This window comes from Corylus avellana, chromosome ca2 (genome assembly GCF_901000735.1).
Source record: "Corylus avellana chromosome ca2, CavTom2PMs-1.0".
Taxonomy (NCBI): domain Eukaryota; kingdom Viridiplantae; phylum Streptophyta; class Magnoliopsida; order Fagales; family Betulaceae; genus Corylus; species Corylus avellana.
Genome location: NC_081542.1, coordinates 16,131,018 through 16,192,918, shown reverse-complemented (window position 1 = coordinate 16,192,918; position 61,901 = coordinate 16,131,018). Strand labels below are relative to the sequence as shown.

The 61,901-nt window shown below is 35.1% G+C and overlaps 5 protein-coding genes and 1 non-coding gene across 6 annotated transcripts; 5 read left to right on the top strand and 1 right to left on the bottom strand.

The window, feature by feature from the left end:
- Positions 1–3,384: 3,384 nt before the first annotated feature.
- LOC132170770 (vacuolar protein sorting-associated protein 51 homolog) lies at positions 3,385–11,873 on the top strand. Its single transcript, XM_059581871.1, has 20 exons — positions 3,385–3,785; positions 4,000–4,139; positions 4,235–4,289; positions 4,410–4,517; positions 5,201–5,299; positions 5,439–5,516; positions 6,168–6,245; positions 6,521–6,667; positions 6,992–7,092; positions 7,224–7,291; positions 7,978–8,051; positions 8,175–8,241; positions 8,604–8,719; positions 9,358–9,624; positions 9,743–9,859; positions 10,345–10,416; positions 10,510–10,560; positions 10,785–11,012; positions 11,092–11,268; positions 11,408–11,873. The coding sequence occupies exons 1-20, from the start codon at positions 3,600–3,602 to the stop codon at positions 11,522–11,524; spliced, it is 2,346 nt and encodes a 781-aa protein (XP_059437854.1). The 5' UTR covers positions 3,385–3,599; the 3' UTR covers positions 11,525–11,873.
- Positions 11,874–13,346: 1,473 nt separating this feature from the next.
- Positions 13,347–13,418, top strand: TRNAH-GUG (transfer RNA histidin (anticodon GUG)). Its single transcript has one exon. It is a non-coding gene; the product is annotated as a tRNA-His (tRNA).
- Positions 13,419–13,578: 160 nt separating this feature from the next.
- LOC132170884 (DNA replication licensing factor MCM7) lies at positions 13,579–20,802 on the top strand. The gene is made up of 15 exons (XM_059582026.1): positions 13,579–13,739; positions 13,811–13,878; positions 14,189–14,248; positions 14,378–14,601; positions 15,116–15,293; positions 15,574–15,696; positions 15,850–15,939; positions 16,360–16,502; positions 16,831–17,008; positions 17,295–17,486; positions 17,779–17,951; positions 18,119–18,322; positions 19,573–19,738; positions 20,143–20,364; positions 20,447–20,802. Exons 1-15 carry the CDS (start codon positions 13,700–13,702, stop codon positions 20,549–20,551), a joined length of 2,166 nt encoding a protein of 721 aa, XP_059438009.1. The 5' UTR covers positions 13,579–13,699; the 3' UTR covers positions 20,552–20,802.
- Positions 20,803–22,776: 1,974 nt separating this feature from the next.
- Positions 22,777–40,785, top strand: LOC132168855 (uncharacterized). Its single transcript, XM_059579919.1, has 26 exons — positions 22,777–22,862; positions 23,038–23,108; positions 26,653–27,016; positions 28,195–28,352; positions 30,388–30,627; positions 31,075–31,184; positions 31,289–31,366; positions 31,449–31,555; positions 31,785–31,879; positions 31,966–32,096; positions 32,892–32,995; positions 33,085–33,162; positions 33,369–33,447; positions 33,619–33,787; positions 34,587–34,657; positions 35,368–35,448; positions 35,541–35,611; positions 36,051–36,147; positions 36,257–36,316; positions 36,643–36,697; positions 36,789–37,189; positions 37,261–38,105; positions 38,187–39,168; positions 39,263–39,832; positions 39,969–40,027; positions 40,394–40,785. The coding sequence occupies exons 3-26, from the start codon at positions 26,667–26,669 to the stop codon at positions 40,581–40,583; spliced, it is 5,181 nt and encodes a 1,726-aa protein (XP_059435902.1). The 5' UTR covers positions 22,777–22,862; positions 23,038–23,108; positions 26,653–26,666; the 3' UTR covers positions 40,584–40,785.
- A 1,149-nt stretch (positions 40,786–41,934) lies between these two features.
- Positions 41,935–43,961, top strand: LOC132171118 (ribosomal RNA small subunit methyltransferase). Its single transcript, XM_059582347.1, has 2 exons — positions 41,935–42,369; positions 42,940–43,961. Exons 1-2 carry the CDS (start codon positions 42,052–42,054, stop codon positions 43,681–43,683), a joined length of 1,062 nt encoding a protein of 353 aa, XP_059438330.1. The 5' UTR covers positions 41,935–42,051; the 3' UTR covers positions 43,684–43,961.
- Positions 43,962–47,555: 3,594 nt separating this feature from the next.
- Positions 47,556–53,422, bottom strand: LOC132169157 (histidine kinase CKI1). The gene is made up of 8 exons (XM_059580237.1): positions 53,348–53,422; positions 53,010–53,258; positions 52,231–52,932; positions 50,853–51,228; positions 50,130–50,692; positions 48,901–49,904; positions 48,021–48,288; positions 47,556–47,921 (listed from the first exon to the last, which is right to left on the bottom strand). Exons 1-8 carry the CDS (start codon positions 53,420–53,422, stop codon positions 47,697–47,699), a joined length of 3,462 nt encoding a protein of 1,153 aa, XP_059436220.1. The 3' UTR covers positions 47,556–47,696.
- Positions 53,423–61,901: the final 8,479 nt, after the last annotated feature.

Sequence of the window (61,901 nt, the reverse complement as noted above, 5' to 3'; positions counted from 1 at the left end):
GATCGATCTAAAACTCAAAAAAATTCTTTTCAAAATTAATTATAATATTTTTATTTTTTACATCATATTAATTATTTTTTATTATTATTTAAATAAAAAAATTACTACAAAATAAAATTTTTTATCTTTTTATACAAAATATTTTTACTTTTTTTCTCTCATATAAATTAAATCTGTTACAATACAATTTCACTCACTTTTTTTATTTCATTGCCAAACACAGCCTAAAGGACTCAAAGAAACAATATTTTATTATTTCTAACTAAATTAACTTTAATATTCTTATTTTTTATATCACATCAATAACTTTTTATTCTTATTCAAATAAAAAAAAATTACTATAAATTTTTTATTTTTTTTAACTTTCTCATATAAAATATTTTTACTTTTTTTCTTACATCAATCAAATCTACTATAGTTTTAATCCACTCACATTTTCGGATACTTTGGCAAACACACATAATTTATAAGATTTTTCTTTAAGAATTTAATTACAAATTATTGTATCGCCATCCCATCACCTTATATCTTTTACTAACAGCAAAATTGGATACAATAAATTATTAATGGACCCCACTCATACATCCCACTACGTGAAAAGTAATTAGCACATTTATCCAACTCAAAGCAAATAATGTGAAATCATTTATAAAATTATATATACCATAAATTATGAATTATCATCTTCACTATTTTATTTGATCCGAATAATATCAAGTTAATTATATTGGATGAGTATTTTTATCTCTTTAAAAAGTGAAGAAAAAAAAAACAAAAATACCTTTATAATATAACTAACGAGATATTATCTAGTTCAAATAAACTGGATAATATCTTAATGACCATCAAATAAATAGTATCAATTCCATTGAAAATGAAGATGATCATTTTCCAAAGCAACTCATTACATAAAAAATAACTTAACAATCCTTAAGAGGTTCAATTGACTGGGATCACGCTTAATGAAGCGGAAATCACTAATTCAAATTCTTATACCCATTTTATACGGACATGTTAAAAAAAAAAAAAACTTAACAATAATCAAAGGGATTTATGACGGTGACAGGACAAGCATCAAAATATCATATTCAGGATCTTTTCATGTTGAAAGGAATCTCTAAAGATAAGAATACACGTTTAGATATGCTCTTTATCTAAAAACTTTTTTCACTTAGTTAATTTGTGAAACATTTACTTACTCAAATATCGGAGTGTTCCTGATTCTTCCGGGTATCGACGATTTTGTTGAGACTATTTTATCAAGTAATGATATAAAAAGGATTAGAGTTATTTAAGTATGATGTGACTTTTAAAATTACAATTAAACTTAAAATTATTATTACTGAATTTTAATTTATTGATGATTTTAAAAGTCATTACATTTTAGATGATTCGAAAAAGATTTTAGTTATCTTTATATCATTACTCATATTTTATCTATTTGCAAGTGGCCGGCCACTTGTTCCACTATCAAAAAATTGCTCGAACATCATGAATAACTTGATTCCTATAAAAAAGTTGAAATCTAACTATCCCATATAAAGTTGGAAATAATCCAAAAGTCTCTATTTATAGACAAGAATCACATATATGACACCACCAAACTTTCAACTTCCAAGTGTATTTACTTTGTGATGTTCTTTTTTTTAAAAGAAAAATAGTTTAATTTCCAAACTGAAAAATAAAAATAAAAATTAATATTCAATTGTTTCAGTTTTGCATAAATAATAAAAGGGTAATATATACAAGTTATACATCATAGACTCATTGTTAATAAATAAATATTTTATTTATATAAGTTGTGAGAAGCTGCCTAGTTTTATAATATTTTGATGATTAGAGAACTTGACTTTTACCAAACACAACTTTGTCTTTTCATTGAGATATTTTTAATTTATAAGTGGAATTCAAGGCATCTCATTGGCAAATATCCCTGCTTGAATCCAAAACTACCCAACAAGGAGTCCTTGATATTGTTGTCAACACCACAAATAAATGAATATAAAAAGAATAATTACGTTTTCACAAGGTTGAAATGCATTTTATAATAAATTAAGGAATCACTTGTCCACTCCACTTTTTTTTTTTTTTTTTTTTAACTTTACTTTTACTTTCGGTTGAATTAAAAAGAACCTTATTCGGCGAGCACAAGCTCACAGATACAAGAAGGATAGGAATCCGTCCATAGACAGATAAGACTTTCCTGTCTAATGAATAAAGCTAATTTAGCTAATAAATGGGCCACTTTATTACATTGGCGGGGACGCAATTGACTTTCCACTCCTGAAGATTATGCATCATGCTCCGCACGTCTCCCAGCACGTGTCCATACCTTCCAAGCCGATGACTCTCATTGTTAAGGCCATTGACTACTTCACATTTTGCAAACCGAGACGATGTCCACTCCACTTAGAGTAAATGAAAATGCATTTTGTTTTTTATTTTATCGGGATGAAAAGAAAAATATATTTCATCATCCAGATTTAACGGTGGGATGTGGTATTATATTTTTTTAGAATAAATTGGGGGACCATTATGCCCCTCCACATAGAGTCAAGAAAAATGCATTTCACTCCAAAAGAAAAAAACAAAAAGAAAAAAAAAAAGCCCCATTAATAAAAGTCCTACAATTCTTGGCGGAATTGTAAGAAAGGCCCGTCTGAGCAGGAGAGCCCCTCGGGTGGGCATACAGTTCAGGCAAAAAGCTTTTTTTTTTAGACATTTTCATTCAAGGAGCTAAATGTTATTTTGATTAGCTTAAGGGTTTGTTTGAAATTGCGTTTGAAAAGCTTAAAAGTGTTTTTAACACTTAAACAGTCCGTTTAAAAAAAAATATTTATTTGATAAAAAAATTAAAAGCACTTTTAAGAGTCTAAAAAATCTTAAAATGACAAAAATGCGATTTTGATAAAAGTTTAAAAATAAAGCTTTTGCCCAAAAGTTCTTTTTGACTTAAAAGCTCAATTTTTCAAACGCAATCTCAAACATGTTCTAAATATTAAAATAAAAGAGTTGCTTCCCCCTAAGTAATTTGGAAAAATAGTTGGTGAGCCAAATGTAAAAACAATTTTTATTATTTTTATCTTTTTTTTAATATTCTTTCTAGCTAAAATAAATAGTTAAATGTAGGTGATATATATATATATATATATATATATATATATTGTTTTAAAAAAATATTTTTTAAAACTAGAATGAAGAATAAATTTATTGTGTCGAATATGAATACTCTCGTACAAGGAAACCATTGAACCTCTTTTTTGGGCAGGTCTTGGTTGCCTGGTGTTTGTGACGTTTTACAAAGCAACTTTAACGCGACAGTGACACTGATGTTTGCCTTTTGCAAAACGAATGTCGTTTATCAAATTATTAGAAGCTGCGAGCCAGATAATAGAATTTCTCAACGACATCGTTCATTCACCGCGCCGAATCTAACCGGTCTTCCACCGTCCTACGGACCACAACTCAAACGTCTTCCCAACACCTCCACAACGCTCTCTCCCTGATCCTCCTAGTGCCCGACGACACCGTTTTCCCAGTCCGTCACTGTCGAAATCTCCGATCGAAATCAACTCTGAACAGCGAAATAGGAAGCAAAAATGGCGGCCGTCGACGTTCCACTGGATGACAAGGCCAAGCGAATGAGAGATCTGCTCTCGAGCTTCTACTCCCCCGATCCTTCCATGTCCTCCTCCACCGATACGACGTCGTCTTCCTCCAAACGCACCACCCTCGACGCCATCAACTCCTCCTCCTTCGATCCCGACCAGTACATGAATCTCCTGGTTCGCCCTAACCCTATGTGGCTATGTTGCTTATGTTCAGAGCTAAAATGCCGGGTTCTTGTGGAAATGAGTGCTATATAGTGCATTGATTGGTTAGTTTGAATTAGAGAGGGGAATCTGGTTGAGATGCAATTGTGTGATGTTATTCAAGATGAGGTTGGAGTTGATTGTGGGAAGTTTTGGTTCTTGAACATGTTTGATTTGAATTGTGCAGGTGGAAAAGTCGAATTTAGAAGGGCTTTTGCAGCGGCACGTAGAAATGTCAGCGGAGATAAAGAATCTCGACACTGACTTGCAAATGTTAGTCTATGAGAATTATAACAAGTTTATTAGTGCGACGGATACGATTAAGAGGTAAGTCTTTCAATTTCCACGATATGCTGATCACTCTTTTGTAATTTTGTGATATATAAAGAATATTAGTGTGACATATATTGTGTTTTGTATAGGATGAAAAGTAATATCGTAGGCATGGAATCGAATATGGAGCAGCTCCTTGAGAAGGTGTGTGTGGAATTTTACTTTATTCATATGTTTGTTGAAATGGGTTTTTTGTTTTTGAGCTAAAATTGGAAAAGAAGATTGGAGTAGGAATCACGTCCAATTTGCTGCCTATGGATGCAGATAATGTCTGTGCAATCTAGAAGTGATGGAGTGAACACTTCACTCTTTGAAAAGAGAGAACATGTAGAGAAATTGCATCGCACTCGTAATCTCCTTCGTAAAGTTCAGGTATTAAAGCAGTAGTAAGAGTAAATGTTTAACAGTGGCGCCTCCTGTTTGTTGCAGAATTTGTGCTCTGAATTTATTTATTTATATGTGTGTGTGTGTGTGTGTGTGTGTGTGTGTATATATATATATATATCAGTTTTTTCCTCAATGAAAACTGGCTCTGTCCCTTAAGGTGAACCTAAGCTTCTACAGCATCCATTGCCAATTAAATTAACTTCTGACTAATGGGAAGGGCATATATAATGTACAATAAAGTATGAGATGTCTTCTATAAGCTTTAATACAAGCTATTTGACTGGGGAACTTGCTGGCTTTCTAGAGTTGGCATGTACTAAGCTATACTAGATGTCGGGGGTATTTAGCATGCATGCTCTTGTTAAGTTTACAGTAATAGTTGTCTCATTGCAATGCTTTTTTTTTTTTTTTTTTGGGTGGGGGGGTGGCTAAGAGAGGGGTTTAATGCATTTCTTTGAAAGATTATGGGGGCTTGTATTGGGATCTATCATGGCAAATTCTAATAAAATGGATACATTCTATTTAGCAAAAGGGTAAAGAGTTGTTTTCTTTGTGCTCACAGCATGGCTCTTGGATTCGTTTATGATAAATGTATGATACTTATATGTAAGTTTTGGAGTTTTCCATGTATGAGTTAACACAGATTTCATCTTTCTGATAAAGAACAGTTCATTTATGATCTACCCGCTAGACTTGGAAAGTGTATCAAATCAGAGGCCTATGCTGATGCAGTCAGGTTCTACACTGGAGCTACACCAATTTTTAAGGTTATTTGTTTCTTCATTAGGGTGTTAATTTTTGGGTTAATCTTTGTATCAATTTTCTTGTTTATTTTGTTTTTGGGGCATTCATTTCTAGTCACATTGTACACCATTGGTGAATTGTTTCTCCATTTTCCCACACTAGGCATATGGAGATTCATCATTCCAAGATTGTAAACGAGCATCTGAAGAAGCAATGGCTACAATTATAAAGAACTTGGAGGTATATTGTCCTTTCATTTTATACCAGTCAGGTTGGCTTGCTGAGACCCAAGTCAACTAATCCTCCAAAAGGAGACCAGTGACGTTTTCTTCTTTAAATGTCATTGCAAAGTCCCATTGGCACCATGATTTCCGAAATTAGAGATAGAAATTTGTGGATTTAAACTCACTATTCTTCACAACCAAATGTGTTGTTTATACTTGTATTTTTTAGTATCCCATTGTTAAGTTGTTAACAATGGGCAAGCTTAGAATAGAACCCACCCACAAAAGAAAAAAAAGAAAGAAATAAATTATTGAGAATTTGTTGAAAGTGAACCTCCAAGTGCAATTTTCACATGCTGTCACAGTTAATCCCCATGAATTATACTTTGAGGCATACTGGACAAAATTTTATAGAATGGACTCCAAGATACTTGGCCAAAAGAAAAAAAAAATCTGCAAGATCCGAGGATTGGCATTTATGGATACTTGTATACTACAGCACCACAAATATAACCATTCCATTTTGTTGAGCAGCTATAGAATGGACATATGAAGGTTATAGATAAATAGAAGTACAATTTCGTGCTGCATAACTTGCTGACAGTCATTAGTGTATCCAAATACTTATCTCCTAATTTGACTTTGTTTATTTTCTTACTTTATTTAGGGAAAGCTATTCTCAGATTCTGAATCCATACAAGCAAGAGCTGAGGCTGCAGTGCTTCTTAAGCAGTTGGATTTTCCGGTTCGTACTGCCCTTTTCACAACTTTTTTGTGATGGAAACATTTGATGTATGAATATTTTGCTGAAAATGTTATTGGTGAAAAGATGAGGACTATCCTCTTTTGTTATTACTGTAACACTGTTTCAAAAGTGTCATGCTTCCTACTTGTTTTAGAATTTAAAGCATAAATGTGAAATTTTATTTGTCAAGGGGATTGTACTCTTAAGCAAATATTATTAAGATTCTTCTGATATGTCGATGTGCATATGATGACAGATTTCCCACATATTGGCAGGTGGAAAGTTTAAAGGCTAGGCTACTGGAAAAGTTGGCACAATCTCTTGCAGAACTTCAGCTTAAGACTGAAGAATTAAGCAATGCTTCAGTAGATTCTTCTAAAGAAGGAAGCATTCCTGGGTCAGCTCCTGCTGCTGCTCATGAGGTAAGTTGTGACAAAGTAGCATCTTTTACGTCTCTTAAGTTTAGCAGGTGGGATGTGAAGATTCGTATTCGCTGCCCTTCCTTGCCAAAAAGAAAAAGAAAAAAAAGAAGAAGCTTACGTTTATGAGTATTGAGTAGAAATTCCTATTTTTGTTTGATTAAAGCATGTAGGTATTCTTTTTAAAAATAGTTTATTTATTTGTTGTTTTATGTGCTTGATGATGACTTTCTGTTTTTAGTTACAATGTTTTGCACTTTTCTAAGCTGCCTGTAAACAATTGTCAGACTAATTGAGATAACACTCGTATCAATTTTCTAAATATAGGCTTCTGTTCGTGAGTTCGTGGAGGCTGTCCGTGCTTATCGAGTAATATTTCCTGATTCAGAAAACCAGCTAGTTAAACTTGCACAAGACGTGGTTACCAAGTAAGTGAGTATCTTCATCAATTTCCCCAATTTGTTTATGGTATCTACTTATTATTCATTTCAATTGATTGAAACAAATAGCAACATAAATAATTTGTTCAAGGAATGTAACAGTGTTTTGTTTTTTTCAGGCACTTTGAAATGACTGAGGAATATGTAAAGAAACAAATTTGTAGTGCAGAGCTATTGCGTGTTCTTCGTAAGTCGAATATTTGTTGTTGCATCATGTTTTATCCTATAGCTGTGATGTCCTTCTAAACCAGTATATATTAACTATTTTTTTTGAGCCTGTGCTTGCTGTAATCTCCGTCGTTCTAATAAATTTCTTGCACAAATCCTTTCATGTGATGATCAATCCTCTTCTGCTTCCTATTTTATGTGAGAATGTATTCAAGGCTAAGTTTACCTGAGTCAAGACCATTGTGTTATGCGTAAGCTGCTTTCAAGTGGCACAACCGTGGAAGTCCTTGCTGATACAAAAAGCTGCCACCATAGCTCTGCAGAAGGGCATTGCGGCATTGCCCAGAAGCTCCATTCTTATTAGGGTTACGAGTTCTCCTTTGGACTAAGTTGCTATGCCTACCAACTTGGGATCATTTGCGTCATTTGTGTCATTACCTTTTGGATGCTAGGTGTTATGTCTTCCAATTGGCTGTTTGTAGTCCACTAGGGATGCTAGAGGGTTTCTTTAGCTTCCTTCGAATGATGATCTATGAAAGTAGGATGATGCTTTAAAAAATTAGTACTTGCTAATTATGGAATAACTTGACTGAAGCTCCCTTATCAGTTCTATTGCAGGTTTAATGAAAATAATTCAATGTTATGATTTAAAGTCATTTCCTTATCATTTTGCATTCCTTGTGATGCTTGCCAATTTGCACACAGGAATTATTTGGACAGATGTACTCCTGATGGATGAAGTGTTACATGAGGCTGCTCTCCCTGATTATTCTTTGGAGGTCTTTCTTTGAAAATCATCTGAACTATTAATTGATGTTAACCCTCCCTGATCATTATCTGTTCTTAATGATTTATTGTTGAAGGATGAATTAGGACACTGATTTGCCCCTGTATGGTTTCAGGCTGCCAAGGTTGCTCTCAAGCAGCATGTTGCCAGCACATTTTCTCATCTTCTACATAATATCTCAGGTTATTTATACTGTCATTTTTCCAACAAGATCTTTTTCAATCTGATCCAAAAAGAAAGACATTAAAAAATACGGATTGATTTGTCTTTAAAAAAATTTACATAAAAAGAAAAAAGAAAAGAAAAAGATAAAGATAAAGATCTGTCCCATGAGTTAGCTTCTGGTTTTTCGCTTAGGACAGTACACTAAGAGAAACACCTTAAAGTGGCATAGACTCTTATATTTAGAATAAATTGATGGTTCACATATTTCATGTTACGTTGAATATTAGATCTTAATATTCAAGCATGTTTGCTTGAATTAGTCCAATCTTATCCTTGGAGAGGCTGAAAAGTTCTGAGTTAAATTCTGTTTGGGATGCAGATTCCCTTACAAAAGTCCATGTGAGACAAAAGGATGGAGCAGAAGAGTATTCCTTGCAGATTGCCCTGGAGGCCAGCAAAAAAGCAGTGCTTCAAGGCAGCATGGATGTGTTACTGGTAATATAGATGCTTTGAAAATGTACTTGCTTATGCATGTAGGTGTCAGTGGTAGTTCTTTTCTGCTCATAAACGATATCATGGAGGGAAAGGAATGATAAGTTTTTTGAGGACTGCGAGAGGACTTTGGTGGAGCTGCAATCTTTATTTTTCAACATTTTATATCTTTGGACAACTGCTTATGTTTCTCCTTTAGTGATTAGTTGTCATGATTTTCTTGTTCTTTTTGCCCATACTACTTAGGTGGCTTCTCTTTTATACTTCTTGTGCACATGGGGGCATCTTTTAATGATATCTCGATTAGTTATCAAAAAAATAAATGATATCATTTCAAATTAATATGCTTCAACCTTCCACTGACATACTTTAGCACGCAGTCTATGCTCCCCCCCCCCCCTCCAAAAGGCAAGTATTGCTTGGACGTGTAGATTTAAAGTTCATGAAGTACTCTACAGTTTTTGGAACATGGATTTCAAATATCTTTACAAAAATTTCCCCAGTGTTCATTGATGTTAATTTTGTTAGATTGTTTTTGAGCACCTGTACTTTTTATATATCATCGCACTCAATCACCCTTTTTATTGTGCATATGCATGCTTCTTCATTGAGGTTTTGAATCTCGTATTCTGTTTTTCTAGGACTTCCACCAAATTCTTGAAGACAACTTGGAGCTACTAGTTCAACTGAAAGACTTGATTATTGATTTTGTTCAAGAAGGATTTCATGATTTCTTCAGGGCGCTTGATGATCACTTCCTTTTGCTTTCAGGAAGAAAGAATTCAGCCAGTCTAGGTCAAGGTTTTGCAGAGGGAACACAAGTAGACAAAACTTTTGCTGGCCTTGTCCTGGTGCTGGCTCAACTTTCTGTTTTCATAGAACAAACTGCCATTCCGAGAATCACTGAGGCAAGGAGCCACCTGATTGTTTTATGTCGCATTTCTTTTAGAAGCATCAACTACTGCAGTTAGAGTTCTCTCTTTGTGCTCAGGAGCTTGTATTAAAGTTTCATCTTCTACTTTTCAGGAAATAGCAGCTTCTTTTTCTGGTGGTGGTGCTAGGAGCTACGAATATGGGCCTCCCTTTGTTCCTGGAGAAATTTGTCGAATTTTCCGTTCGGCTGGAGAGAAGTTTCTGCACCTTGTATGAGCTAAAACTTCTGTAGTTTGGTTTCTAGTTTCATTTGGGATAGTAGATTAGGGAAAAAAGATGTAGGTTTTGGATTTGGAGATTACATGTCATTGATGTGTCCTCTTTTTTATTCATTCATTTTCCGAAGTAGGAATACTACACCTATTTTATGACATTGCTCTTTGACTTTAATTACTTATTCTGTCGCTTTGGAAAAAAATGGTGGTTTCCGGACAGTGGATTGCAAGTTGGCTTTATGTTAGTTTGCCTTTGTCTATAGAATTCAAATCCACTTTGGAACCATAAACAAGTCTTATTCCATTTGGGTTAATCGTAAGTTCACCGAGAGTGTTACCCTTGTGATGCCATTTCTCACTTACAGTCTGATGTCTCTTTTTCATATGTGCCTCTGGCTTTGGTCTGTTTTGAATATTTTATATTCAGTTGCTTAAACATACGATAACAGATAATAATCGTTTTTCTTTCTTTCTTTCCAGTATATAAATATGAGAACTCAGAGGATATCACTTCTCCTGAAGAAGAGGTTTACAACACCAAATTGGGTCAAGGTAAGTTTGCTTTATGGCTATGTTCCATTGATTTGAAGAAAGTACCCAGCATATTGGTTTTAAACTTGCCTGGTATTTGTACAATTTGTGCAGCATAAGGAGCCCAGAGAAGTTCATATGTTTGTTGATTTATTTCTCCAAGAGGTCAGTACATCTGTTGATTTTCATGTTTAAATTCTGTGGTTAATATCTTTCCAATTAAATGTTAGGATTTTTGAATTGTATGTATGACTGCCTGTTTTTGATAACTGTTACTATCCAGAAAACCATTTTAAGTATTTCAACTTGTATTGCATGAACCTGTATATACCAATTAATTCACTGCAAAATCAAGACACACCTTTAACTTCCTTCGACTCCTTTACTAGCTTGAAGCAATAGAACGTGAAGTAAAGCAGATTTTGCCTCAAGGGCTGCGAAGGCATCGTCGCAATGACAGCAATGGAAGTACGACCTCATCAAGGAGCAATCCGTTACGAGAGGAAAGGTTGAGTCGGTCCAATACCCAAAGGGCCAGGAGCCAGCTTTTGGAAACTCATCTAGCAAAATTGTTTAAGCAAAAAGTTGAAATTTTCACAAAAGTTGAATATACACAGGTACTGAGTTCTCTTAGTGTTGGTGGAGAAAATAATTGCATTGGTATATCAACAAACTGAGCTCGCTTGTAAACTGCAGGAGTCAGTGGTAACAACAGTAGTAAAATTGTGCCTTAAAAGTTTCCAAGAATTTGTCCGACTCCAGACTTTCAATCGGAGTGGATTCCAGCAAATTCAGTTGGATATTCAGTTCCTAAGGACTCTTTTAAAGGAAACTGTTGAAGATGAAGCCGCTATTGACTTTCTGCTTGATGAGGTAAAAGAAAATAGTTTGACCATGGGTTCTGAACATTTGACCTCCTAAAACTTTTCTATTAGAAACTGTGCAAGTATTTTTCAACAGAGATGAAGGAAACCATCTCTGATCTCTCTCTCTCTCTCTCTCTCTCTCTCAGGTGATTGTTGCTGCTTCAGAGCGTTGTCTTGATCCAAATCCTTTGGAACCCCCCATTTTGGACAAACTTATACAGGCAAAGTTGAAAAACAGGGATCAGAGCCCAATCTCTTTATAAACATCTGATGGTGGTGGGATCACAATAATGAGCTTTAATTCTTGGTCTCTCAGATTGTGTTTCTTCTTATAATTACTGCCCTAGGGTTTTCTAAATATGCTTAGTTGGTCAAAGTATCTAATGTATATCTGAGAAAAAGGAATGATTCTTTGTAGTTTCTACTCACATCCTTGTGTTTCGAGGCAATTAAGTTCATTATCAAGGCCCATGATGCTCCGTTTTGTTGTAATTTACTGTTTGAAGAGTACGGGAAATTTTTTATCCATCCATAACTTGATAGTTCTGTATCTCTTGGTTTTGTATATTTGAAACTATATTATGATATTCATGATATGGCAGCTCCTTTTTCTTTTCTTTCTCCCATCAATTCATTAATCAGACTAAAATGTTTGATGCTAATTCGATCTAAACAAAAAAAAATTCTCGAAATTGGGTTCCAGGAGATTTTTTCATCAATTTATTAAATTAGAGAAATGTTATATAGCATGCATTCATATCATCACTTCTATCCTATTTTGCTGTTGTGAAAAGTGTTACATTAGCAAAGTGAGATAAAAATAGGATAGAAGTGTGGTGTGTAGCATTGCTCATTAAATTAACATTTGTTCTTTGAGTGTGTTTGGCACTGTGATTCCACAGACCTTTAAACTAAATCCCATAAAATGTATCGTTTGCAAGTGTGTTTTTGAAGAATTGTGATTCAAAAACGTAGAAAAATACATTTTCAAAGTACATGATTTTAAAGATAAAATTGCGACTATACTAAATGCTTGGCTACATTTTTTAAAATGGTGTTTTCAAATTACACGTTTTAAAACTGTTATTTTTAAATGACATGTAAAATCGCAAACCTAAATGGATCCATAGAGTACGTGATTTTTACAATCATTTTTAATCATGCATTTGAAAATTATGTGTTTAATTAATTTTATGAAAATGTATATGTGAATTGAGATTCCCTCCAATTGGGGAGAAATTAGAAATTCTCCAATTGTTAATCGTGACCTTTTATTTTAAATTTAGTGGTCTATAAAATGCCAGTTGCGATCCATCTTATGTTTTATCACTCAACCTAAAGGATAGAAGTCTAAAGAGTATTATACCATGTATATCTTCTCAAATTTTAGTTGCAATTTTAAAAGTAAGATTCTGTTTGTTTAAGTTTAAACCTAAAATGTTTTCTATCGTAAATTATTTTTGATAAAAATATTTTTGAATGTTTGGTTTGTAAGGAAAATAAATGACGATGGAAAACAATTGGCGCTTCTCGCAACCTTTGGCGAACATTGTTGGCGGATTTTGACAACTTGATGTGGTGGTGATTGGCAGCCATCAATAAATTATGACAAACTTTGGCGCACTAATTCTGGCAAACTTAGGCAACTTACATAGGATGCTAGTGAACTCCGGTGGAAGTTGAGAATGAAAGTGCAAGAGATAGTGTGTGCAAGAAAGATAAGCTTTAAGTTCAGAGTGATTACAATTTTAAAAAATAGAACATCATTTTATGAAAATTAAAGAAAGTTTTTATGGTTAACTAAAAAATGATTTCGGTTTGACCATGATTTTCGGTTGTACTAAACACTGAATTAATGAAAGTAGTAAATATTGATGTAACAAAATTTAAACTATTTAATTTAAAATCAATGATTAATAAATTTAATATTGAGAAAATCTACAAGACATAAGAATTATGGTAAAACTTTGGGTTTGCTCTTTAGTCTCCATAATAGACCATGGGAAAGGCCTCCTATATAATACCACCTCATACAAAAATGAAAAAATATATAAATAAAAAAAGCTTCAGGCACATAAGCACAAAGTGGCTGTAGTTTAGTGGTAAGAATTCCACGTTGTGGCCGTGGAGACCTGGGCTCGAATCCCAGCAGCCACAGTTTTTTTTCTCTTGCCTTCACCTCTGTTTTTTCGCACGTTTTCCTTTTTTGGACACCATATCCCAAGATTCAATCAGGAGCGTTCATCACTGTCAATGTATCTCCGTCATAGTATATGGCATGATACACTACATCAGCTTTGCCGGCTCATTTTCCCGCCAAGTTCTTCACCATTTTGCCGCCAATTCCCCATCATTCTCCCTCTCTTTCTCTGTCTCACTCTCTCTCTCTGTCTCTCTCCCTCCCTCCCTCCCTCTCCCTCTCTCTCACTGGGTAAACCATGAGCATGACGAAGGACCTCGATTTCAGCACAGACAAAGGTAACCCCTCCGATTCTCTCTCTCTCTCCCTCTGATTGAAATTTCTTAATTATTCGACTTCGTTTACGCAGTTTTGGCGAAGGAGTTCCTTTCGAACTTCGCAGATGCAAATGGAGAAGCGAAGTACATCAACATCCTTGTAAGCGCTCCCACTCTCCCTCTCTTTTCATTTTGTTTTTGTTTGTCCGAAAAGATGAATCGAAAGCCCTAGATCTCCGTTTGGCTGCTGGGAAAAAAACGAAGCAGAAGAACGAAACCGAGATCTCCGGCCTCTCTCGGAGTAGGAGCACAAAAAAGCCTCGGCATTGTTGGCCATAATATATGATTAATAATAGATTAATATCATTCACTGAGCTGCCCCGGCAACAAAATGGAGCTCGTTATATATATTTTTAAGTTTAGCAGTTTGTTTGGCACGAAGATTAGCCCTAATTTTCTTCCCATATCAGCAAGAAGTTGCGAACCGTAGAAACCGAGCAATCCAGATTGATCTCGAGGACTTATTTAATGTAAAATTCTCATCCTCTCTTTCTTTTTCGTTGTGAAATTATTCGATCGTTACGCGTTTGATTTAAAAAACCCCAATCTTCCTAATGTTTTTTATTCTCTCTCTCTCTCTCTCTCTCTCTCTTTCTCAGTACAAAGATTTGGATGAAGAATTTCTCAGACGCATTACTGAGAATACCCGGCGGTATATTGGGATTTTTTCTGATGCGATTGATGAGCTGATGCCGGAGCCCACGGAGGCCTTTACGGATGATGATCATGACATATTAATGACACAAAGGTCTGATGAAGGGCCAGAGAATATGGACGGTTCTGATCCGCTTCAGAAGATGCCTCCGGAAATCAAACGCTACTTGTGAGTTCGAAGGCGATTGTCCAATCATTTTCAATTTGATCATCACTTAAATACGTTAGCATATATAAATCCGTAGCTATTGTGTGCAAATGGAGAAATCGTTATTGCTTGAGTATTATCTGAGTGTAAATTTGCAGTAAGGATGCAGTTCAAAACTGGTAAAACTATCCCGATTCAATTATTTAGTCTATTAGTTGTTTGTCTTACATGACTAATAACCGATTTTTCCCCTTGCGCTTTTTGATATATACAACAAAGATTAATGACCGATTACTTGAATCCAAATTTGTCATAATTGGAGCATATTCAGTGTTCTTTGATTAATATAGGTGGGTAAACCCTAATTCTATTTTGGGTTTGTGAGCTTTTTGTACTTTGAATATAAGTGTTATTTCATTGCAAGTGATGTGTTGGATTAATTTATGTTACCGGGACAATAGTTCTGATTGCTCTATAAACTATTCTACTGTGAATATCGTGGATATGGTTAATTGTTGATTCGTTTGTGATCCAGTGAAGTTTATATAAGAGCATCTTCAAAGGGACGACCATTTACCATTAGGGAGGTCAAGGCTTCATACATTGGCCAGCTTGTGCGGATATCTGGTATTGTCACGCGTTGTTCAGATGTTAAACCCTTAATGCAGGTAGCCGTGTATACGTGTGAAGATTGTGGTTTTGAAATTTACCAGGTAATTTTGTTTTACCACATAATTTAGTTCTATGATACAGTATTATATTGGCATGATATCGTGAGGGTGTCACATGTCTGTGTATTGCCCTTCCACCGATAAATTTTCTTCTATTTGAAATTATAGAACTGTCACATCCAGCCCAAACAGTTACAGAAGCGTTCGTTCTTTTCCATTACTTTTTTATGTTACAGAGTATTGTGAACTTTAAATACCACTTTGCTCTTTTTGTTTGTACACTGCTTTAGTTGATTCGTTTGTTCTTTTTTGTGCCATACAGGAAGTAACTGCTCGAGTTTTCATGCCCCTGTTTGAGTGTCCATCCAAGCGCTGTGTAACAAATAGAGCAAAGGGGAATCTTATCTTGCAACTCAGGGCGTCAAAGTTTTTGAAGTTTCAAGAGGTTTCTACTTAACACTCATTCAGTCATCATGTTCATAGCAAGCAGGATGTGCATGATTTTCTATAATAACACGAATGCAAGTTTTTTGGTCTTCTCATTTGATCATTTTGTTTCCCTTCCGGGTGATACCATTGTGACATGGTCCAAGTACAGGCCAAAATTCAAGAGTTAGCTGAACATGTACCAAAAGGCCACATTCCACGGACGATGACAGTTCATTTGAGGGGAGAACTCACAAGAAAGGTTGGTTGTCTTTATGTCAATTTTCATGAACTCTTTTTTTTTTTTTTTTTAAGGTCTTCTTAAATTTAATAAAACAATTTCAACCTTAGCAGCTAAAATTGACGTTGTTTATCTATCATTTACATTTTTCATAATGGTGTGAATGGTGAAACTAGTTTTGCTCAAAACCATTACTTAAGTATAGGTGAAAAGATTGCAGAGGAGATTTGAGTTGACTACCCTTGTATGCAAAGATAGAAATGAATGAACATGAAGTGGTGAGAGAAAAATTCAGTTTTCAACTTTGAACCCTTTGATTACATTAAAAATATTTTCATTTGTTCCTTCAAGAAAATGCGTAGTTGAAGATATTGATTTCCTGCTTCTTTTCAAGTTTTAGTGTTGTATGCTGCTAATTTGTTTACTTTTTTTTATTATCAGGTAGCTCCAGGTGATGTTATTGATTTGTCTGGTATTTTTCTCCCTATTCCATACACTGGTTTTAGAGCAATGCGTGCTGGCTTAGTTGCTGATACATACTTAGAGGCCATGTCTGTCACACATTTCAAGAAAAAATACGAGGAGTAAGCCATTACTAGTTCTCAGTTTTATTTCATTCCTTTTCAGTTCTCAGTTACCCGAAGGCACTTAATGATTTCACCAACTTACCCTTAGTCATCCCTCCAAATTACGCTTTACTCATCCTTTTTTACTGCTGCCGCTCAATAATTTGTACCTACTACCTATCAAAAAAAAAAATTTGTACCTACTCTCCGTCTACCATCTCCAGTTATAGATATATATTCATGGCTTTTCTGCTGAAGTTAAGCTATTTTTTACCTGCTAAGATAACTTTTGCAATGGTTAGGGGATCAAAAGACTTCTTTGTACTCACGTTTTATTTTGCTGCAGTTATGAACTCAGAGGAGATGAGGAAGAACAAATTGCACGTTTAGCTGAGGATGGTGATATTTATAATAAGCTGTCCCGATCATTGGCACCTGAAATCTTTGGTCATGAAGACATCAAAAAAGCTCTTCTTCTTCTCCTTGTGGGTGCTCCTCACCGAAAGTTGAAAGATGGAATGAAGGTAAATGAATAATGTTACCAGCTACTTAAAATAGCCAACTTGGAGGCTATATGCTCCTTTATCGTTTTCAGAAGCACTACGAGATTACCATTCTTCTTCCCCTTCCCCACCCTCTGCCCTCTGTGACCTAGCTTTTATGGTCCCACTATATGGTTATTCGAATTAAGTATACACATGAGAAACTTTTTTTTTTTTTTTTGGGTAACATATGACATGCTAACAAACCTTGCTGTATTATTTATATAATTAGACTAGAAAAGGTTGTGATACTCTTCCTTCATCACAGATTAGAGGAGATTTACATATATGTTTGATGGGGGATCCTGGGGTTGCAAAGAGTCAACTGCTTAAGCACATAATTAATGTAGCACCCAGGGGAGTGTATACTACTGGCAAAGGAAGCAGTGGAGTTGGTCTAACTGCTGCTGTTCAGAAAGATCCAGTGACAAATGAGTTCGTTCTGGAAGGAGGAGCATTGGTGAGACACTTTCTCCTTTCCTCCCATCTTAGTTGACGCTCATATTAAACTTATACTAGCCTTAGATGGGATAGAAAGCTCTGAATATTTGGCATACATGCATAGTATCTGAGATATATGTATAGTATCCAAAAATGGTGCCTTATGCTGTTAGTACTTTCTAATATGAGACAGGAAATATGTGATGGTTTCATTAAAACAGCTGAAGCATTCAGACATCATCATGTTCTCCTATCTAGTTGTTTTTCAAGGATTTCTGTGATTTAATACAGAAGCATTGACTATTTTTCAGGTGCTAGCGGATATGGGCATATGTGCCATTGACGAGTTTGATAAGATGGATGAATCAGATCGAACATCCATACACGAAGTTATGGAGCAGCAGACTGTCAGCATTGCCAAGGCTGGGATCACTACATCTCTGAATGCAAGAACTGCTGTTCTTGCTGCCGCTAATCCAGCATGGTACTAATCTTTTTACTGTTTCTTGAAGTCATTTTTTACTGCTTCTCTTATTTTACTTCACCTGCTCTTATAGAGGCTTTTCTACTGCAAACAGAACATCTAATATTCTTTATATAAATAAATTAGTCTGTATGCATACACTTACAGTAGTTCATATTTTGCTGAAGGGGAAGATATGACCTACGTAGAACTCCAGCTGAAAACATTAATCTTCCTCCAGCACTTCTATCGAGATTTGACCTCATGTGGTTGATTTTGGATCGAGCAGATATGGATAATGATCTTGAAATGGCCAGGCATATTGTCTATGTGCACCAGAATAGAGAATCTCCTGCTCTTGGGTTCACTCCACTTGAGCCATCTGTTCTTCGGTATGTCTCATAGCTGCTTTTGTGATGAAAACAAAGTGATGACGGAAAATATTAGGAATGATTTGCTTCATCGGATGTATAACAATTTTTTACATTATTTCTAGCATGTAATGATGCTACAAAAGCTTTTTGATGCATCCATTCATCTTGCTTTTCATGCCTCCCTATAATTACCACTTGTGTTGGTGTGATGCTTATAAATATGTACGTATTTTGTTTCGTTGTTTGTCAAGCTGCTTGCTTTTTCAACTGTAACGAAGTTAACTATTATGGTTGACAATGTTTTCATGTAAAGGCATACCGGTAAACATGCTTCTTACCATTAATCTCATTGTAAAGCTACAAAGGTTATATCTTTGTATCATGTGCTTAGCCCTCTTGTGGGCTCTTCTTTCGCTTGGAAGAGAATTTGGAGAAATAAGGCTCCTTCAAGAGTGGCTTTCTTTGTTTGGACAGCAGCGTTAGGAAATATCTTGACCTAAGATAACCTGAGGAAGAGGCATATGTCATTGTGATGGACTGGTGTTGCATGTCCAAGAAGAATGGAGAACCCATCAACCATCTTCTGCTCCGTTGCGATGTAGCTATAGTTTTGTTGGTATCAATATTCAATCTTTTTGGGGGTAGAGTGGGTCATGCTACAACGGGTGGCAGAGTAGTTGGTGAGTTGGAGGGCCAGTTTGGTAGCCATTGTTGTATAGATGTTTGGAGGATAGTTCCTTTATGTGTTATGTGGTAAATTCGGAGAAAACACAATGTTAGAAATTTTGAAAATTGTGAAAGAATGGTGTACAATTAAAACCTTCGATGTTATGAGTGGATGGTTACTCTCAACAGTTCTCACTTCTCTAATTTTTTAGAATTTCTAGATTTGTGTTCTTTTTCTCCCTAATTGGATGTCACTCTAGTATACTCTTTGTGTACTTCAGTTGTATCCCTTTGCGCCTTCTAATAAAATTGAATTTACTTCTAAAAAAAAAGCTACCTAGGTTTTTAATTCGAACGTTTGTTGCTGCAAATTTTCTGCTGCCAACTTCTTCAGGTTCTCAACCAGGAAGAGTTATATAAATTTTTTTTGGCTATGTCAGCTAAATTCATGTGTTTGATTCAGGGTACAAGTTGACTGCCTCAAGTGTGCTCTAATAGAAATGTCTACTCTTAATTGTTTATTTTGTCTACTTGTTATTAGTTGCATGTATAACTCTTACCATACTTAAAATGTGTTTTTTATTTTCTTCTTTTTTCTCTAGTGCTTACATTTCGGCAGCAAGAAGAGTGTCTCCCTCTGTCCCAAAGGAACTGGAGGAGTATATTGCTAGTGCCTATTCAACCATTCGGCAAGAAGAAGCTAAATCTAATAGTCCCCATTCATATACAACTGTCAGAACTCTGCTCAGCATTCTCCGAATATCGGCTGTAAGTCCTGATTCATTATTTTACATGGAGACACAGTATAAGCTATTTGTCTGTCAAAATGGAATTAGGCTAGCAGAATATTTGGTCCTGGGAAAAGAAAACAGTCTGTTTAGGTCCAGATCATAGTGTTGTAGACTTTTAACTCACATCTTTCAAGATATGGACTGGGCTAGATGTTCTGGTTAAAAACGTAAGTTATAAAATGGGTTTGCATATATTGTTCATAGCATTTTTCCCTAGCTAGTTGGACAGCTTGTCTGAAAGTGTAACCCCTAGGGTGGGGCAATGGCTAATCTGTAAAATACTTTCATTTTTTTGGACAGATACCATTATGGTCCTTTGATTATACTGATTGAACAAGCTTTTACCAGGTTACACTTGACATTGACTTCATTTGTTTACAGGCACTAGCAAGACTCCGATTCTCTGAGAGTGTGGCTCAGAGTGATGTGGATGAGGCACTTCGGTTAATGCAGATGTCGAAGTTCTCTTTGTACTCAGATGAGCGTCAGAAATCTGGACTTGATGCCATCTCTGATATCTATTCAGTCTTGCGAGATGAAGCTGCCAGGACTAACAGGATGGATGTGAGCTATGCCCATGCACTCAACTGGATTTCTAGGAAGGTTTGTTCCCAGGAAACCAACTAGTATTCTGTCCTCTTGATAGCAATTGGGTCTCTGACTGCTAACTTTTCCTTTTGAACAGGGATACAGCGAAGCCCAATTGAAAGAATGTTTGGAGGAATATGCTGCCTTAAATGTGTGGCAGATACACCCCCACACCTTTGACATCCGATTTATTGATGCCTGATCACTGATGTGCCCTTTGCTTGTATAGAAATGGCCTTTGATCAATCAGCATTTGAAGTTTAATTGATGATATTTGGCTTATGTTGTAATTTTGATTTAACAGAATTTCCAAGGCACTTTTGATTGCTAGAACGAGCTAGAGTTTCATATTTAAGCATTAGTCACCAGAGTTAGTACTGTATTGAAACTGTAAGCAGTCATTAGTTTACTCTGTTAACTAAGAATTAGGCGAAAAAAAGAATCAATTTTTCATTTGTATGTCACCTAATTCTAAGTAAATATTTGAAACACCCAACAATGCAGATTTTCAAATGAATAACCAAATGCCAAGAGCCTTTACTTTAAAATTAAGCATCAAACTACAAAAACAGGGTCATAAGACAGATAAATGGCTAAGATTTTTGAAATATTCGTTCTTCTTATAAGAACTTAAAGTACTGGTGAAGATGTTTGAGAAAGAATCACCAGAGCCTCAAAGCCCAAATTAGTCTTTCTATCCCAAGCGAATGCACTTCAATCTCAACAGGCACTCAACATAAATAGAGCATAGATGGTGCAGAAAATCTGAAGAATACTCAAAACCCAAAATTCAATAGGATGAGTGCGCTGCCGCTTGAAGAAATACCAGCCTGGTCTGGGTAGAAAAAGAGAACACAGAGAGAAACGTATTGGCTAGAAAAAAAAGAAAGAGAGAAGATGATGCGAGTTAACAGAATTAATTTCCGTTTGTTTTTTTGTACACGTTAGCGGAATAGGATACTCTCCAATCCATTTTTCCAGTTCAAAATTAGAATATCCAGGTTATGGTTAGGATTTATTCTTATAAATCTTAAAGCTATAAATAGAACACTTGTCTGCTAACCAAAAATAATAATAAAATATTATTTTAGATTAAAAAAATAAAAATAAAAAATTAGAAAATATTTTAAAAAAACTAAGGGTGGATAGCCAGCCCATAAGGGGTGGTCGGACCACCCCATTAATTAATTTTTTTTTTTTTTTAGTTTGGCCGTTGGGGGTGGTCCAGCCATGGGGTGGCTTCGGCTACCCCAGGCCAACAGGGGTTGTCTGGCCACCCCCTATGGGCTGGCTGGCCACCCTTATTTTTTTTTATAATATTTTATAATATATATATTTTTTAAAAATCTAAAATAATATTTTTTTATTATTTTTAGTTAGTGGACATGTGTCCTAGTTATGGCTTTAGGATTTTTAAGAAGAAATTATAGTCATGAACTGAATATTCTCCAGTTAAAAATGAACTGGAGAGGATCCTATTCCCACGTTAACTTAATGAGTAACTTGCCTGAAAAATCTCAGCCCTTAAACCAAACTACCGCAGATCTGCGGTAATTTGGTTTACCGCATGTGTGAGAATGTAAGTAAGATAATTAATATGCATGCAATCTTTTCATAAGGAATATAACTCATGGAAGAGGAATGGTAATTTACTAATTTGATTGCGAATTCGTCGGTTATTCACAGTCTCCAACCATGGTCTAAGGAGCATGTAAGAAGAGAAGTAAATATGGCACTCCACATTTCAACAAAAGAAATTTGAACAGAAGAGTATCCTATTTTCCTTCATGAAATTGTCGTTGCTGAAAGTTGTATGATTTGATTTTCTTGAATGAAAGCTTGATGGTCCACTTCAAATTTTTTTTTTTAATTATATTAAAAATGTATTCGAGAATCATATGTATTTTTGAAGATTAATGTTAATTAAGAGTGATATTATTTAGTATACTTCTATATAACTTCCATACAATTAGGATTCTGAAAATCAACCATTGAATTATATGATTAGAGTTTACTAAATAATATTACTCCTTAATTAAAATTAAATAAATTGACTTATCTTTATTGGAGGTTTAAGATTTACGAATTTAACAATAATGGAAGGGACACGATTAAAGTGGCTTTTGGTTTCACCTCCTCTCCGAAAAGGGCAGAGAATCATAGTACGTAGATGGTCTGGCAAGAATTTGGTTCCCGAAGTAAAGAAAAACACAAGTGGCTGTAACACATCATAAAAAATGACATATGGGACCCTCGGCCTTCGAAATCATATTACGTTTGTCACGGGTGTAATTGTCATTTCATATTGGGCGCTCGGATCAGCAAATCCTAGAGCGCCCTAATTCCACACGTCTTAATTATTTCCATTAATCAAACAAAGTCTCTCTCAATTAATATCTTAGAAGGAAATTAAGTTTAATCACCTCCACACTCTCTCTCTCTTCCCCTAAAACCCAAAACAGGGGAAAAAGAAAAAAACGAGCTCTTACAACGAACCTCTTTCCCTGTTCAAGGTAACAAAGTCTTGTTTGGATACGAATCGAAGGCTTTTATTTTAACCTATTATTATTATTTCAGCGCTTTTGCATGTGTATCTTTGAATTAGATCTTATGCTTTTTGATTCAGAATGTAGATATATGGAACATAATTACCGATAAATTGCATTGGGATTGATGTTTGTGTCTTAGGAACTGCATTTATGGGCTCAGCTGACTTTACCGTTGTGGCATCTCTTTCAATTCGTTGAAGCAATCCACAGGTTCTTCTATTTGATTTTTCTGTTTCTGTTTTCTTTGTTTTTATCTGCTGGTTAGTTAGTTGTATTTATAGTTGAAGAGGGTTGTGTTTAGAGATTTCAGTTTGTATTATTGATGCTATAAGTAACAGTGTCTTGATTTATATACACGTAACACCTCGGAGGCAACAATTAATTATTGGGTTTCATTTCTCTGTTTGTCTTTGTAATTGGGTGCAATATTTCTACTATTTTTTCCTAATTTGAACTGAACCTATAACTTTGCTTTGCCCGAATAAAGAAAAAGAAGGGAAAGTGAATAACCTTTTAAACTTTTGTAGGATTTTGCTATACGGTAATCAAACCCATAAAATGAATTCCTTTTAAACTACTCCTTTCCTTGGAGGAGTATTTGGCGGAATAACCTAACCCTTGGCAGTCGTTTTTTTTTTTTTTTTTTGGCTTGAGGCCACTTTAGGGAAGATACTCACTATGATTAACTTAAGGAAAAGGCATATCATAGTAGTAGATTGGTGTTGCATGTGTAAGACGAGTGGGAAAACTACTTATCAAAAAAAAAAAAAAAAAATGAAGAGTGGGGAAACTGTTGGTCATCTTTTACTCCATTGTGAGATAGCTAGTGCCTTGTGAAACTTTATTTTTCGGTCTTTTTGGGGTAGAGTGGGAGTTTGTTCCCTAAGTTTAGGGAATATGTCCAAAAAATCGCAAAAAAGTCCCATAGTAGACTCCTTAAATGAACCTTAAACATTAGGATTGCTATAGTAGAACCCAATGTTTTGGGTTCTACTATTGCAATCCTTATGATTATTAAAAAAAAAAAAAAAAGATTCTCTCTCCTCTCTCCTCCCATGTCTCACAATTCTCTCTCATCTCTCCTCTCATATATATCATATAATTAAAAAAAAAAAACAAATATTTTAATGATATAAGGAATGATTAAGGGAACCTATTGGGGTGTATTTTGACATAGGGAAGTAAAAAGTAGTTTGGAACTTTAAATGTAGGGAAAATGACGAGGAAGCTGCTGAGAATGCTCTTATGCCTCGACAAGTTGTGCATATCTTCACTTGTTGGAGAGGGCATTTATTAGTCTTCGAAGTGTAGCAATGTAGTAGTTCCGCCCCTGACTGGTTGGCTGCCTATATGATTGTTTTCATATTTCTATATATATTTTTTTTAATGATTTTCTTGATCTTTTCTTTTTTGGTTAGGTGTTTTTTTGTATATTTTTATGTGCTTGAGTTGTGCCCTTTTACGTTTTAATAAAATTTGATTAATTGTAAAAAAAAAAAATCAAAGGCAATAAGAATTCTTGGTCATGTGCCAACAAAATTGGTGCATTTATTGTTGGTTGTGCTACTAGAAAAGTGTGAATAGCATTTTAGTCTTATGTATATAGAAACATAGTTATGTCATAGGGCTCATCATCCTCACTTTGGCTAGTGGTAGTAAATGAAAAAGTTAGCGGTTAACAAATAAGAAAAGGTTTGCTTTAAATTTCAATTAGTGGACTAGCCACTAACTACCAACACTTTTTCAGTAATTAGGTATTTAACATGGTGTCAGAGATGAAGATTTTGACTCTTCCCCCAAACATGATATGCTTAGTCTATATATGGAAGGCCACATGTTGTCACATGGATTGCCTACTCAAGGGGCAGAAGTGAGGAGATTATTGAAACACAAATAAAAAACATTAACGCCATTCTCCAGTAGTCTAAGCTTTTTGAGTGACTGCTGATATGACACCTTGCATCCCAAAATTGGTTAGCTATATAGTTACTTTTGGCCATATGCGTCTATCTTTAGCCGGAGTGCAACTACCTACCAAAACAAGAAAACATGAAAATGTATGTAGCTTTGTTGTTCAAGCTCATCGATCAGTTTCAGTAAGCAAGCTTGAGAAATATTGGGGTTCAGCATGATTACTTTTGCTAATGATTGAGGTTCATATTTTGCGATCTCGTGTCTAGCACTTAAAAAAAAAGTTGCTTAAACTCATAGGAAATTTCAAGAGAAAAGGTATGACCTAATCTATATCTTCTAATGGAAAGCAAGAAAGAGCGTCTTATTTGCATATGGTTTTTCTTCTTCTGCCTATATTCTTGGCAGCCTTTCTACTTCATTGATCTCTTTTCCTTTTTTACTTTTTTTTTTTTCAAAGTGTGAGGTCAATGTTTATTGACGTTAGGCTTGCATACATGCTGATTAAGGTCAATCCTTTGGGTTGTGAACGTTCAGCCAAGAAGCCAACTTTGAACAGCCCAGTGCTCAGCTCAGCTTGATGATACTCTTACCCTTTTGTCTGTTAGATTATGCTTTTACAACCTTGGACAACTGTTATGATCCGATTTGGTAATTGACGTGTCAATTGCAATTAAAAGAGAAGCTATAATATACGTTATAAGATTCCTCTATTGTTTAAATACTCTATTTATATCTAGAAAGGCTATAGGTCATAGTTATAAAATATTCCTTACCTTAGGAAAACTTTTAAGGAGCTTGAACTTTAACGAATCAACCCCTGCCCTTGGGCAGGCATTTTCTTGTGAAGCCTTGACCCAAATTATGTCTTAGATGATGAAAATATGAAAAAGAATCAAAAGCTTCTTTAGTTGTTATATTTCTGGCTTGTGGTGTCAATGTACTATGCTTATGGCCATGGCTTTGAGATCTGGATCCAAATATTCTATTCTAAAAAAATTCATTGTAGTTGGATTTGACCTCATATCTTGCCCAATCAGTGATCTAGATATTTATTTTGATCCTAGAAGATTTTGAAATGGTCTCAAATTCATTTGTGATTCTGGTATGATATGCACGCCACTAATTCCCACTTCTGTTGTGTCAAATCCACCATGCAGTATATTGTTTGACAACAGGCGTTCAACACTGGTAGTGTGTAAAAGATTTGGATATAATGCTTTTTTAATAATGGGATCCCTGCAAATTTAATACTAATATCTTGGTTTTCTAATCCCAATGAGTTCTACCTGAGATGACAATTTTTCCTCTCATAAGAATGGGATGGGTGGTGAGGTTGTGGGTTCAAGACCCACTAGGTGCATGTGTAACTTACCAATCAAAAAAGAAAAATCTTTATTTTCTAATGAATGAATAAATGTAATCTTGATACATTTGGACTTCCTGTGTACAAATTTAGGAGAGTTGCCCTCTCTTGCTCGTCGTGTTTTCCTTTCTGGGTACTTAAGTTTGTTGACAAGCCATGAAAATCCAACTACCTTCATTATCTTTGAAAGATCACTTTTCTTATTAATGATAATAATTTCCTTATTTATTTATGACTGCTTTTTTGCTGATATTATTTAAGAAATCGACTATTTCTCAAGTTAAAATATAATTTGAATATATCTACTGTGGTTGTTTTTTTTGTTAATGGTTCTCTCTCTCTCTCTCTCTCTCATATGTCTTCTTGAGGATTATATTATTTGGCATTTTCTAGGCCCTTTTATTTTGTCTGCACATATCACCAAGATCCATTGAAAGTGATAAGTGGTCTTGAATCAGCACTTTTGTGATGTTTCAGGTTGTATTCATAATATGGATACTTGGAAGTGCAAATCTCCTGCTTGTGCACCTTCTCTTATTATGGCACCTTTGAATTTTTCAAATAAGGTGCATGAGAAGGCCCAATCTGAAAAAGGAGCAACTGGTCATGTTGCTGAGACTGAAGTTGATATAGACCATAGAGAAGTTTACTTTTTAATTATGCATTTCTTGTCCTCTGGTCCATGCCAGAATACTTTTGGGCAATTCTGCAATGAACTTTTGGAACATCGTCTTCTACCTAGAAGACATCATGCTTGGTTTTCAAGAAGTGGTGCACACAGTGGGGATGGCAGTGATGATGGCATATCTTTTCCACTGAGCTACAATAATCTGTTGGAAAGGTATACACGCTTATTATATTGTTCTACGAGAGTCGAATTCTAAATTCGGCCTCTTAAACAATTAAGGGTCCGTTTGGGTTTGAGGTTCAAAACTTGCAATTTTAAAAATAGCGATTTCAAAACGTAATTTTTAAAAATGCAGTTAAGCATTTGATAAAATTGTGGTTTCACCTTTAAATTACAAATTGTGCGTTTTTTAAAAACGCACCACCGTGCTTGCGATTTAAAAACATGTATTTTTCCACGTTTACACCGCCATTTTTTAAAAACACACTCCCAAATTTTGCAATTTTGTTTAAAAACACACTTTTGGCCTGCAAAATCGCAAGGCCAAACAGACTCCAATTAAAAAGGGTAAAAAACTTTGTGATTATTTTTGTTATTTTACTTTCCAATTTTTTATAATTCCGGCTCATAGCATATGCCTCTGTTTCCATTGAGTTCTATATGTCCTAATGCTAGTCATATCTATAATTTTCATTGATGGCCTTATGCAAAATTCTAATCTGAATACTGCTCACTTAGAAGCTAGTATTATGCAATGGAAGTTTATTGAATATTGGGATACTATGGGAAATCTATTTTGTTCTTTCCGAGTCTTTCCTTTTTTTCTTTTCCGTAAATCACACTGCCTGGCCCTGTGGTTCTTAACATCTCATATTTCCTATTATCTTCCTGTATAGCTTTCAAAATATCTAAATAAGTTTTTTTTTTTTTTTTTGGTAATATATTTTTCCTCTAGCATTTGATTTTCCTTGTATAGAGTCATTGACATAATTAACTAATAACATGGACAAATGGATTCTTAAATAGTCAAACTTGTAAAGATTGGTAAGTGAAGGGATATCAAAAGAGGGCATGTGCATATATTTAATGCCAAACTTGAAGGGAGGTCCGTGTTTTGTGGGGCTCTGCCAGGAAGATTTGTCTTTGTGGATAGATTTATCTGTTATCATAAACCTCCTTAAGCCTCATGACTTCGGATATGATCCCAGTTCTTACATGCGACCACCTAGATGCTCTATCTCTGGGCTAGCTGGCTTTATTCTTCTGGAGATTTCTTTGACTTGCAAAAATTTATTTGTTTGCTTTTGAAAATTTGGCATGGTGCATCTTTTCATATTACTTCTACATATACTGTATACCATTTAATTGATTTGCCATTTGATAACCCCTAGGTATCCTCACATTGAGAAGGATCACTTAGTAAAGCTTCTGAAGCAACTTATAACAAGTGCAGCCCCTCCTCCTTTGCATGGGAAGAATGGACGAAACACTCCAAATGCAGCTGATGTTCCTACATTGCTGGGATCTGGTTCCTTTTCGCTTCTGGATTGTATGTGATATAAATTACTTTCATTAATTGTATATTTATATAGTTTACCTTTTTAAATGAAGAATTGTTTATACTTTTCACAGAATGGCTTTTAGCATGAAAATTTAGGATGCATATGGTTCTCAGTAAATAATTATGACACCATTATTTGGCAACTCCTCACCACAGCAAAGCTTCCTCTTTTGATTGACATAGTGAACTGTTTCGCAAAATAGATTGTATTTTGAAATCCTGTGTTGAAGGTCCATTATAAATTCCGAATTCTAATTGCATGCTTTTATTGTATCCATATTTTCAGAAATAAAGAAAGCTGATGTGATCGTTTAAATTAATGCGCAAAAACTTCCACTGCTTGTTTGAAAATACTCCTAGTATATTTTAAGTAGTTCCCTTATACCCACCCGTCCCCACACACACACAAAAAAAAAAGCTAGTTCTGAAATAATGAATTGAAAGTGGATTTCACACTGACAGCAAATTTCTTGAACATGTTAGATTGCAGCTCCAAGCCTGTCCAACATGTTAGATAGCAGCTCCAACATGTTAGATAGCAAATTTCTTTGAAGATACTTTCCCTGCCCAATTGAATACTAGTAATATAAATCTAAGAGACACACTGTTAGAGCATGCATGTGAAGGAACAGATTTGGAGTTTATCTTGTTTGCACCATTATCTTTGTTTTCTATAAGCTGTTTATCACTTTAAATCTTGGCCTCTTCATGTCTATTATTGAAATCTAGTGCTCATTTCAAGCCTTTATGTGCAACTTTACTCCTGGAAAAGAGCTTTAAATAATTATTTGGGGAAACTTCACTTACTCCCTGGATGTTCCATCACTTTTGCAATTGTATCCTCAAACTATAAAACGTTGCAACGTCGGGTTGCCATGTTTGAAAACTTTTCAATGTCATCTTTCTGTTAGGATTTTCAATTAAATCCTAATGGAGGATGCCATAATAACAAAATGCCTTTTTTTCTTTTTTTTTTTTTAAAAAGAAAAGAAAGTCTTTTACACGGCTGACCCACGGCCAAGTGTGCAAAACATGTCATTTTTTTTTTTAAAAAAAAAAGAAGGGTATTTTTGGTGTTTTGGCATCCTCCATTAGGATTTAATAGAAAATCCAGACGGAGAAGTGGCATTGCAAAGTTTTCAAACATAATGACCTAACATTGCAACTTTTTAAAGTTTGAGGGTATGATTGCAAAAGTGATGAAACATTGGGTTACCATTTTTACTCCTTAGAATATTTTCGCTGAATTGGTCTCAAAGCCTATTTTGAAGCATTAATTGACTCTTCTTCCTGCATCTTTGTTCACCTTTTCACCCCAGTCGTTTGCTTTTTCTTTGGGATTTCTATTTCAATTGGCATTAATTAGTGCAATGAGTAGTACGTTGAGCCCCAACCTTCTTGAATTTAACTTTCCTATACATTCATGATATATATATATTGAAGGTGTACATTAACCAAATTCACATGGGTAGAACTCTCAGTTTCAATTTCATTTAGGAAGCTTTTCTCTGCTTTGTATTAGGTCTAAACCATCCAATATTTGTTGTGATTGGCTGGAATTAAAGATGTTTATCGAGTATACTATTGATGGATAATAATTGACATCCATGATTCGTCCAATAGAAAAGGGTATTGGGCAGTTAGTCAATTTTTGCTCTTAAGAAGTTTTATGTGGTATTGTGGTTCACATATTGAAATTAATATAAAAGTTATAAGGTTTTTATAACTTGTGAACAAGAAAAGAGAAGCAAATTAAGGTATCCAAAAAGAAGAGTAAATGTGGCATAAGACAATTTATTGCGGGGTGATTGAACTTGTTTGGAAAGAAACTACAAAAGTAGGAGTTATCGGTCTTGTAAAATTATTTTAGGTCTTATTAATCCCTTTTAGTGAATTGTAGAACTTGACTGTTCTTTCCACAATTTTTTGTACTCAATATTTGATATATTACATTATTACTTTATATATACAAGATATTCCATTATCTATTTTCTCATTTCTGAACTTTCCCTTTCTTTTGCAGGTGATAGGGATATGGAAAACAAGCAAGTTAAGCCTCTGCAAGCTTACTTGCGTTGGCCTCACATGCAGGCTGACCAGGTTCGTGGGCTAAGTTTAAGGGAAATCGGAGGAGGTTTCACCAAGCATCATCGTGCTCCATCTATTCGCTCTGCATGTTATGCGATAGCTAAACCATTGACTATGGTGCAAAAGATGCAAAACAAGATGAAACTAAGGGGCCATCGTAATGCAGTTTATTGTGGTATGGTTATCTCTTCCCGTTGTATGAGATCATGTTACAACATATGTCATCAGAAACAAACTGTGGAAAAAGGATACACTAAGTGGGACACTGATGATGTAGACTACGCCAAGCATTTTCATGATTTTAGAATTTCTGTTCTTCATGTTAATAATTGCATTTTTATTTTGAATTTTTTGAATGTTTTCACAAATGGTACTTGTATTCCCTGGAAATTTTTCTGAGATTGATTTACTTGACATATGCATTTTCTTGCTACTTTGCTACTATTTGTTCAATAGTCCCCATAAACTTGTGATAATATGTGTGCATATTCTAGCATATATATTGTCCATCAGGACATTTTCTGTGATTCGAATCTGCGATTTGTATAGTCATATTGCCAACTTTAGAATAAAGTTTACTGGTGATAGAGTTATTTTGAACACATTTGCTTCTATCTTGTAGCCATATTTGATAGGTCAGGTAGATATGTTATCACTGGTTCTGATGATCGTCTTGTCAAGATTTGGTCAATGGAAACAGCATTTTCCTTGGCCAGCTGCCGTGGACATGAAGTGAGTTATAATAATAAGTGGAACTTATAATTTGATAATATATCCTGCTCTTTTAGTATTTCGTATGTGTTTTAAATATACTTTGCTCATTATATGAATTAAAGGGTGACATTACTGACTTGGCTGTAAGTTCAAACAATGCTTTGGTGGCATCTGCTTCAAATGACTTTGTCATACGAGTTGTAAGTATATCCAACCTAACATTTTCATATGCTTCCTTCGAATATCTTGACAATCTGATTAGTTCTGTCTGGTCTATCCCAGTGGCGTTTGCCAGATGGAATGCCAATTTCAGTTTTGAGGGGTCATACTGGAGCTGTTACTGCTATTGTTTTTAGTCCCAGGCCAAGTGCTGTATACCAGCTTTTATCGTGAGTTCCATCTTCAGAGTTACACTCCTTGTTGGCTCCCTTTTGTTGTGCAGTTGATCTGCTGTGATTATTTTTTAAATTAGAAACCTAATGTAATTCCATTTCAATAGTTTCACATATTTTATTCATTCTATGAACCTCCTGACTCTTAGCAAGCTTTTGGGCACCATAATGATTTACTGGAATTCTTTTCTTTTGTTATTACATCTGCTGCTTTTAACATATGTAGGTCGTCGGATGATGGAACTTGTCGAATCTGGGATGCTAGGTATTCCCAGTGCAAGCCACGAATATACATGCCAAAGCCTTCAGATGTCTTAAACGGTCAGATGATTGCTTCTACATTGTTGTCTCATTGGTTAACTTTCTGGTGATGTGAACTTACCATGGAGCTGTGAAGTTTACTGCAGGGAAGAGCATTGTGCCACTGAGTAATGGACCCTCCTCAAGTAATGGTCCTCAGAGCCACCAAATAATTTGTTGTGCTTACAATGCCAATGGAACCGTGTTTGTTACTGGTAGCTCCGACACTTTTGCAAGGGTTTGTTCTAACATATGCCCTTCAATTAAGTTCATATAATTCATCTTCCAAAACTTAGGCTATGTTTGGTAATGATTTTAAAGAGTCTTTTCTTTTCAAAATCAAAAGCGCACTTTTCTCAAAACATATAACAAAAAATTCACTTTCAAAACACAAATACTTTTCATAAAAACAAAATAGAAAACACAATACACTTTTTAGAAAACTTTTCACACCTTTTTATAGGAATATTTTGAGAAAACAAGTGCTTAATTATTCAGGTGTAGGGGTTGAATTATTATTTTCAAAAAGATTTTTTTTAAAAAATAAAATAAAAAAGAGAGGTAGCCACATGGCCACACCCATGAATGGCCACCCTCAACGGAAGAGAGGGTTGGCCGTTTGGACACCTTTGTCAAACGGCCAGCATGGCCAACCCTTTCCTCTGCTGAGGGTGGCTGCATGGCCTCTCTCTCTCTCTCTCTCTCTCTTTTAATTTATAATTTTTTTTTATAAGAAGTAAGTTCCATGCTTGTTTGTGTTTTCTCAAAATGTGCATGTTTAGTATTTGTTTCTTTGAAAATACAGAACATTTTCCAGAAAGTTCACCAACCAATTTTTTTAGTGGACCTCACAGAAAACATTTTCTCAAATGTGGACCCCACCAAAAACAATTCTCAAACTTCATATCACATCAAAAACATTTTAAAATCAAAACACAAAAAACACTTTTCAAAATCATTAATAAACATACCCTTAACTTACCATTGTTATGAATCTTGTTGGATATGTGCATCAAGAATCAGTTAATTGCAGGTTTGGAGTGCTTTTAAATCTAACCCAGATGATTCAGATCAACCAATACATGAGATGGATGTGTTGTCTGGCCATGAGAATGATGTCAATTATGTGCAATTCAGGTTAGTCAGTCCCAATTAGTGGCTTACCAGGATAGTAACTAATTTACCTTTACAATATTTTATATCATCTTTGCTACTTCCATATGCAGTGGCTGTGCTGTGGCCTCAAAATCTTCAATGTCTGACTCTTGGAAGGAGGAGAATATTCCTAAGTTTAAAAATTCCTGGTCTGTCAATATGATTTCTTCATCGTTTCCTTTCAAAATTTAAGCACTCCGACATTTCCACTTAATTCTTTTATCCTTTCAAAATTTAACTAATCTGATGTTTTCCATTAATAGTTATTGTGAAGAGTTTTTTTTGAACACACCCTATGATGCTCTTGTTGTTAGATATTCTTATCACCTATTCCTCAAATTGTAATGTTTCTCAGGTTTTGTCATGACAACATAGTTACCTGTTCTCGTGACGGCAGTGCAATTATTTGGGTTCCAAGATCACGTAGATCCCATGTGAGCTCTTCTACATGAGTTAATTTTAGAGTTTCCAAAGTTTTGGTGGAGACCATGTTCAATTTCCTTAGGAAAGTTTTCCTTACAGGATTATTCTTCACTTTCTTTCCAAAGTTTAATATGGTGTAATTCAATTTGATTTCTTGGTTTCTTCTATCTTTGATCATTTAGGGAAAAGTTGGACGTTGGACACGGGCATATCATCTAAAAGTTCCACCTCCTCCACTTCCTCCTCAACCTCCCCGAGGAGGACCACGTCAGAGATTTCTTCCAACCCCCCGTGGTGTTAACATGATTGTGTGGAGTCTGGATAATCGGTTCGTGCTTGCAGCTATCATGGGTAAAGTACTTAAAATATTTGAATATGTACTTATGGGAGAAAAGTTATATGAAGATAGGATTCTCTTGCATGTTATGGGAGAAAAGTTATATTAAGATAGGATTCTCTTGCTTTGTAGCTTTCCTGCATCTTAACTCAAAAAAGCTGTTAATCCCATTTACTTAAGGATAATTAAAGGGGAAGCCATTTGATGTTTTGCTTTATTTGGGTAAGCATCACCCGTTAAATCACATGCTGTGATGTCTTTTACTTGTTTTGTCAACCTTTGCTCCTTTGGCTCTCTGTTATCCTTACTGCAGCTTCATTTGAACAAAATCACCCCTTTAGTGCATTTATTGGTCTACCATGCACACAACTGAACCATCATTTTCCTTTTCCTTTGTCTTCTGTTCAGTTGCTTCACCTCTAGCATCTTTTTAGTGCAAAGATGTGATTCAACCATTTCTTGAATTTTACAAATTTTTTTTTGGCATCTTAAAATAAGCAACTTAGTACTTTGTACCATAAATTGGAGTTGGCCTTTTAGTAATTTCCTTTCATCTTCTTTAGCTTGATAGGTTCTCAGCCATTCATTTTTTCTTCTTCCTCTTGTTGGCTGGGGTGGGGTGTGCGTAGGATCTCCACTTATTCATCTTGCTTGGTTCAATGAGCGACATTTGCCCCTGTCCTGCCCTTTTAATGGATATCTATCAACAATATACACAGCTTTTATTAAGTAACAGAATGTGATGTTGCATCCTATCAATTTTTGTATTTGGTTCTGACTTGTCTTTTATTCTTTTGGTATTTATATATGCAGATTGCAGAATATGTGTTTGGAATGCTGTTGATGGTAGCTTGGTACATTCTTTGACAGGTCATAGCGAATCTGTAAGTGGTGTTTACTGTTTTTGAATCAGTTAAGTTACAAATTTTTCCAAACCCTTAAATTAATAGGAAATGCTGAATTAATTATTTAATTAACACTACTCACCTGTGGACTTGAACTCCCTTTTAATAAGTGAGACCCAACACATAGAATATTTAACTGAAAGTAGAGGTAAAATACAAAGTTAAATAACCAATTATTCTAAAAGCTTTAACTAATAGGAATTGATGAATTTAATTATTTAATTAATACTTGAACAAAATTATGATGAATCGATTTTGATAAACATGGTATCAATTATGTACACACACTCTTTTTTTGCCTGTCTTATAAACCAATATTCTATCCTTCTAAGCCTATAAGGAACTTATCCTTGTCAAGGTTTCCCCCCTTCCCTAGCTTAGTAATGCATTTTTTTTATTTCAAAATTATACACCTCCAGCCAACATTCCCTTCCAATACGAATTCTGTTATTTAAGTTTTCTCATCTAACTTGATGCTCAAAGTTTCCATTCTTATCTGGTTTTCCTTGATTGAACTAAATTTTTATAAAATGATTAAATTTTCTGTTCTATTGGTTATTGACATGCTAGTTGTCCAGGTTTCCTGATATTAAGTCCTATCTGTTCTATCTAATAGTTTATCATCTGAATTTGAGTTATTATTATTTTTGCTATCTTGTCTTACTGTTTAATTGTTGGATTCTTGGTAGTCTTATGTTTTGGATGTTCATCCTTTCAATCCCCGGATAGCTATGAGTGCTGGGTATGATGGGCGAACTATAGTATGGGATGTAAGTTTCTGATTTTAAATTCTAGATGCTGATATGTTTTTTTCTCAAAGTGCTTACTGTTTGTTGAGTTCCTTGGTATATAATGTTTCCAGATCTGGGAGGGCACACCTATATGGACATATGATATTGGACGTTTTAAATTAGTTGATGGGAAGTTTTCTCCGTAAGTGAGCTGTAGAACATACTAGTATTTAATTTTGGCTTTACTGTATTGGTTGAATTGAAAATTTTGCACTATTTGTACTATTTGACCCATTTGTCATCAGTCTCAATCATTTGCTTGCTGGATTTTGAGCCTCAGCATCCCGGCTGTTGTTTTCATTCTGAATAATTTCATGAATTTTCAAATCCGTGAGTCTAGGATTCTTGTTATGTACATTTTGCTATTAAAATGTTTTGCTAAATTTAGAGTGATGATTCTATATTTCTCTCCCAGTGTGTAATCATGCTAGTTCTTTGTGATGAGTCATATTTTTCTTTTACATGTACATTTTGCTATTAAAATGTTTTGCTAAATTTAGAGTGATGATTCTATATTTCTCTCCCAGTGTGTAATCATGCTAGTTCTTTGTGATGAGTCATATTTTTCTTTTACTGCATAGGGATGGGACATCAATTGTACTTTCGGATGATGTTGGCCAAATATATTTGCTAAACACAGGTCAAGGCGAGTCCCAGAAAGATGCCAAATTGGATCAGGTACCAGAAAAATTCATTTACTTAGTCAGCTCCTCTCCCTTCTCTTTTGTGATGTAAGTTGGTAGTAGGCAATAGCCTAATGACAATTGTTTCTCTGATTTCTCCACAGTTTTTCCTTGGGGACTATCGTCCCCTTATTCGGGATTCTATGGGAAATGTTCTTGATCAGGTTAGTGACCACTTATTATTGCATTCTTGTGTGGTGGATTTATTTTCATTTCCATACACACAAGAAATCGAATTGATAAAATTCCATGCATACCTTACCTTCATCATGTGCAAGGTTAGAAGTAGTCAAATTTTGGTAGTTGGGAATCCTATGTTTATTTCAAGCAGTTCCCTCGCCATATATTTTTTCATGTTTGTACATATTTGCAGCACTGTAATTAAATTTCAGAAATATTGGATTTTGAAGCACAATAATCAAAATGTCAAAGATATCTAATGGTTTATATTGTATTGTGAGTGATCTGAAGTATATTACATCTGATGCAGGAGTCACAGCTTCCTCCACATCGCAGGAACATTCAAGATCCTCTTTGTGATTCAAGTATGTTTATGGCTTCAATATATGTACTATGCTTAACATATCTTTCTGAGGAACACATCTTCTCATATCATAGATTGATGGAAAATGCCAGGTATGATGCCATATCCAGAACCCTACCAGAGTATGTATCAGAAACGTAGACTCGGTGCATTGGGCATTGAGTGGCAGCCTTCATCAATAAAATATACTGTTGGTCTAGATTTCGGTCCGGGCCTGGATATTCAGATGGTCCCCTTGGCAGATTTGGAAAGAATGATTGAGCCAACACCGGAGTTTATAGATGCCATGTACTGGGAACCAGAAAATGAAGTCATAAGTGATGATACTGATTCAGAGTACAATGTTGCCGAAGAAAATTCCAGTGAAGGTGACCAGGTAAGTATAAATGCCAGCTCTGCTGGTGATACAGAGTGCAGCACAGAAGACAGTGAGGTTGAGCGCTGTCATACAGATAGCCTCCGCAGATCGAGAAGAAAAAAACACATTGCTGAAGTAAGTGGTGTCCTCACCTTTACTGGTTTTTATTATTGTGCCTACATGGACTGAGTGTTGCTGTTTTTCAGGTTGAGTTAATGACTTCTTCAGGACGGCGAGTCAAGAAAAGGAATTTGGCTGAGTGTGATGGCACTAGATCTGGGAGTAATAGAATGAAGAAATCAAGAAGCAGTCGGAAAGTTTCAAAGAGGAAGTCTTCTAAAGCTAAGACTCTGAGACCCCAGCGAGCTGCCGCACGCAATGCTCTAAATATGTTTTCTCGAATCACTGGAACTTCTTCAGATGGAGAAGATGAAAATGACTCAGAAGATGATTCATCAGATAGTCAGTCAGTGCTCCAAGATGCAAACATCCAAAGCAACGAGTCTTATGCAAACTTGCAGAATATGCAACGACAATGTGCTAAAGAGGAACATTCTTTAGAGGAGTTTACTGGTGTAGCAAAGCCTTCAGCACTTTCTGAATCTAATTCAATTGTTGGAAACAAGCGAAGATTGGTCCTAAAGTTTTCACTTCGTGATTCTAAGAAGCATGTCTCTCCAGAAGACACAAGATTCAAATGTGACGATCCGGCTGGTCCAGTTTATCCATCATCTAGACCACAAGAAACCACTCAAGAAGACAGGACTAATAAAAGCTCCATGGATCCAGTGTCATCTTTCACTGATATAACTGACATGGCGCTTTCCCAAAACTACGACAGATATGATTGCATGGATAGAACGCAAAGCGGAACGGCTGAGGATCTTTTAGAGCCATCTGCAGGTGATGAGGAGAATAAGAATAGGCGGGGAGAGATCAATGAACGCATATCCAAGTGTTCAAGATCAGGAGATGTCATGCCAAGAGATGCATCCACTGAACGCCATGCAAGTTTTGATGTCCTAAAGGAAAACAAAAATGATGTGAATGGGTATGTTAAACCTTAGAATATATCTGGTAAGTTTTCTGCTAATTAATTAATTGAAAATCACGGAGTTATATTTTCTTGCAGGGATGAGGAACAGTTTGGAACTGATGCGTTACAAGATCTGGATGGTGTGAGAAATAAAGAGCTTGCTCATCCTGATGATGCTCTCAAATCTTCATCATCATTTGAGTCATCACTCCTGGTTGACCACCAACCAAAAGCGGATGCTCATACAGCCCCATCCTATGGAAATTTCAATACGGATTACAAAGAGTCGCCTACATCTGATAAATGCAGAGACAAGTTACTAGAAATAGATGAAGTTGTTGACACAAACCACTCAAATGGACTGAAAGAGAATGCTCCCCTCAAGTCTACAAAGTTAATAATTAAGACGAAGAAAAGGATTGTGATGGACACTAAAAGTCCTAAACTTCAAGCCGTTACTGCTGTGGAAGACCTGTCAAGCGCTAGAGGTGGTGATTTAAAGCACATGGAGCCCACTCGAGCTCTGAAAGTACCAGAAGGGGATGAAGATACTGGCAGATCAAGTTCTTTGAGGTTAAAGCATTCATATTCTGACAGGAGGATGTCTGATGCAGCATATACAGGCAAAAAGTTCTATAAGGCTAAAACTGATTCAGAAGGTTGTGATAGTGATATGGAAGAAAATGATTCAGCTGTTAATGACCATCATGATTTGGAAACTGATGTCCCTGAAGCATCTAGTGATGCAATACGTAGAACAAGATCCATCAAGATTAAAGCAACTTCCCGGGAGCCAAATTCTGTGAATCGTAGCTTTAAGGTGCGAAAGGGCCATGCTTTAGTGGGGATATCTAGAAATGAAGAAAACTCCTCCATGGAATTGTCCGATCAGCTTCTTCAAGGATCAAGGTCTACAAGAAATCGGCGTAGTGGGTATAATGATTACGAACCAAGTTCTTCCAGTCGGAAAAAAAAAATATATTCTGTGAGAAAATTGTCTTGGCTGATGTTGTCTGAGCATGAGGAGGGCTATCGTTATATCCCTCAGCTAGGTGATGAAGTTGTATATTTGAGACAGGTAATGCCTGATTTTTCTTAATTAATTGATACTGGTCCTTTATAATTTGGTTTTGATTTCAGCTTTCTTACATTTTGGTTTCTTTGATCGTCAGGGCCATGAAGAGTTTATAGAATCAACTCGCTTATTGGAAGTAGGTCCTTGGAGATCAATCAATAGAAATTTAAGTGCCGTGGAAATTTGCAAGGTTGAAGGGCTTGATTATGCCACACTACCAGGTTCTGGGGATAGCTGCTGTAAAATCAAACTTAGATTTGTAGATCCTTCTTCCATTGGATTTGGTAAAGCATTCAAATTGACTCTGCCTGAACTGATTGATTTCCCTGATTTTGTTGTTGAGAAAACACGGTATGATGCTGCTATTGGGAGAAATTGGACCCATAGGGATAAATGCCTAGTTTGGTGGAGAAATCCAAATGGGGAAGGAGGTAAATGGTGGGAAGGTCGAATTCGTTCTTTGAAGCCCAAATCTCAAGAGTTTCCTGAGAGTCCTTGGGAAAGATATGCTGTTTGTTACACGGGTGATCCTGATAACCATCTTCACTGTCCTTGGGAACTGCATGATCCTGACTTTTCATGGGAGCGCCCCCACATTGATGATGAGAGCAGAGATAAGCTCCTGTCCTTTTTTGCTAAATTGGAGCAGCCAGTGAATGGAGATAAGGTGATTCTATCTTACACTTCTTATCCCTCTTTCTCTTTGATTGGTAGAAACTCCACATGTAAAAGCTTAAATGACTAAAAGGGAGACGACTATGGATGATACTGTTAGTCTCAAAGCTCTGCTGTGAATCTTGCAGGACTATTATGGAATTTCAAAACTGAACCATGCTGCTCGGAAATCAGAATTCACTAACAGGTAGAAAAATGCTAGACATCAATTGTCCCTATTCTTTGTTTTGAATATGTGCTTACCTGCCAATCCCTTCACCGCTTATGCATTGCCTCATGAGAGCATAAGGATGGACTATGCCTTGCGACTTTATATGCCTAAGTACTGCTTAGAAGCCCCATCCCATCATTACATTTTAATTAGACACATGACTTCACTTCATCCCTTGTTCAACAACCTACAGTCTATCATAGTGCCTGTAAACAAATTAGTATCATATGCATGTCATCGATTTAGCTTTCTCTTGTTTTTGTAGAGGGCTGGGGTATTATCTTATTTGATTTGTTGTTGGGAGGACAATTTGTGATCCTTGGCTTTATCGAATTTGTGCAGGTTTCCTGTTCCGTTCTACCCCGAACTGATTTGCTCAAGGTTAATGAATGAATACTATCGGAGCTTGGAATCCGTGAAGCACGACATCATGGTGATGATGTCAAATGCCGAGTTGTACTTCTCACATCCTGAGCTGGGTAAGATGAAACGCCTGTTAGATCGATTTACAAAGAAATTGTCGAGGCTGTAGAGAGTTCAGAAGCAAAAAATTTTCTTTGATTTTTATGTTGTAACCCATTAATCCAGTTTTGGGAAATCAATTCTTATGGTTTTAGAGGAAGGAGATGCCTGAGGTGCTGCAGAAAAAAAGTAAGGTGTTTTTTTTGTCTCAAATATTATTCCTGTACATATGAACATTATTTATGAAGAGGAAAATGGAGCAAGTTTGAGCAGCTCTAAAATCTCTAATTTATTGATTTTTGTCTTTTCAATCCTTATAGCTGTATGTCTCAGAGTTCCGGAGATATAGAACTGGATATAAGTTATACTACTCAAACAAAAGCACTCAAAATACTGGCTACAACGGATATGTGTAAGATGATCAGATGATGATCATCTCATGGCTATTGAGAAGGAATCAAATTAGATGGTTCTTTTCTCGATCTCTTCTACCCGACCCTACGGAAACCAGGGAAAAAAAATTGAGAAAAAATAGATCAAAAAGTCAAAAATAAATTATTTTGTATTTATAAAAGAAAACTGATTCTTGAACCCTTTTACGCTCGTGCAAAAGAAACATGAATCTAACATGGCTAGGTTAATAGATAATGGGCATGTCATGTCATTTAAATTGATTACTAATCAATTTTTACAATTTTGATTTTGTTTTGTTGTATTTAACGGTGTCAATAGCATCATGATTCATGTCATCTAAAAATTTTAAATGACAGAAATATATAATATCATTAAATTTGTACAGTCTAGGCACCGTTTGGCAACCCTTTCCCCTCCCCTTGACACTGTTCACGCTTCATTTTCTATAAAAATCGTCAAAATAGTTTCATTTTTTATATCACGTCATTCACTTTTTATATCACATAATTTACTTTTTATTATTATTCAAATAAAAAAAATCATTACAAAACAAATTTTTTTTCACTTTTTAGTACAAAAAATTCAAAATTTTATACCACATCAATCCATGTCAGCAAGGGAAGTCTCCTAAATTTTTTATTATTTTTTAATATATTTTTAAATTTTCACTTTTGCGCCCCTACGCCCGTTAATTCGACCCCTGCATGCCAACTATAGTAACAAAGACAAAAGGCTTTGCCAAACACACCTAAATATTATAATTTATATTTATTAAATTTATTAATTAATCATTTTAATAATATTTTTATATGGTCGTGAAATGTTCCTCTCTATTTCAACTTTCAAGCTAATATAAGATCATTAAGATGAAAGTAATAAGTAAGGGTAAAAAATAGCATTATTTTATGTTAAAGAAAAAAAAAAAAAAAAAAAAACCTAAATGCAAATGAAGCCCAAAGTACAGGCCCAACTCATCCTATACTGACGTTGCTTAAACGTGTGCCCTAATAACAAACCGCAAACCCCCACGCCCACCTAAAACCCTAATTCCAAGCTCCGTAGACACTCCTTTCCCAAACACACTGAGAGCACCATAGCAAGGGCTACAGCCAAAGCAAGCAACAATGGCCGGAGGCAAAATGAAGAAGGAGAAGCCAAAAGGAGGCGGCGCGGCAGCACGCGCGCCGTATCAGGGAGGGATATCGTTCCACAAGTCGAAAGGGCAGCACATCCTCAAAAACCCATTGCTGGTCGACTCCATCGTCCAGAAAGCCGGGATCAAGAGCACTGACGTGGTGCTCGAGATCGGTCCCGGTACCGGAAATCTCACCAAGAAGCTTCTCGAGGCCGGAAAGACGGTCGTTGCCGTCGAAGTCGACCCTCGCATGGTGCTCGAGCTGCAGCGGCGATTCCAGGGCACCCCTTTCTCCAGTCGCCTCAAGGTTAGGTTATGGCTTTTTTTCTGTTTGGTTTCCGACAAAGTGACGGAAAGTTTTGTAATTGTTGGTCGAAATGGAAAATATTAAAATTTTGTTTGGTTTTCTAAGCAATGACACTGGCTTTTGATTTATTTTGCTTTGGGTTGGTTAGTATGTTCGTTTTCTTCTTTTGAATATGACGTTGAATTTTATTGATTTATATTTTTTTAAAGTTGAAAAATATCACTATCGCTATGTTATATAATTAGTTTTCATGCTTGAGAGTTTTTGTTTCGCCTATTTCGAATTAAGGGTTTTTTTTTTCGGTAAAGATTGCTTCTAAAGGGGGGGGGTTTCTTTTTATATGCGTATGTTATGTTTGGTAGCTGAGAAACCAGAAGAAAAGACAAAACTAAGGCTAGTACAAATATATAGATAGGTCAAGTTTTGCAAAACCTTTTTTTGATATATTTTTACATTATATTGACTCTATGATGTTTTTCATATTTTCCATGTGTTTGAAGCGCCCCCCGTTCACATAATTTGTTATCAAAATTCAATTGGTTTGTTCATACTGAGAATTCGTGTTAACAGGTTATACAAGGAGATGTGCTCAAGACTGACCTCCCCTATTTTGATATCTGTGTGGCAAACATACCTTATCAAATCTCCTCTCCTCTCACGTTCAAGTTATTGAATCACCAACCTGCATTCAGATGCGCGATCATAATGTTCCAGAGGGAATTCGCTATGAGACTGGTCGCTCAGCCCGGTGACAAGCTATACTGTCGTCTTACTGTGAACACCCAACTCCTGGCTCGAGTCTTTCACCTTATTAAAGTTGGAAAAAACAATTTCCGGCCTCCACCTAAGGTTGATTCCTCTGTAGTCAGAATTGAGCCTAGGAAGCCACGTATTGAAGTGGAGCAAAAGGAGTGGGATGGGTTTCTGAGAATTTGTTTTAATAGGAAGAACAAAACCCTTGGTTCGATTTTTAGGCAGAAGTCTGTCATCTCCTTGCTGGAGAAGAACTACAAGACGTTGCAGGCGCTAAATCTTGTACAAGGTTCATTGGAAAGTAAAGCTGCTGAAATAGACTTTTCGAGGCTAGGGGATTCTAATGAGGATGAAACCATGGAGATGGATGACGATGGAGAGGATGATGAAATGGATGTGGAAGATAGTGATGCAGGGGGGGAAACATCAGAGTTCAAAGCTAAGGTTTTGACTGTGTTGAAGGAGGGAGATTTTGAAGAGAAGAGGTCATCCAAGCTCACATTACAGGAATTCTTGTACCTGCTCTCTTTGTTCAACAAGGCTGGCATACATTTTTCTTGATTCTAGAAATCATGTTTTTCTAATTTTTTTGGTCCCTCTTTTACAATTATACCCAATTTTGTGTTCCCTGCTTTCTTGTCAACTAAAGCCTTATTCTTTTTGTTCTGTTCTGTAATTTGCTTAAAATTTTGGTTGGATAGCATATAGCTTAAAGTGTTAATTAAGAATTAACTTTCTAGATGTATTTGGATGTTATAAACAAATTCCACTCACTTTTTGTTGCTCTCCTGTAATTTGATTGTTTCATGCCAATATCAATATGATGCATCCTTCCCTTCTCTGATTTCTTACATGCACATCTACGGGAAGAACTTTCTATTCAATTCCTTGTAAAACGATCTTTCTTATACGTCAGGATGGCATCTGAGGAAAGTATACTTTGTATTTGTGCCAGCAGCAGCTAAGAAAACTGTCATCCAGGAAGGCCTCATCAAAGGCTATGCAGCATATATTCTCATCTTACCAATCAAAAACATTTATTTCATCCAATTCTGAGACCTGATTGGATGATCTGCCATTTCAGCTTATTAAGCAGCATGGGTCAGATACTGCTAATGTTCTAATGGTAAACTTAATCTAATACATTTAATTAAACGATTCAGACCTCTCAAATTTAATTTGCTAATTTCGTGTTGATTTCACGAGCCGTGTCAAAAATTATAAACGATAATCAAACCATCCTGCATACAGGAAGGAGCAAATTGTTTCCGAAGTCCAAACTACCAAGCAAACCACCTCTATGAAGACAATGGGACTCACATAACACTAAAACAAACCTTCCTACCCTTTCAGGAGATTCAATTTGCATGGGAAATCTGTTTGGCCAAAGGTGCCTGTAACAAACATAGTCTCAAGAACTAGAGAAGTCAAATGGGAAAGAACATAAGCACTTCATCTAGCATGACATATAATATACTTGGTATTTCAAGATTTTGCTCAAGACAGTCCTAACATATTAATAAAGCTCCTCATACAGAATTTGGGGTTATGGGGGAAAATACAGTTTTATGTTAATTTCGTCTTCTTTGACTTCACATGAGTCTTCTCAGGGGCTTTAGTATCGTCTTCTGAAGAGCTTTCGCTGAGTTCATCAGGGACATCATTAGGAACATTATGTTTGGTGATGAAGTCCTTCAATATGCTCATGCTTTCCTCTTTCATTGAAACCAATTGCTCAGAAAGAGTACCCTTGTCTATGTTGACGGAGTAATTTTCCGACCCAAGGCAAAGTGCAGCCTTAACCCGCGGTTTGGGATCATGAGAACTCATGGTAACCTTCTAAACACTGCAATCATAATCAGTATAACAATTGAACTTTTTTTCTTTTTTGTAACAAACTCACAAACAATCAGTTACTGATTATCAATAACATATGCAATACATTCACCCAAATTAGTTATCCTTATCCACTCTAATTTTATCTTTGATGAGTCTAATACATCTTGATGGATTCAAATAGAGATATCAAAGTAGTAGGGACAAGATGTTCTTCCTCAGTGGAATTTGGAAAACTTTGTGGTCACAAAAGGGTGCAATAATTTTGTGTCAAAATAGCAGGCACTTCAAAAGGGCTATGAGCATTATTACTGAGAACTAAACTAAATATCATACTCAGAAGTTCCCACCAGTGGTTACCATAATAACATGCCTAAGTGGCCATAGCACACATAGGAATAGGGCCAAGAAATTTTTATACAACTCAAAGAACACGACAAAAACTTCACACGAAACTAGAAAGTTAGGGTCGAGTTGAGAGCTCTGACTTATTTAATTAAATGGATTGGGTTAGAGTTTTTGACGGTTGACAATTTTTAAACAACTCGCAAACTTGACACAAAATTAGCAGGTTAGAATTGAAGGGTCGAGCTATAGTTAATCTATATAGTTTTATACCTATGCCTCGATTAAATCCGGACCCGACTTGCGAAATTGAATTGTCAACCCTAGGAACATTTTCATCAGGGCGCCCATAACTTCCACACAATTTGTACAAATTATTACAATTGTAACAGCAAAATCACACACTATATCTACCAAAGAAAATATATTATTCATCTAACAGAAGACGAAGAAAAAGAAAATCAGAGACCCCGGGTTGGCTGCCTATAAGTCTTCCTCTTAACAAATTACCATAAAACTCACCAACAGGAATTTTCTTAAGAGGATATTTGGTTCCTGAGAAATATAACTAAAAGCAGAGAAAAAATAAAAAAGGAAACTTTAAATCATGAATTGATGTACTTTGTCAGCAGCCAAAGGAAAAAGATGAGAGAGGACTTTACCGTTAATCAGCGTAGGACTGAAGAGCCTGTGGAGGTCGGCGGATTTAGAACGAAAGAATCTTTTGCTGGTGCTAGGTTATAGTAATTGAAACGACTTTAAATCCAAACGATGTCGTTTGAAGAGGCCAGAAGCAACTGAAAGAAGCTAGCCCGTTAATATTTTCAAATTAGAGTGTTCTTATTTGCCATCTCAGCATGTAACTAAAAGTCATATGAATAGAAATATAAAAACAAAAAATCATATACAATGAGTTAAAAGGAAAAACAAGAAAAAAAAAAAAAAGTATATTCTTAGATAAATATGAAGCATTTAGAATATTAGAATTAAAAATAATAATTACGATTTCAAGAACTCCATCATGAAGTTAACATAACAAATTTATATAATTTTTATTAAATTACTTATTATCTCAAAATTTAAATTCATAGAAAAATTGTGAATTTAATTATTTAATTAATGCTTTAACACTCTTCACATATGAGTTTAATATTTTTCCCAACAAGTGAGGGTCAATACATAAAATAGTTAGGGTTAAATTCGCTTTACCCCTGAAGTTTTAGGAATTTTTCAATTCGAACCCTAATGTTTAAAAATTGACAATGTACCCCTTAATGTTTTAAAAAAATTCAATTCAAACTCTCTGTTACTAATTTTTGTCTAATTTGACGGAAATCATTCCATGTGATTGTGGGATGATTTCCATCTAATTAGATGAAAATTAGTAACGGAGGGTCTGAATTGAAATTTTTTGAAACATTAGGGGGTACATTACTAATTTTTAAACATTAGGGTTCGAATTGAAATTTTTTGAAACATTAGGGAGTACATTGCTAATTTTTAAACATTAGGGTTCGAATTGAAAAACATTTGAAACTTCAGGGGTAAAGTGAATTTTTCCCAAATATTTAACTAAATGAGAAATAAATTATGAAGTTAGGGCTTGAAAACTCATATTCTATGTTAAACCGCTAGTTGTCCTAAAAATTTTAACTAATAAAAAAATAATAAATTTAATTATTTAGTTAATACATAGGTAAGTGTTTGAGAAATTCCATTTGATAGGATTTTTAGTCAACTAAATGTTGTGTAGGTTTTTGTGTTTATACAACTTCAGTTATTTTGGCCCTTATTGCATGTCCTTTCTTATTGTTTGTCCGACATTAATTGAACTTCAATCATAAACCAGTCTCCAGTCCTAGCCTTGAAGTTTAGAAGCCAGAGTCTTTAAACTCCCAATTAGCTTCTTTTGTGCCACTAAATCATGAACAAAGTTTTCTTGTACAGAGGATATGTTAGTTTAATAGACTGATTGAAAGAATCTCCTTCAACTCAGTTCGAAATAAAACTTTATCCTCAAATTATCATGTTTTAGTACAATATAGTTTTGTTTTTTCTTTTAATGTCGATCTGAATATTAAAAAAATAACAACAGTAAAAGGTTTTTGTTTTTGAGTTTTAAGTGGCTCGATCTTCTCTCTGGATCAGGCAATATATCTTCTGCATATACTAGAAATGCTAAAAAAAACCTTCTATATTAGCGCAATTTCACGTACATGTTTATTAGTACGGCTTGCATTTTATGTCCTGTGTATACAATACATGACGCAAGTTGGAGGTGCCACACCAGCAATTGAGAACATGTGGCGCCCCCAACTATACATGTGTTTTAAGGTTAAGAAACTAGTATCAAGAGTTACAACTGAAGAATGCATAAGAGATATAAGATCTGCTTAAACATGTTGTCCTTTATTATCTATGCATCTTATGGCTTCCAACAGATGTTCCCCTTTCAGCGGTTTAACCAAATGAGCATCCATTCCTGCCTCAATTGTCCTCTTTGCTTCTGCACTGGATGCATCATGGCCAGTTAATGCAATGATTGGAATATGAACACCATAATCCTTCTCCATTTCCCTTATTTTCTTTGTTGCCTCACACCCATCCATTACAGGCATCTGTCAAACACAAAAATCCCATATGCATTCTGATTGAATATATTATGCAGAAAAGCCATGAAAAAAAATATGAAGGGGAAGGGAAATCATAGTCCTTACCTCACAGTCCATTAGTATATAATCGTATGGAAGATTATTAGAGGATCCATGTTTCCTTTGATCACTTAGACCATTGCAGACTAGCAGTAAAGCTTCCTGCCCATTTTCAGAGCATTCAACAGTTGCACCAAGTCCTACAAGAATGGAGACAGCCACCTTGCGCAGCACTGAATTGTCCTCTGCAACCAGGATCTTCTTCCCACTCAAGAACTTCTCATTGCTCGGGTTACCACACCCTTGTATTTCTGGCTCTTTTGGTGGAAGAGGACTTCTAGATTTGGAATACGTGTTAAATTATTGAATGAATGAATGATTAAATTTGGGGAAAATTCACTTTATTCTCCTAAAGTTTGAGGTGTTGTTCAATTCGAACCCTAATGTTTAAAAATTTGCAATGTACACCCTCTAATGTTTCAAAAATTTTCAATGTACACCCTCCTCCATTACTAATTGCCGTCTAAATACATGGAAATTGCTGGAATAAGAGTAGGTGAGAGGCATCCGCTCCTTTTCTTTTTCACTCCAACACCCACACCACAAAATGGGTTGACGAGAAAAAAATCAAACATGCGTTGGGTTTTAACGAGGAGCAATTACGTCATTCCACTAGCTAGGTTGGGTGCAAAATTGGAAGACGCATCATAAAAATCCCACGTGAGACGCACGTGATGTCATTTCCGTCTACTTAGACGGCAATTAGTAACGGATGGTGTTAATTGCAAATTTTTGATACATTAAGAGAGTATATTGCAAATTCTCAAACATTGGGGTTCAAATTGAAAAACACCTCAAACTTTAGGGGGGTAAAGTGAATTTTTTCCATTAAATTTACTCAATTTTATCAGGTTAAGCTTTTAAAATAAGTGGTTATTTAACGTACCTGACATGAGATAGATTTTGAATGGCTGAAAAGACTTTCTTCCCTGGAGTCTCAGTACTGCTGCCACTATGGTCTTGTATTTCGACTATTTGAGAATTCTCTGCATAAGGCCGAGTTCCTGATGAACTGGGAAGATCTCTAGGCATTTTTGCAGCTTCTGGCATACTTTCTCTCTTCTGTCTGCCCATGTTTCCCTGCAATGTGCCTCCAAACTCAGGAAGAAGCCTTACAACTTCATACAAACAGGAACCAGGAAATGGTTTAGACATGATAACATCATTAGGATCCATCATGTCATCTTCAACACATTTGAAACTGATGCTACACATTGTTGGTTTCTTCAACCACACAACCCTGCAACAAGTATTTTGAAGGCCTTTTCTGAACTCAGCCATAGTCTTGCACAATTCTGGGAACGGTCCAGCACAGGCATCAATCACAATCAGTATGAAGCTTGATGTGCATCTGGGTGTAGTCCTTTTGAAGACTGATAGTATGGAATCTGATCCATCCATTGTACTCAAAGGCATATCCATTTCTACACTGACAGAGTTGCTTGAAGGAGACCTGCTTAAGTACTCATTTGGAGAACTCAATTCTGACTTTGCTGTAGAGTGCTTATATTTTATCTTCCTGAGAATAGAAAGAAGATTTTCCCATTCCTTGACAACTGATACTTTTATGCCTAATTTCTCCATGAATCTTTGTGAAGTCCTCCTTCTCTCATTATTCTCAATAAAGAGAACAACATGGGATGCCTTCAGCTTAGGGCTGGGGCAATGAGTTGCCAACTTGGGACTTGGAGTGCGTATACACAAAGCAGGATTGGGAGTGCTGATAGTCATCTGATAAGGGCAACCTTCTTCAATATCATGGGCCTCTGCTTTTGCAGCATCAGAAGAGATGTTTTCACATATATTGAGTAAAACATTGAATCTAAAGCAAGTGCCCTTCTCGCCAATTTCTTTGTCTACAATTCCTATATCTCCATGCATCAAACGTACCTAGCACAAAATTTGAAAGCATAAATAATCATTTAAGAGAAGCAAAATAGGATAATCAAGCCCCTTTAATGATAATTATATGAATCTAATCCAACTTACTAACTGCATCATCCAAGAACAGTACAATCAATATATAGTTCCATCTTATTAGTACCAGCAGATTTGAAACTCTAGATAAGCAAGAACAAAAGAACTTGACATTTGTGACAAAGTTGGATCATTTACCAGAGACTGAACAATGCCAAGCCCCAAGCCAGTGCCTCCTTGTCCAAGAGCTGTTTCTTTGACTTGAACATAGTTTTCAAAGACTGATTTTTGCTTCTCTTTTGGAATTCCTTTACCTGTGTCATCCACCTCAAATACAAAATCTATAGCATTTGGATCTTGTTGGGCTGCATTCATGGCTTCCAGGTCATTATATGCTTGACTGTTCTTGTAAAACAAGCATGGTAAACAGTTTTTCTTAGAAGCAATTATTGAATTCTGCAGACTGGGTTTCCTAACCCAACCTCTAACTGTTACATGCCCCTCAGAAGTAAATTTAACAGCATTGCTTAGTAAGTTACATAATATCTGCTTAAGTTTTCCCCTGTCACCTTTCACTTGTGAAAATTTGATTATGGAACCATCATATGGATCCAACACTACATCTACTCCCTTTTTGATACCAACAGGATGATATAAGTCAACCACATCCTCCAGAAGTTGGGCCAAATCAAATTCCTCTTCCTCAAGCTGCATCTTGCCCGCTTCGATTTTGCTCATATCAAGAATAGAATTCAATATACCTAAACACATACACAAACACGTGCATCGATATTTTGCAAAGAAGTGTCTGCTAGGAGTACTACAAGTTCCTCACAAACTGAAGATTGTAATAATAAAGAGGTAGTACTCCGAGCGTTTTCCTAAGCTATGAAAAGAGACGAATTAGTGATAAAAAATTACCTAGTAGGTCCTTAGCACAAGTATCCATTAGTCTAAAATTTGAATGCAATTCTGAAGCAGGGGGAGCTTTATCAAAGCAGAGCTCTATCAAACCAGTAAGAACAGCTAGTGAACCTCGAACATCGTGGCTGGCACTTGCAAAGGCAAGACTCTTATTCATACTTTTCCTCTCTGCCTGTTGAGTTGCTTCCATCTGTTTTATGAGCGCAGCACACAAGTGCATTTCTCGTTTTGCAGCTCTAATGATTATAAGCACAAAGTTTATGATGGAAACAACCATTGTAGCGATCATTAGTATAAGGAGCAACAATGCCAATTTCTTGTTCTTGTGGACAAGTCTGACTAATCCATTTTGAGGGAAACCCAATACATATACCTGAAAAATATATATATATTAAAAAAAAAAGAAAAAAAAAAAAAAAAAGGGGAAGTAGATACATCATGATCAATTGTTGAACCCATCTGTATACCAAATGTACATTATAGTTATCTAGATATGGGAATGAAATAATGATCACTGGAGCATTTAACAGTACGTGCACACACACTAATTCTTGCCTAGCAAAGACAAAAGAAACAAAAAAAAACAAAACAAAACAAAACAAAAACAAAAACAAAAGAAAAACTCATTTCTTATTATTTTCCATAAAGGAAAATGTCTCGGGTAATACATTATTTACTACATGTCTCCCTACAAACTGACGTGACACTACATAATTGGTGATATCATCTAACATACTATATTTAGTGAAAATATTTAATTATTTTACTAATTATAAACTGTCACATCAACTTGAAGAGGGAACTTGTAGTCAAACCTATAGTACTCCTAGCATCACCAATTATGGTCAAGAAGGAAAAAGGTCGAGAACACTTATTTCTGGTGATTTTTCATATAGGTAAACGTTTCGGGTAGTCGTACAACATTTACTATAATCTCCTTAACAACTAATTTGATAGTTTATAATTTGAGAAATTGCTTAATAGTTTCACCAATTATGAACTGTCAATAAATTTGTACGGGAACTTGTATTAAAACCTATAGTACCATCACCATCACTCTTCCATAATAAGGAGGAAAAAGGTAAATAACTCTTATTTTTCATGATTTTCCATATAAGAAAATATTTCGAGTACTACAGTTTTTACTACAACTCCTTAAGAAACTAATGTAACAGTCAATACTGTCACGCCAGTTTATAAGAAAACTTATAGTATCTATAATATCATTCTTCCATAAAAAGGAGGAAAAGGGTTGTTATGTAATATATACCTGTATATATTGTGTGTATCACACTTCTCCTAAACACGTACACTTGATAGTTAATATGAAGAAAAAAAAAAGAGAAAAAAAATAATAAAAGGCAAAAGTACGTACCGATTGCACTCCCACTATGTCAAGTGGCAAACAATAAAGCGTGTATTCTTTCTCCTGAATATTCAAAACAGAAGCTCTTGGATTGCCATCTATCAGGTTACAGGAAACATTTCCAACACCACTTATTTGATCCCCATTTGGTTTCATCAACTGGATAGAAACCACATTGCTGTCAAGAACCATATGAGTATTTTGGAGCCCTTGATCTATTAGCACTTTCCCATCTTTGGTAGCCAAATACAAGCTCCCCCCATCTTGATCACGATCCGTGCCTGAAAAAATGGCTGTCAATGCTTCGACCGGAAACCCTAGAGAGATAACTCCTCCTCCATTGATTCTAGCTGAGTTAAGGAAAAGAAGATCTCCAGCATTGTTCCATCCAGTTTCCACTGAGGCATAGCCATATGTAGTACTATTCAAGACAGCTTGAAACCAGCTTGTATTAATCATGCTCATGGGAGGGGATTCAATAGCTTTTCCATATAATTTTCCTGTCTCATTGTTCACAGATTGAATGTAGGAGATGTGCTTCTTTCTTGCATTTGGATCACTCGGATCAAAAGAGAATGAAGAGTTTGAGTACAAGGCAAAAGTTTGACTCCTTTCAGTGTAGTAGGAGAAAAATAGGCCTTCTAACCCAATATACGAAACTTGAGATAAGTATGTAACTGTAGACAATGCTTGAAACAACACAGGAGCCACCTATATATGATAGAAATTATTATTAGATTAATCAAATAATTAAACGAGAAATTAATATTAATATATATGATACAAACCATAGTCTCAATCTCGGAGAATGAGAGTTGATGATCTGCTGATCCATTGAGAGAAGAAGCTAAGACTCTTGCTAAATTTGTTGCAGATGAATTTATTGGATGTAAAAACTTTGCTTTTTCGTCAATTTCAGACACCAATTTGGAGTGAAAATCAAGTGTGTTCAAATTCATGTGGCGCTCTACACGATTGATCATAGCATGCCAACATGGGATCAATAAACTAGTAGTTATCAGCAGTACTGCTAATGCCTGCATTGAGAGTTTCACAGTGAGTGAGTGCAAATTATCACAATTTTGATCTGATAATAAATGATCTGACCCATCAAGCAAATCGATACCGCCAAAATAGGCTGTTGAATATGGCAACTTTCGGTAAATGGAACAAAACCCCAAAGGGTTGCCAACACGACCATCAATAGTCGGTAAAAAAGAACAAACCTGACCATCAGTAGTCAGAAAAGAGAAAATAAAATATGAAAAACAAAATCGTTGACATGACCTGTCTTTTATTTTCTCTTTTCAAAACAAAAACATTAATAAAAAACTCAAGCACAAAACATTTTAAAAAACTATAAAAATAATTACTTGAACCAACAAATCCTAACACATGATCAATATGAAGAATTACCACAAGCGAGAAAAAAGAAACTGGCCGCAACACTAACGATGAACTGAGTCTCTTCATTGATATACGTACTATACTGCAACAAAAAAGTATGAATAAAATTTCTATAAAAAAAAAAAAAAAAAAAAAAAAGGAGTTGATCAAAACTAAAGAGGAAGATCACTAACAAACTTGTTTTGAACTAATTGAATGATAATAGCAAAGCAAGAGATAAAAATTTATCGAGATGCTAAACCTTTTATTACAAGCCTGACGTGACAGTTCATAATTAATGAAATAATTAAATATAGTTGACATCCATGATATTCCTTTACTAACTATCTTGGCAGTCTTCTTACGGTTCTTTAACTTTATTGATCACTCCCCCCTCCCATGATTACTTACTTGGAAATATCTTTAATTGTTGATTAATTCATTATAAGACAAAAGGCTCCAAAACTGAGAGAGAAACTCCTGCATGAGAAATCTGAAAGAGTATTATATATATATATACACTGTTGTTGTCTTTTCCTTACCTGTTACTTGCCCTCTTCTATAAAGAGCCTGTCGCCCTCTCTCTCTCTCTCTCTGTTAATTTTCTACGTACAATTCTCAGAAACATGTTGCTTTGATGGGTGGAATGTTTTCTACGTACAGGATGCCATTACGAATATATGTGAGCCGTTGGATTAATACGCAATCAAGAGATGCAATTAAGAGTTGTTTGGAATTACGTCTGAGAAATAGAACTTTAAAATCAAAAAGAGCTTCTTGAAAGACTTTTTGTAATAGAAAATTTTTCCTTCTTCGCTGAGGAAGAGTCTCCTTGTAATATATGGAAAAATTTTCCTTCTTCGCTGAGGAAGAGTACTTTTCGTAAGGAACTTTCTCCTTGTGCTTTAAGTAAAAGGAGTTTGACCTAGCTACTATGGAAAAATTAGGGTTTTACACAAAAATAGTACGTCTTTCTTTTCTTTCAATAATTAATAGGATTTTTTATTTTTTTTTAAACCCGAAATTGGTTTTTGAGCAATGAATTACAATCGGTAGCTTATAATTATTACCATATAAAATTTTGACGACCGTACCACGACAACCATAATTAGAGTTTTGAATTTTAATTTTTAATTTTTACTAGAGCTTATGATTTTTTATTTTTTATTTTTCCTTCTTTAGTTTAATTACGTCTAGACTGGGGTCCCAAGAACTATGATTGCGTTAATTCTGGTCATAAAATAATTTTGGTTATGGAACAAGAAAAATAAATAAAAGAAATTACGAAAAATACCTTTTTTCAGAAATGAGAGAGGAACCCAACTGGTAATTACTTATGAGCCCTGTAAAATGAGAATGGGTTTATAAATCTTCTTTTTCAAGCTAGAGAATTAGTACACTTTAACCATTTTTTATTTATTAATATGACTAGAAACCACACTTTTATCCCAAACTGATGAGGTAACTGTGCCAATCAGTCATTAGATTACTCTTTATTAGGAAGAAAAAAAAAATCAATGGCTAATTGGCATTGCCACGTCAACAACTTAATGACTAATACCCATCGAAAAATGCTATTTTTCCTTCTTTTGTCCATATCCCGTCCAACTCCATTCATATTTTTTTAAAGAATAATACTACATTTACACCTACTTCCTAATACAATTTTTCCACACTTATAGGTGGCTTTTAAAACCACCATTAGATATAAAATTTATTTTTATTGGATTTTAATTTGATGGTGATTTTAAAAAGTTATCTATGGTGTGAAAAAATTGTGTAAATAAATAAGAGTAAAAGTGTAGTATTCATTTTTTTTTAAAAAAAAAATATCTACCATTGAATCATGTGAGTCTTACATATCCAATGTTGCATTTAAAAAGAGTTGACAATAAATGAACAAGAGTTAGAATAATAGCATGTCGCATTAGCCATTCACTTTTTTTAACAAAATAAAAGAATAATGCTATAAACTACATTTTTATTTCACAAAAATAAAGAGTAATGCTAGAAACTACATTTTGATCTCACAACTATGTCACATTAATGCTATTCTTTTTCACTTCACCAAAAAAAAAAAAAGTCTTATTTTTATATTACATCAATATTTTTTTTCAAACCAAATCTAAAAAACACTTTTCAAAACCTCTATTGAACATAAGTACTTCAAGTTTTTTTTTTTTTCAAAAAATATGGAACTTCCATTGATGAAATTTCATGAGCATAAAGCTTTTACAACATAGAACATACAACTCTGAAAAATCATAGCCAAAGGCTATGAAGGTTACAAAGTCATAAAAATGACTTCAAGATTCTGCTAACCCATGTACAATTACATTTAAGGATCAAATCTGTTTCATGCAGACTAGATCTAGGATATGGGTAGCTCAAATACAAAACAAAAATAAATAAAATACTATAAACTAAAAATTTGGCCGTGAGAGTTAAGCCCTAACACCGATCTACTTCATCCTCAACCCGAAGGTCAAGACAACAAATCCATCCTGAACCCGAAGGCCAAGACAAACAAAATAAAAAGCAAAAACCCTACAAGTAGCAGCGGAGGAGTACAGCATCGTAGACACACATTGGCTGAAGAAGATGATCAGATTTAAGATTAAAGAGACTAGATTTGGATCTAGATCTACAAACTAGATCTAAATCAACCCGCCAAAAACGAAGACTGATGTAGCCGGTGTAGCCGGACACTGCTACCATGAAAGGGGAGAAGATAAGATTTAGATATAGAACTTCCCTCCTCTTGAAGTTATTTTTGGTGTTGTCTAAAAGAAAATATAGAGAAATTCTAGAGAGAAGGCAGAGCCCACACACATTAACCCAATCATATATAGAAGTGGGATAAGTACTTCAAGTTTTAACTTCCCATAGAAGTAGGATAATTTTGAAGTAATTGTCAATGGTTGCACGATCGAAATTTGTGGCTACGTAGAAATTCTTTGGGCCATGGGGAGGATTTTAGCCACCCTAACCAAATTGCAAGGAAGCCTATATAATTCCTTAGGAATACAAAGATATATGCTTAGGTCAATTTAACCATATATATGAGAAGGTAGGTGAAGCTTCAATGGCGTGCCATAACTCGAAGCTTCTTCAGGCGGACAAGTAAAGGTGACCTGGGATGCTGGGGACGAGTAAAGGTGGCCTGGGATGCTACGGTAGATACTCATAACAAGAAGATGGGTATAGGAGTGATTGTACGTAATTCTATGGAAGAGATATTGGCCACTTGCAATCGCCAAGATGTAATATTAGTGATCTAGTTGTTGCAAAATATGTTGCCGCTTTATGGGCAATAGTTTTTGCTAAAAAGATGTGGTGCTGTAAGGTGGAACTGGAAGGAGATGCATTATAGATAGTGCAGGGTTTACGAAAGGATGAGAAAAATTAGTGTCGCTATAGCCAACTAATTGATGACGCCCGCTTTGTGCTGCAATCTCTTCAACAATGGGGGGTAATATCATATTAGACGGGAGGCGAATGAAGCAGCTCATAGGTTAGCAAAGAGTGCACTCTCTGCTACGAAAAAAGTAGCCCACATAGAGAAAGCCCCTCAATGTATTAACGATATTATAATGACCAAATACCCTATTCAAAAGTTTTATCATTGATGAATGGAACAAGCGAATGGTTTAAAAATAAATAAACTTCTCATAGAAAACAAAAAAGTTTTTATTACGATTCAATTAAAGAGTGCATCCAATTAATGCTGACTTCAATTTTTCGAGAATATGGTCATTTTAATTTTTTTAGACAATTTTACCCCTCTTAAAAATACTAACTGATTCATCTCCGTTTCATTTGAAATAGAGAATATCCTTCTCCAATTTTCTTGTCTCCCACTCCATAAATTCAATTATTCTTCTATTGATTGTATAGAAACAATTCCATAAATCTCTTTATATATAGTATTTTCTTGTATATATTACACATTGTAGCAAGATATATAAACATAGATCTAGAGAGAGAGAGAGAGAGAGAGAGAGAACCTGTAATACCCGCAGCAAAGGAGTGACACAGAAGGAGGAGAGAATCCCTCAATCTTCGTACATTGTCTCTACAGAAGTCACAGTGTTTTCTGATTTATGTGTCGACACTATGCATGCATAGAAAATACATTAAAATACACAAACTAATGCCTTAACAATGACTTAATTAAGAAAATTGCTTCTTCTTTTTATGAAGTATTCGAGGAACTTAAATCCTGCCGCTTGTTGATCAGTTATTAAAACTATTTCTGAGCCGTTGGATATACTAGAATAATAATTCCTTAAGAATATATATACATATAAGAATCGGTATTACTATTCTTTCCTAAAATACACATGAATGGCCAATTTTTTTTTTTTTTATTGAAATTGAATTATATTTTGCCTAAATTTCCTAAAATACCTTAACTCTAAAAATTATTTTTGCAAATATTCATTGGTTTTTTCTAAGAAAAAAAAAAAAAAAAAAAAAAGTCTCCATGGGTCAGCCACCACAATCAAAGCTCCACAGCTAGACACAAAAGGGCTTCAAAGGTGGCATGGCCATCCCCCAAACTATTGGCGGAGGTGGTCGCAGCCAACCACAATGCTTCTAGTTGGAGTGACCGACCACCTAAGGCTTGGGGTGGTCACCCATGAAGAAGGTTTTTTTTAAAAAAAATTTCTTTTCTTTTTAGGAAAATAAAATCGAATGTTTTTTGGAAGGATAGTTATTCCTCTGCTTTTTGGGTGATTATTCCTATAAATAATAAATTAAACAAACCAAACAACAAATATGAATAACTATTTCATTCTTGTCTACCAAATGTGGAGCAGTCCGGTACGTTGTACGTACTTGGGCAAAATATAATTGATACTATTAATAAAATGACAGGAAACTAATAAAATTTTTTTTTTTTTTTTCTGCAACGTTTTTGTGTGTGTGTATATATATATATAACCCTTTTTTCAAATTTTTTTTTTTAATGGGGGTAGAGCACCCTGGCCGGCCTCCTTACATTTGCCCCTCCAAGATGGACTTACCATACACCACACATTGCACATATTCAAAGTTTCATAGTAGTGTTGAGCCTTCCATCTAATTAATGCAAATTATGCAATGATAATCATTTAAATCCTAATTAAAGTGCTACCAAATCGTTTAATTCTTATATTTTCTCAAGTATGTATCATTCAGGAATACATACATACATGCATACATAGATATATAAGGGGAAAACAATGCAATCAATAGCCTTGAGTTTTTAGGTACAATTAGAGAAATGCTTCAGTGCAATATAATGCCTACATTTTGCCAATTTTTAGTGATGTGGTAGATGGACAATCACATGAAAGGGAGGATTCAAGTTTGAAATTTGAATTCCAATCCTCTCTCCCTATCAGACAAGTCACTAAATATGGGCCAAATGTGAGCATTATATTGCACTGTAGCATACCTTGGTACAATTATATATGACAAGGGATGTGTTTACCGATGATAATTATTTCTAAAATGCATTGATGAGGAATGTATTACTAATGATGAGAGATTAATTAGTTGTATTTTTTCTAATTCATTTAAGTGTCCTTCACTCCATAAATTAGATTTTTTAAGATATTGACTTCTTGTGAGGAAACCCTAGATTTTTATTTCCTTAGTAAGTTGTATGACTTGTATCCACATATTTTAATTCTATTTCCCTAATATGCTATTTCCTTCTAAGCTAAACCCTAGATTTTCTTACCTAAATAAAACTTTTGTTCTATTCTATAAATTCAATGTAGTTCGTGACTTGCCGTATGGCAATTCAGTGAAGAATTGAGAAACATAATTTTGCCTAAGACAAATTGAAGGTTGATCGATCGCCTCAAAGTAATCAATTGGAGATTCGATTCCCTCGAAGCGATCGATTTATCTGTTTTTCTTTTTATTTCCTGATTTTCAATAGATAGAAACCTTTGGTTCCTACACGTACGGATTTAGATTTAAGGCTAGGTATGCTGAGAACTTTGCATTCCTGCTTTCAGATCCAAATTTAAGCCTACAAAATGATCTTAATTTCCATTCACATTTGAGCTTTGAACATTACCCTTACATAGAGGGACCTAATTGAGTAGCCCTTGCATCTTAATTACTGCGGCCTTCCTAGCTACAAGGTGAACCTTGAATGGCCACTTATGAAGAATATATATTATAATTAGAATTAGAAATGGAGTTTGGATGTAAAATTACACAGGATTTAATCCAATAATAAAGATGCAGGGAGAAAGAAATTCAAATTTACTTCATTTAATTTCTTTCTCAAAAAGTTTTAGATCCTGCTTCTTCTTTTTTTCACTACAGTTTCAAATCTTTTTTTTTTTTTTAACATATTTACGCAATGTGGGAGAGAAATGGAGAAGGAGATTCAATCTAGTGACTTTCGCCTCATAAGACATGGTCTCCAGCCAATTGAGCTATTCCTTGAGAACCAGATCCTATTAATTTATACGGATTTGCAAAGTTGTATAGCCATGGGCCTTAAAATTATAAAGAAGCAAGGGAAAAGGCCAGGAAAAGAAAGAGCAAACTGATTATCTAATGCTAATTTCATAAAATAAAAATTTTAAAAAGATTTACTGACAAAATGATCTCATATATATCATATTCTTGTTGAACCTCCTTCATTTAGATGAGAGGATTCAGAAGTTGTCACGGATTTATTAAACTTAATTTAGCTGATATATTTTTCCCTGTATCATGATTTGTGGCAATTCAAAAAATTAACATGCAAGTTCTTATTCCATTTATGTCTTTCATGTTCATTTTTTATACTCTTTATTTTCTTCCACTTGCTTAAGATTTTCTAACGATAATGAACTTGTATATATAATAGAAGTTTATCACAGATCATCATTATCTGCAGTAAAAAGGGGGGGAAAATCCTTAGAACAAACTAAATAAGGAAAGAAAAAAAATCAACCAAATTAAATCTACTTGTGAAAAACAAACTAAATGTATATACCCTTTAATTTCTGCAAGTCATCTGTAAATGAATGGCATATGAAATGATTATATATCTATAAATCTATTTTTTCACATTTCATTGATCAATGAATGGAGAGATATACAGTAGAGTAGACTTAACCCACCATAAAATAAGAGAAAAATGAAGCTATGCTTGAGAGAGAGACAGAGAGAGAAAGAGAGAGAGAGAGAAGAAGGAGAAAACCTGTCTTCCTATGTACCTTTCTCTAGAACAGACGTCAGTTTCAGTGTTTTGCTGGTTTCTATGTCAAATGTATGAGGACTGCAGTTTCTCATGTCAGAAGAAATCAGTCTGTCTGTCTCTCATATATAGTCTCTAATATGGAAGTGCAGCGGCATTGTTCTTGCGCAACGTGTAGAAACTTTTGAAAAGTGGGAAGCCTATTTTGGTACTTTTGAGTGACAAATATATATATATATATATATATGCTTACCGTGGTATAAGACAAAGCAAAAATGGGATTGATTGAGTTAACTCTAATTCTACTTATTTAATTAAATGAGTTAAACTCTTTAATCATAATCAGCTTATAATTTTTTTTATTATAGGTTCGTGTTAGATTAATGGGTTGTATCAAAAATTGTCCACCTTTACATCGCTTGTAGGATTCAAGTTATAACGAGACTCATTTAATTAAACCGATCAAACCCATTAACCGTAATTCTCTATTTTATATTGGGTTCGTGTCGAATTTATAAATTGTGTCAAAAATTGACAGTCAAAACCACTCTTGCTATAAACAAGAAAGAAAACCACCAAAGAAAAAACCATAGGGTAAGAATTCTAGAGGTCCACAGGAAAATTAATACTAGGAATTATGTTGACAACTTAACCAGCACCTAGTTTTTTTTTTCAACTAATAGCTTCCATATTTGAGATGATTCTGATCTCTCAAAAAGCAGGACAGTTGTAAATAGTGACTAAATGACATACGCTTAAGAGTTTATCAGTTTGTTAATTTATACACAATGAATAGGTTGAATTAATATTATTGTTAGAAATTTAAAGCATAACAAGCTCTAAAAAATTAATTATGCTTTCGGCGCGCGAAAAAGCTAAGATTCTGAACCGACAAAGCTTTTTTTCTTTTAAGCTGGGTTTGAAGATATTCGTATAACCCGATTTATTAAACTAACAATTATTCTTAAAGCACGTGATTTTTACATGCATTTATGTCAATTTAATAAATAGAATTTTCGTCATTTCCTACCACCCATGTTAGAAGAAAAATTTGTTCATTCCATTTCTTTTTTTTTTTTTCCTAATAAATTTTGTTCAT

Bases quoted from the DNA above. Each gene is read 5' to 3' on its own strand.
- LOC132171118 (XM_059582347.1), top strand. From the start codon at position 42,052: ATGGCCGGAGGCAAAATGAAGAAGGAGAAGCCAAAAGGAGGCGGCGCG. The intron at 42,370-42,939 runs GTTAGGTTATGG...TCGTGTTAACAG, and splicing joins CTTTCTCCAGTCGCCTCAAG to GTTATACAAGGAGATGTGCT.
- LOC132168855 (XM_059579919.1), top strand. From the start codon at position 26,667: ATGGATACTTGGAAGTGCAAATCTCCTGCTTGTGCACCTTCTCTTATT. The intron at 27,017-28,194 runs GTATACACGCTT...GATAACCCCTAG, and splicing joins TACAATAATCTGTTGGAAAG to GTATCCTCACATTGAGAAGG. The intron at 39,833-39,968 runs GTGATTCTATCT...TGAATCTTGCAG, and splicing joins AGCCAGTGAATGGAGATAAG to GACTATTATGGAATTTCAAA.
- LOC132169157 (XM_059580237.1), bottom strand. From the start codon at position 53,422: ATGGTCGTGTTGGCAACCCTTTGGGGTTTTGTTCCATTTACCGAAAGT. The intron at 49,905-50,129 runs GTAAATGATCCA...ATTTTGTGCTAG, and splicing joins TTGGCATTGTTCAGTCTCTG to GTACGTTTGATGCATGGAGA. The intron at 47,922-48,020 runs GTAAGGACTATG...TGTGTTTGACAG, and splicing joins ATATACTAATGGACTGTGAG to ATGCCTGTAATGGATGGGTG.
- LOC132170770 (XM_059581871.1), top strand. From the start codon at position 3,600: ATGGCGGCCGTCGACGTTCCACTGGATGACAAGGCCAAGCGAATGAGA. The intron at 9,860-10,344 runs GTATGAGCTAAA...CTTTCTTTCCAG, and splicing joins GAGAGAAGTTTCTGCACCTT to TATATAAATATGAGAACTCA. The intron at 11,269-11,407 runs GTAAAAGAAAAT...TCTCTCTCTCAG, and splicing joins TTGACTTTCTGCTTGATGAG to GTGATTGTTGCTGCTTCAGA.
- LOC132170884 (XM_059582026.1), top strand. From the start codon at position 13,700: ATGAGCATGACGAAGGACCTCGATTTCAGCACAGACAAAG. The intron at 14,249-14,377 runs GTAAAATTCTCA...TCTCTTTCTCAG, and splicing joins ATCTCGAGGACTTATTTAAT to TACAAAGATTTGGATGAAGA. The intron at 14,602-15,115 runs GTGAGTTCGAAG...TTTGTGATCCAG, and splicing joins CCGGAAATCAAACGCTACTT to TGAAGTTTATATAAGAGCAT.